Raw genomic sequence first — 70,689 nt, forward strand, 5'->3', positions numbered from 1 at the left:
CGTTCAGCCAGCCGCGCTTCAGAAACGACTTGCGCCCTTATTACGCGCTTTACAGCAGAGCACAAAACACGCCCGTCGCGACTTCCTCTTTTCATAGCGACACGTCTGGTCTGTTCAAAATATGGAAAGCTACGAAACAAAATATTGCATATATAGAAAAACTGTCGCCTAATGAAGATCTGTGTACTTTTACTGTAAAATTAAGCATTTATTAGTATTTAAAAATACCATGTCATACTGTAAAACTTTTATAATTAATAACTTAACTTTGGTGCATAGTTCCAGGCTCAGACCACTTTCCCCCTGTTCTATTAGAGATGTACCATCACCCCACAAAGATTTGTGTATTTTTACTGTATAGTTTCGGATTTATTAGTATTCAAAACTACCAAGTCAAGTCAAGCTTAATGATCAATAACTAGACTTTGGTGGATAGTTCCAGGCTCAGACCACTTTCCCCCTGATCTACCAGAAGTGTACTGTACAGTTTAGGATTTATTAGTATTCAAATCTACCAGGTTATACTGTATTACTGAATGGGTCGTGTAGTCAACTTTGATGATTAATAACTAGACTTTGGTGCATAGTTCCAAGCTCAGACCACTTTCCCCTTCTTCTGCTAGAGGTGTACTATCGCCCCACAAAGATATGTGTACTTTTACTGTACAGTTTAGGATTTTAGTAGTACCATGTTATGCTGTAATATGGCCCTTACAGTCAAGCACAAAACCAATAAGTACTGCACTACAAACAGTGTAGTGTGTAACTTTCTTTTTTATTGTTTTAAGTCTGTATTGTGAAGAGAGAATAATTGCATAAAATCTAATCCTGAATATTATGTTATATACGTTTTGTATTTACATTTTAGTGGTCAAAACTAGATATTACAATGTGTAAGAACAGAGACGGCAATAACTTTGATAAAACAAACTCCAGACATGGGAAATGGTTTAATGAGAACAAATAACGATTTCATTCAGGTGCTATAAAATGGTCATTCATGTGCCCTTTTACAGATACAGTGTGATGGCTGTTGAGGGGGGTTTCATGCACAGTGCTTACAAATAGATAAAAACACACTTAAGAAAGCAACAACTGAAGACTGGAATTGCTGTCTTTGTAAATAATTCCTCAACCATAAAACAGTTACAGGATATATCCTATTTGTCTTATAGTTTTGTTCATTTTGGCACAAAACTGTGTTTATATGTCCATCCATTCATTTTCAACCGCTTTTTCTGGGGGCGGGTCGCGGGGGCAACAGTCTAAGCAAACTCCAAACTTCCCTCTCTCCGGACACTTCCTCCAGTTCATCCCAGACCAGGACCTGTTTGCCTTGGGAGACCCTACCAGGGGCATTTAGCCCCCGACAACATAGCTCCCGGGGTCATTCAGGCACACAAACTCCTCCACCACGTTAATGTATGTTTCACACAAAAATATTCAGTTTTTGACTGTTTCATGACTTTATATTAAACATTAAACATTTAGTTTCAATATTAAAAGCCACACTTTGGAGTCCTAACAGATGTTAAAAGGATTTAATGTGTATGTGCTTAGCCTCACTCAGTTTTTTATATGAAAAGTGACATAATCTGGGCCTGGCATTATGCACAAGTCAAGTTATTCATCATCATAGTTGAATATAAGGGCCAAAGAGTATTACAGTATGACCTGGAAGATTTGAATACTAATGAATCCTAAACTATACAGTAAAAATGCACAAATTTTTGTGTGGTGATAGTACACATCTAGTAGAACAAGGAGAAAGTGGTCTGAGCCTGGAACTATGCACCAAAGTCAAGTTATTGATCATTAAAGTTAACTATACGGTCTATACAGTTACAGTATGACCTGGTAGTTTTGAATACTAATAAATCCTAAACTATACAGTAAAACTACACAGATATTTGTGGGGTGATAGTACATCTCTAGTAGAACAAGGGGAAAGTGGTCAGGGCCTGGAACTATGCACCAAAGTCAAGTTATTAATTATCAAAGTTGACTGTATTACAGTATGACATGGTAGTTTTGAATACTAATAAATCCTAAACTATACAGTAAAAATACACAGATCTTTGTGTGGTGATAGTACACTTCTAGTAGATCAGGGGGAAAGTGGTCTGAGCCTGGAACTATGCACCAAAGTCAAGTTATTAATTATCAAAGTTGACTGTATTACAGTATGACATGGTAGTTTTGAATACTAATAAATCCTAAACTATACAGTAAAAATACACAGATCTTTGTGTGGTGATAGTACACTTCTAGTAGATCAGGGGGAAAGTGGTCTGAGCCTGGAACTATGCACCAAAGTCAAGTTATTAATTATCAAAGTTGACTGTATTACAGTATGACATGGTAGTTTTGAATACTAATAAATCCTAAACTATACAGTAAAAATACACAGATCTTTGTGTGGTGATAGTACACTTCTAGTAGATCAGGGGGAAAGTGGTCTGAGCCTGGAACTATGCACCAAAGTTAAGTTATTAATTATAAAGGTTTTACAGTATGACATGGTATTTTTAAATACTAATAAATACTTAATTTTACAGTAAAAGTACACAGATCTTTATTAGGCGACAGTTTTTCTATATATGCAATATTTTGTTTCGTAGTTTTCTATATTTTGAACAGACCAGACGTGTCGCTATAAAAAAAAGGAAGTCGCGACGGGCGTGTGTTGTGCTCTGCTGTAAAGCGTGTAATACGGGCGCAAGACGTTTTTGAAGCGCGGCTGAACGACGGATGAACGAACGACGGCTCACTTGACCGCAGTTTTACACTGACACCTGGCCGCAACCGGCTGACCAGGTCGCAGGGAAAACAGGAGAGGGAAGACCCCAAATGCACGACCCAAACAGGAATTAACAGTTAACATAAAATGTATTATTATTTATTTCAACACAACATAAAATCACTGCGTGGCAGAAATCAGTTCAACACCAAGGAGAAACTAAAAATCGCTGCAATGCAGGTATACGGTAGTAACAAACGAAACTCACTATCAGTCTAAACGCTCCATAACACTAAGGGGAGAAACCTAAATAGGGAACACAAAACACAACATAAACTCACTGCACCGCAGGATTTAGTTCAAACACAAAGGAAAAACACTTCAAATCACTGCACGTAACATCTACTAAGGACACTAAAACGCTCCATACACTATGGGCTAAACCTAAACATGAACACAAGACACTCACACACCTTCAGGAGACAGAAGATTACTGGTTACAAACAATTACAAAACAGTTCATTAATTAGATACAGAAGTAGAGAAAAGATCCATGCAGGAACAAAACACACATACATGCACATACACTCAGAAGAAGGTTTAGATTAGGAAGCTCTTATCAAAAGAATGTACAACACAAGGAGTCAGAGTCCCTACACATAACGTGCGTCTTTTTACAAAAATAATATAAATAATGACATGTGTGTGGAGGACACGTGAGCCTTGTCCTTCGGACTTCAGACTTGGATTTGAGCGTGTTGTCACGTGCTTTCCAGCGCGTCCTGTTGCTCAACTATGACAGGAACGTGTGTCAGTGCCCAGAAGAACCACAGCCATTAATCTGCTAACGCACCAAACTCACTGCTTCTCACTGGCGACCAGTTGCTTTGACGCTCAAATCCAAAGCTCAGGACCCCAACTTCAATTCTTCTAGAATTGCTAAGCTCCATGCAGATCTACTGAGTCATATCTTGACCAAACCCAGGCTCAACATTGCGTCATTAACAAACAATGTGTTAGTTAAACATTAAGGATTTTATGGAGCTGCAGCCAAAGCACAGCTGCACATTAAGACCACGGAGCAAGGCTTCATCCAGAAACTACAGGAGGAAGAGCGTCAGAATGAGGTGAGTCGCTGCTTCCTAAAGTTGTGCCTAGAATTGAACCCACTGCTGTTACTGTTAAACACTACATTTATATGGTTTCCTCTGCTGTGAACCTCTGGTTTGGTTGGACTTGAACGTTGAACGTGTCCTTCTTAATCTCCAGTGTTGCTCAGAACCAGCCGGCGCTGGAGTCCGACCTGGAGGCCTTAGAGTGTCACTTCACCTGGGACCTGGTCCCCAGCAGGTCCCAGCTCTTCCGTCTGAGGGACCAGCTGGAGGACATCGGCACGGAGGAGGGCTACAGCTGGCTGGGTCACATTTACAACCTGCAGGGGTACGTCCACTGCCAGCTGGGACTCCTCACGGAAGCTCAGCGGTTTCTTGGCAGAGCTGCCGAGGCCTTCCGCCAGATACGCAACACCGTCTCAGACGACGGACCCTGGTTGATGGTGAACTACGGGAACCAGGCTTGGCTGCACCACCACCTGGGAGCAGAGGCAGAGAGTCAGGCCTCCCTGACAAAGCTCCACGCCCTGAAGAGCAAATACCCGCCTCCAACCCAGGACGAGCTGCATCCAGAGGTGTGCGCTGAGAAAGCCTGGACCCTCATGAAGTTCAGCACAGAGCAAAAGCTGCTGGCTGCAGATTACTTCCAGAGAGCCATCAGGATGCAGCCGGACATGGTGGAGTGGCAGAGCAGCCACGTGCTGGCGTTGGTTAAGGCCTTTGAACACCAACCTCTGAGGACGGATGTCTTAGAGAAAATGAAAATTGCCAAAAAACATGACCCTGAGAACCTGTACCTCGCAGCTCTGTATCTTAAGGCGTGCGCCGAGAGCGGTAGGAAAACGGAAGATGAAGCACGAGATTTGGCCAGAAGGGTTTTAACTAAGCCTGTTAGCAGCTACAGCGGCATCAAACCACTGCTAAAGCTCTTCAGTGTCCATGTTTCCATAGATGAGGCTATAGATCTGTCAGAGGAAGCTGTGGAGAGACATCCAGACAATCGCTACCTGAAGAGGTGCGCTGCCATGTGCTACAAAACCAGGATCATGTTCCAGAAGGACCATCCTCTGGAGCACAGCCTGGTGGAGCGAGCAATCAGCCTCTACAGGGAGGTGATCTCACTTTACCCTCACTCGTCACATAAAAGACGAATCTCCTTAGCAAACATCTATGCACAAACCAATTACAGCCAAGTGTCTGCGGAGCAGATGTACGAGAAGCTTTTAGAGGGTGACCTGGAGCCTGCAGAGGCTCAGATGCTTTACAACCACTACGCCAAACATTTACACTCCACCAGAAAGGACAAGCACCGGTCCATAGAATACCACATGAAGGCAGCAGCGATAGCTCAGCCATCGTCCTACCGCCACAACAGCATCAGTATCCTGCAGAGGGTCGGAGCAAGAAACAGGAACCGCATGTGTGGAGAAATACAAGAGTTTCTGACCCACCTGCACTGAGGTCACTACGACAGAAGCTCACCTGAGGAAGGACGGATCTCCATGTCAGCTGAAATCTGATGATGGGAGATGAGAGTGAGATGCAGGTTCAGACCTCCAACGGTTAATTATTCTGAAAAAAAAATAATTAAGATGATTTTAATTGTGCTGCATCTACTTCATTTGTCTGTACTCCACTGGCTGACAGGATAGGATACGACTTTAAAGATTCCACAATGGGGACATTTGTGACAATGCACAGGACAAAGGAAAAAAGGAAAACACCAACCGTAAAATAAGGAAACAACAGTAACACTTCTACATACTTGTACTAAGAATACTTGTACATACAGAAGTAATAAAATGGGCAAGGCATCAGTGCTGTCTCTGCATGCCATCTGGATGGTGGAGACCAGACACTGCACAACAGCAGATTGTGACAATTGTGTGTCACTGCAGTGATGTATTGACAGAACAGCAGACAAGTCCAAAACGGTGGGAGACAAAACAACAGAATCGAGCTGAGACCAGTTCACTCACGTGGGAAATGCTGGTGGTTGCAGCCGCCGGTTTTGCAGCAGTGAAGATGTTCAGCTAAAGACAACTTTGCGTTACTGAAGGACACAATCTGATGGGGTGCAACACAATAAACAGACCTCACAACTACTTTTAAAGATTCATTCACTCCTTCATTTAAAAAAGCACAGGTTTAAAACATGAATAACAAAAGAGATTTAATTTGAAGTAAAACATAAGTTAAAAAAATTCATCATTTTTACCTAAAATAGTTTGTGTTGCAGACAAATCATCAGCAGAATCACAGCAGCCAAAAATACCATTTCTCGTCCTGTTGCTGAACTTCTACGCTGCCATCGTTAAATCCATCCTCACGTCCTCCATCACAGTCTGTTTGCTGAGACGAGGCCGAGCTGCAGCCGTCGTCCACTCAGTGAGAAGGTGACGGCCGCCACCTCCCGTCTCTCCAGCAGCTGCTCGTCTCCAGGACGGTACCGACCCTCTGACCCAGGACATGAACGCTTCCAGCCCCTCCTCCCCTCCAGCGCCGGTCCATCAGGACCAGAACCTCACGCCACAAAGACAGCTTCTTCCCCACTGCAGTCAGTCTGTTGAACTGACATGTTGTATGTTGTACTGTCTGTACCTTTTTTATGCTGAAATGCACCATCTGTCAACACCAAGTCAAATTCCTCATTCTGTAAAATGCGTTCTTCAGGACCTGGCAATAAAGCTTTTCAGATTCTGATTCTGATTCTGATTCTGATTCTGAACACTCAAGAGTTTCTGCTGCCACGAAGAACAGACAGTAACATAATATCTGACTTAAGAGGGATGTTTATAACCTGTCATTTCCCTCTGATGACATCTAAGCTACAGTAGATATAAATCTGGTAAAACTATATGAGCTTCAGTTTACTTATCTTCAAATTCTTGTGAACATCACATTCAGTTTCCTGCATGAGTCCTAATGTAAGTCCAGTTACTGTACGTGTGCTGCAGATCATCAACGTGAGGAGGAGAAGAAGAATCACCTTCATCTTGTCCAACTGAAGTAACTGCTGCATGTGACGTCATACAGACGGTCGCCTCCAACCTGCAGTCCAGACATCCTGACGCTTTCTTTATGATCTCTCAAGACTTTAATCACACCAGCCTCACAAAGTCACTTCCTCCATTCACCCAGTTTGTGAGCTGTCCCACCAGAGGTGAGAAGACACTGGACCTGATGTATGCTAATGTTAAGGATACCTACTCTTCCAGTGGACCCCCCCCCCCCCCCCCTCTGTGAAAGTCGGATCACATATTGATTCATCTGCTGCCACAACACACACCTCAGGTTCAAAGGCTGCCGCCACCAAAAAACTGTTAAAGGTGGACAGACGAGGAGCGCGTTGCTCAAAGTATGCAAAATAATTTCCAAAATAATATTTTTTTTTAATTTTATTGTCAAGCTAGAAGATCAAACCTTTCACACAAGGGTCTGTATTTGCACAATAAATATTTACACATACACAGAGGCTGGGAATTTGCAAGTTCTCCCCGTGTTCGCGTGTTCTCTGGCTTCCATTAGGTTGATTGTGTGTGTGTGTGTGTGTGTGTGTGTGTGTGTGTGTGTGTGTGTGTGTGTGTGTGTGTGTGTGTGTGTGTGTGTGTGTGTGTGTGGGTGTATGTACCTGCCTCTCGCCCACAGACAGCTGGGATGAGCTCCAGACTTCCTGCGACCCCACGTATGGGACTAAGCGAAATGGAAGACGGACAGACTTTATTAATCCAAAGTAGAGAATGATCTCGGCAGGAACAAAATACACACATACACTGTTTCGATTAGGAAGCAGATATGTGGAATGTGGTGATGTTCAGTTATTCTGATACTTGGGGACTAGAGATCTTTTAGTGTTATCACGTACGGTTGTAATGTGGTCGGAGGCTCTGCAGCACAAAGTCATGGATCCTTTTGCTTCAAGAAGTCAGAGTCAGACAATAGCATGAAAACACTGGTTACTGCTTTAAAGGCAGCTGCTGTTTCATTTACATATTTACTGATTTACAGACCACAGAGGATCAGTGGGGACTTTTACAACATCACAGGGTTCTCAGTTTGTCTGTAATCCACCATCCAACTGTTCTTTAACAATCACAATGTTTAACTGCTGCACATGATGGAAAATGTCTCAAATCTTCTTGGAGAAACATGAAAGGGATGTATTTAATTAGTGGTTTTACTCCTGTCTCATCCATGTGTCGTCTTAAGGTTTGGCAGGTTCATGTCCCACTGACTAACCATGGAAACACTGACTCACTACCGACCCTGTTCTCCATCTTTATTTCTCCTGTTCTTCTAGTGTGAATGTGACTAAGTCCATCTACAACAGAATTTCTGTGTACCTGTGCTGGATGTTGTTCTTCTGCTGCCTCTTCGTCACGTCTTTGGCTGAAATACTGGGTCTAATCTCACATTGTCCTCCAAACTTTTCTCCTCTTGTCTCTCTGTCGTCTGGAATGTGGTGAAACATGCAGCTCCATTGTGTGAACTGCGTCTGTGCTCAAACTCACTACTGCTTTCACTCTGCACAACAACTGTTATTTCTGCACGTTGTCTAATGTGTTTTCTCAGCAGTAACTGTTTGTACATTATGGATCTAAAGCTTAAGCTGTGACATAGAAACAGCCTCATTCTGTGAAAAGCCACATCACGAAGCGACGCAGAGGATGAAGATGAGGAAAAGAATGAAGTGAGGACGGTGACGCTGACATAGCGTGAAATATTGTTTAAAAAACATTTTTCATTTTTCCTTTTGTTGCTCAGACAGAAATGCACACAGCTGCTGAGTTCAGCTGATGTCAGACCAAACCTGCTGGTGATGCAGCAGGTGATGCCCTGGTCAAAGGAAGAATCCCACAGCTGATCCCAGGTCAGAAGGCCTGACTCGTCCATCGTACTGTAACTGTTACTTCCTTCTCTAATTAGAGCAGATGGTGAGACACGAACAGACTGTGGCTCTAAAACCGCCTCATCCTCTCCCAGTCTGAACAGCAGCCACGCTCCTGCTGAGGAGAAGAGGAAACCGGCCTCTGTCTCTGTGGGTGTGGTACCGTCCTCCATGATGAAGCCACCAGGTTCCCAGAGGAGGCGACAGTCTGAGCAGTATAAAAGCTCCCCAGCGCTGCTGAGCTGTGGTTCAGGTCTCTGGGAGCCGCCATGAAGCTGATCCTGGGTCTGAGTCTCGTCTGGACGCTGCTCAGCGCAGGTAGGTCATCAACACCTTATACACCTGTGCTCGTCAAACATCTACCACAACCAGAACAGGGAGGATTTCTCCCATCAGCGAAGGTGACGTAGTGATACAGCTGACACTGACTCAGCTTTTGAATATTTGTCAGGATGAACATTTACGCTTTTATATTTCATTTCAACGTTCCCACTGCAGATTCACCAGGAAATGCTGTCCCCAGTTAACTGTTGTCCAGATTCAAAATCCATGTCACAGCACAAGACAATGCAAAGTCCAGTCCATTGGTCGGTGAGCCGCGACTGTGTGACGTTGTCATGATCTCAGTCTCTCCCAATCTCAGCTGCAGCGCTTCAGTGTCTGACCTGCACAGACACACAGTGTTCCAACACCACTCCGCAGACGTGCTCCTCGGAGGCGGCCTGTGTGACGGCTGCTATTCAAGGTAGGCTTCAGCGACCGCGCCCTCGCCTTTCACCACACAATGCATTAACGCCGCCGTGGCTCCTCAGCGTCCACACCTGCGACCACAGTCCAGCAGCTGTGGAAGACGTGTGCACAGGCGTCCGTGTGCGCGGCCAACGGCTCCACCGCGTTCTCCCTCAGCACCACCGGTCTGAAGGCCACGGCAGCCAGTCAGTGCTGCAGCACCGACAACTGCAACGCCGCCGCCCCGAGCCGTGAGTGCTCCTCTGGCACCGTGCTCTCACACCCTCACCCTTCACTCAATTCATGGCGTCTGTCCTCGTTCAGTCCCTGGAGCTCAGGCACCAAACAGCTTTCAGTGCTTCTCCTGTGACTTCACCGACGGCAACTGCTCCACAAGAATCCAATGCAGAGGAATAGAGAACAACTGCTTCAGAGCCAGTGGTGAGAGACGCAGGGTGGTTTCACAGACATCATCTCTAAAGTTTACTAGTCGTTCAGAAACATTGAATTATTGTTCTTGCTCTTCTTCAGTTCAAAGCTATGTGACTGTAATTTAAAATGATGATCATAGAGGAGTCAAACCTGCTTCATCCTGAGCTGAACATCAGTAACAGTGATGGACTTAGAGCAAAGAAATGGAAAAAAACTGATCATTCACAAAGATTACATTTATGATAATATGAAAGTTAAAGCAGCTCATATAGTAAATGTACTAATATTGACTCATGACTCCATCCTGTCCCAGTGACGATCGGAGCGTCCACGTCTCTGACTCTGGGCTGCGTGTCTTCAACCCTGTGTGCAGCAGCCTCCAGCTTCACTCTGCCCGTGGTCCAAACCGTCTCCAACATCACCTGCTGTGGGACCAGTCTGTGTAATTCTGCCCCAGCAGCAGCGACAGCCTCCGCCTGTCTGCTGCTCGGGCTCCTCGCCCTCAGCCGCTGTTAGAAACCAGGAAAGACCAGGAAGTGTGTTAGAAGCTGCTGCAGGTTTAGTTTGGTGTAAGTGAGACGGGACAACAGTCAACACAAGGAGAGCACCTGGTTCAGCTCACATCCCATCACATGATCCCTGAGGCGTAGAGCGCCGCCTGCTGGTGCAAACGGTTTACTGCAGGATGTTTACTCTCATTAAGGTGGATAGAATAGAATAGAATAGAATAGAATAGAATAGAATAGAATAGAATAGAATAGAATAGAATAGAATTTAGTGGCATTGGGTTAATGGAGTATAACGACTTTGGGACATTTATAAGATAATACATGGAGTGCTGTGTTCTTCAGAGATCTAGAAGAAGGAATTAAATAAAAGGAAGCTCCATTCATTTCATCCCGTCAGGCGTCGCCACAGCAAATGATTCACATTGTTGATTTGACAGGTCTTTACACCAGACGCAACCAGTGACCTGGGCGATGGGAGTGCAACGCGCTAAGCACTGTGCCACGGCAGAAGAAGTTAAATGTAAAGGAAGTTTTTTTTTTTTTTTTTTTCATTCAGGGTTTAGGGAATTTTACCTCTTTAATTTATTTTATATCTAGAGTGTAGAAACAAAAAAGACAAATATATTCAATCCACAGTCTCTCGCTGGTGACATTCTGTTTTCACTGTACAGCTTCTACTGCTGTCGATACTTCATTAGTCAAATCAAGTTAAAAGCTAGAAACACTGCTACTTGTTGACTAAATACGTAGATAGATCTACTAAGTAGCTTAGTTCTGTACAGGAAGTAGAACATTGTTCATGAGGTTCAAATCTCTTCTGACAGTCAAAAAAACATGTTTATTTTTTGAATCAATGAAGTGTATTGTTATTAAATTAAAAAGCAGATGATAACATCATCTGATTGATTTGAAAATAAATGTAGTATTATAAGTATATATGTGGTCATATACAGTCAAACCCAAAATGATTCTTACCTTTATTTAACCAGCAGAAATGACACAGGCTTCTTGTCACAGATCAGCTCAGCTGAATGTCACAGGAGGCCACACACAGGTTCAAGGATTTCAATGTTTTTTAATGCAAGTTAAAGTTAAAAAACAACAAAGATGTTGGTGATACAGAAAAACCTGGTTTTAAATCTGAAAACTGTGATTCAAACGCTTTATGACCTCAAGAACTGAATGCAGTTTTATGTTGTTGTTGTTGTTGTTGTTGTGCCATTTAAATACAGCACCTGAGTTAAGGGAACATAACAGCAGATTCATTATAAAAAGTGGAAACCAAGTGAACTTCCTCATATGTTTATGCTACATTATTATAATTGAGTGAGAGACAAAGATGGGGCTACTTCAACAATCAGTGCTAATAGACACGTGTCCTCATCCGTCACTCAAATATTAACCTCAACTTCTGATGAAAAGACTTTGACAGAGACTCGACGCGGACAATGAGAACGCCTTTAGACTGGACCTGTGAGCCCATTGGCTTATTCCGCTAAAGGTTGGTTGCGCGACAGGGAGCTCCCGCCCTCACATTTTCAGGCTTTCAAACCTGCGAGGGAAACAACAGGTTCAGAACGCATTTTGAAACTCTGAAAAAAACGACCGGAAACGCTGAAGGGGCAGAGACGCACATTCGCAAACACGTTAAAACCATCGAAAACACAGATTTGTTACACTGAAAAAATCGTGGAAATTATTTGTTCGATCCGTTTTGCATGTGAAACAGGTTCAATAGGGTCAGATTCTCAAAACGTGAAACTTAATTTTGAATGTCTGAAAAACGGATCTGAATCATTGAAAAGGCAGATCTGAATGTTCTTAAATTAGGTTTTAAAACGTTGCAGAAACAGATTCATAACCCTGAAAAAATGTAAGCATTTTTCTGGTACTCTGATCTTATTTTCAAAAGTTTGAATCACAGTATTAAGATTTAAAACCAGGTTTTTCTGTTTCAAAATGTTGTTTCGGACATTCAAACTTATAATTTTGACGTTTTAATTTCTGAACCTAATCTCACCTCATATTTAATAGGTAACAGTGCTACTCACTGCACCACCGTGCCCCCTCTGATGTCATTCAATCGGTTCAAACTCCATTGTTTTAGCTTTGGTGACCAAATAGAAACCATCTGCTCCTAACTATTAGAATCCAGTAAGACCAGTATGAAATCACCATAGTGTCAGGCTTCGGCAGATGTCGGAGCCACATGCACAGTACACTCGAGGGCTTGATGAATAAACAACGTTTATTGTATAGACGTAGTCAGGCGGTCCAGGTCATACACAGTGAGTCTAAATTCTTCAGGCACAAAAGGGACAGGCAAGATCAAATCCAGTAAACAGGCAGGGATTCGGTACACAGGTTAACTCAGCAGAGGTACAGACTAGGGCTAGGCATAAACCCGAGGTCAGACGGTCAGAATATTACCACTAGATCCAGGCGAGGGGAACAGGCAGGAATCGGAGGTCAATGACGGACGTGATCAGAAAACAAGATGACTATACTAGAACGCTGGAATGTGGTACTGGGACTTGACAATCTGGCAACTAGAGTGTGTAAGAGGTGGAGGCTATATACTGGGGTGGATTACTAATTACAGACAGGTGTATTTAATGAGGACCGGTAACGATGGAGAAAACAGCTGAGATGAGGTATGAACAGGAAGTCCTTCAAAGTAAAACAGAAACTAGCACAGATCGTGACACATAGCACCTGTTGACGCTTCTCCACAAAATGTGAAGACAATGTGGAGTCTTGGAGATTCATTCATCGGCCATTTGCCTCCACCAGTTTTGAGAAGTGACGCAAATGTGACGCTCAAGTGACGCTTGAGTACCAAAAAGAGCTGAGTGAAAACAGAAGAGAATAATGTGGAACAGAGGAACAAAAGCAGGAACAATGAATGAGAAAAGAAGAACACAGCAGCTGTGCAAAAACGTTTATGTCTCAAACATTTATCACAAAGCAGGTTTTTACTGGTGTCTCCTTTAAATATGGTGCCATCACACTATGTTGTGTAGTTGTGTATTTGATCTATAATAGTTAGACTCATTTTGCCTTTAAACAATACAATATGCAAACAAGTATATGAACACGTCCAATTAGTCATAACAGCAAAATACAAACCACTGATCTCAGTGTGAATCAGTGGTTCATTGATCGACATTGGAGCCTGTTGCTATTTGTTGTCTTTGTAGTGTATGTCAAATTTACTTTTTATGGAAAGAATTGGATACAGATGAAAAAATGCTTTGATTTATTAACTCCACGACATTCATTTTTCAAACTGTGACAGAAAACTGAAATATTGTAAGTATTACAGAAAAAACAAGTAAACTAAATTACAGTCAAACTTATTGGAGGATGAGACACAGCCACTGTAGATACTCAGTCTCTGCTTTAGACCTCCTCTATTTACGCTGGTAAAGAACAACACAGACCTGGTTTCATTTTAAGGTCTAAAGACTCATAGCAAATTAAAGATTTGAAGGAGTGTCAAACAGGTGCTATGGTCAGTTCATACTGGTTTGGCTGGTTTCTAATAATTAGGAACAGATGGTTTCTCTTTGGTCTCCAAAGCTAAAACAATGGAGTTTAGACTGTTTGAATGACGTCAGTGTTAACTGTTTTGCAAAATGGAGGAAAAAATGTGTCCATGAGAACGGGTTTACACATTTGTTACATGTGTCTGATGCACTGTAATAGTAATAAAGTGACTAAACAGACTGGCATTATTTAAGTGGACAGCAGTAGTAAAGAAAACTATCTCAGGTGTTCTCATTTAATATGGACTAAAAATATAAAGTCCACAGATTTTACTCATTGTTTTATGGTCTATGAATAAAGAACAAATTCCCACAGATTCACATCTTTGAATGCAGATGGAAAGATTTGCTTCTGTAACTTTTACTTTTGCTTTGCTGAGATAAAGGAGGAGATGAAGTGTCAGCATCACTAAGGTCAGGCAAAGGTCAAGGTCAGCGTAAGCGTGGGTTCTGCTTAAATTGATTCCTGTGTCTGACGAGACCTAAGTCGGTGCAGATGAGTCCACGTGAAGTCCAGGGAACTGCTTTGCATCTGCTACAACCATTCGCTTGCATGAACGTCATAACATGGATGTTATGTCTGTGTAATCTGCACATTCACTGTCTGGAAGAGGTAACATGGTAACTATAGCAACAGTCCGTCTGCTGTCAGGGACCAGTTTAGCTTTCGTGAAATTAGCTAAAGTTGGTCTTAATGTGAAAAATGTACATTTTAAATCAGTGTCTGAATTAATGTTAATGTAAAAACGTGTCTGTGTTTAAAGGCACGTTTACACAAAGAAGAGTGAAACTTCCTGACAACACAAACTATCGGTAGAAGTGATCATTTGAGGAAGCGAACAGGAACAATGATGACATCAAAACTGGTTTTAAAGCAGCAAACTGAAGCGTTAAGAAAGCAGGAAGCAGACGTGTGCGATGGTGGCTCATAGATCAGCTGATACCTGACAACTGAATGATAGGAGCCACAGTCAGTCTGAACAATGCAAACATATTATTTAAAAAACTATCAGTGAATTTGTGACAAAATAAACATCAAGCGAAGAACAAGTCAAACAAGTGTCGCCTCCTAATGAGCAACTGAACGTGTGTGATGTTTAATGCAAGCATCTTAAATACAATCAATTAAATGTACAAATGTCACAGTACGACACAGTCTGAGGTCTGGATTGGTTGGACCCACAGCTGGACCAGACACAGCCCCGGGTCTGTGGGTCCAGAGGGGGAGACGGACCAAGCCTGCAGCTGATACCGGCAGCAGCCGTTCAGGTGAAGGATGCAGAGAACCGCGGTTAATGTCTCTGTGTGCATTTGATCCAGCGCCAGCAGCATCTTATTGATCACAGCAGGAAACCAGGCAGGCTGGTTTCAGATCAGTCGGCTGTGGAGTCATTGTTGGTAACAAGTAGCACAACCTGGTTCTCGTCTGAGTCTTTAATCTTCTGAATAAAAGTGTAAATATTAACAAAAGTCCAAAGCAAGTGTCTTGTACAATGAAGGACTGATGGCTTTTGTCAAGCGGGCAGTCTTCAGCTTAACATTTCTGATATTAAGGGAAATTTCAAACTTTTATTCACATTAAAATATATTAAAACATGGGTCGGAGCTGAGGCCGGCGTCACTCAGCTCAGTTCCGTGCTCATGAACGTGATAAGACGTCTGGAGCATTAAAGTCGAGGTTGGGTGGTTTTCACGTCTGTGACTGATCCGAGTCTCTGCACGGTTGATGAAGCCGGTTTGGATGCGGGCAGAGGAACGTGTGCAGGTAGATGATGACAGATAGATGATTGTTTCCGCGTGGAGACGGCGACTCCTCCGAGTTCCTACAGTATTTAAAGCATCAGGGCTCTGAGACGAGCAGAGACCGACCCGTTCGTCACCATGCAGCTGCTCCTCGCGCTGACTTCAATCTGGACCCTCCTGAGCTCAGGTAACGCCTTGTCTACTGTGTTTCAGAGGCCCATCATTGTTTGACTGAGCAGTGTTCTGCCCGTTGCAGCTGGAGCTCTGCAGTGTCTCATGTGCACAGATGCAGCAGACCCAACGTGTGCCAGCACAGCATCCGTCCCGTGCGACTCGTCGCAGTGTCTGACAGCCACTGTTCCAGGTGCTCTCTCCTTTAATCCTCTTCTTGAGCTGTGTGTGACTGGACGTGTGCATTAACCAACTCCTGCTCCTTGTGGAACTGCAGGACCACTTGTCTACAAGGCCTGTGGTCAGCCCGTGCTGTGTCCGTCTGCTGGGAACCAGACGTTCTCTTTGAGCTCCACTGCTTTAAATATTTCCTTTAACTCTCAATGCTGCAACACAGACAACTGCAACGGGGCGACGCTGAGCCGTGAGTAGCTGCACCAGCTTCCTCCAGCACCGCTGACATTTGAAAACTTACTTGTGGTTTTCTGCGTCAGTTCCAACTTTTCAGTCGGTGAACAGTCTCCAGTGTTACAGCTGTGACAACTACAATCGCAACTGCTCCATCCGGATCCAATGTAAGGGAGGAGAGGACCGCTGCTTCAAGACGAACGGTGAGTCCTGTCCTGCTGGAATGAACTGGGCTCCAGGCAGATCCCAGGTCAAAGCTGACTGCTTCTCATTACAGTTAAACTAAATAAGGTTTTTGATCCACAGTGACTAATGGAGGCATCACTCTCCCATTTCTGGGTTGTGCATCTTCAAACCTGCTTCAAATAGCAGCTTCCAACCTTGGCAGCATCGTCCCGTTTCCAGGTCTTTCTACCTTTAGCTACTGTCAGGGCAGTTTGTGTAACTCTGCCCCAGCAGCAGCAACGACAGCCCATCTCCTGCTGGTGCTGCTGCTCTTCAGCCTTTATCACTAGGAAGCCGCCACAGAGACGGTGGTACAGACGTATCTATACCATTGTAGAAATATATATATATTAAATGTCTGCACCACTGATGAGTCTGTTCTGCTGAGGAACTAAAGTCCTCAATCAAGTAATTTCTGGGTTTTATATGAAGGAAAAACATTTTTTGTGTCTTTTTTCTGATGATAAAATAAAAATGCATGGATTGAAACTGAAGCTGCTGGGTCTTGTCTTGCTGCTGATTGCTGCTGATTTTTATTTTTTTACACATTGGACCACACTGTACACAATGTACCTAACTGTACCTCACTGTACAAGCTGCACCACACTGCACCTCACATGCTGTACCACACTGTACCACACTGTACATGCTGTACATGCTGTACCCCACTGTACACAATTTACCTCCCTGTACTTCACTGTAACACATTGTACACGCTGTAGCACACTGTACCTCAATGTAAACGCTGTACCAGGTTGTACCTCAATGTACACACTGTACCATGTTGTACCACACTGTACACACTTGAGTACACTGTACACAATGTATCTCACTGTACTTCACTGTAACACACTGTACATGCTGTAGCACACTGTACCACACTGTACATGCTGTACCACACTGTACCTCAATGTAAACGCTGTACCACGTTGTACCTCACTGTACACAATGTACCTCACTGTACTTCACTGTACATGCTGTACCACACTGTACCCAATGTAAACGCTGTACCACATTGTGCCTCACTGTACACACTGTACCACGTTGTACATGCTGTACCACACTGTACCACACTGTACATGCTGTACCACACTGTACCACACTGTACCTCACTGTACTACGCTGTAGCACACTGTACCACACTGTAAACGCTTGACTACACTGTACACAATGTACCTCACTGTACGCGCTGCACCACGCTGCACCTTACTGTACACACTGCACGACGCTGTACACAATGTACCTCACTGTACCTCACTGTACACGCTGTACCACGCTGTACCTCCCTGTGAGCAATGTACCTCACTGTACCTTACTGTACAAGCTACACCACGCTGCACCTCACTGTACATGCCATACCACACTGTACCACACTGTACCTCACTGTACACACTGTACCACGTTGTACATGCTGTACCACACTGTACCTCAATGTAAACGCTGTACCACGTTGTACCTCACTGTACACACTGTACCATATTGTACCACACTGTACACACTTGACTACACTGTACACAATGTACCTCACTGTACTTCACTGTAACACACTATACATGCTGTAGCACACTGTACCACACTGTACATGCTGTACCACACTGTACCTCAATGTAAACGCTGTACCACGTTGTACCTCACTGTACACAATGTACCTCACTGTACCTCACTGTACTTCACTGTACATGCTGTACCACACTGAACCTTAATGTAAACGCTGTACCACGTTGTGCCTCACTGTACACACTGTACCACGTTGTACATGCTGTACCACACTGTACCACACTGTACATGCTGTACCACACTGTACCACACTGTACCTCACTGTACTACGCTGTAGCACACTGTACCACACTGTACATGCTTGACTACACTGTACACAATGTACCTCATTGTACGCGCTGCACCACGCTGCACCTTACTGTACACACTGCACGACGCTGTACACAATGTATCTCACTGTACCTCACTGTACACGCTGTACCACGCTGTACCTCCCTGTGCACAATGTACCTCACTGTACCTTACTGTACAAGCTACACCACGCTGCACCTCACTGTACATGCCATACCACACTGTACCACACTGTACCTCACTGTACACACTGTACCACGCTGTACATGCTGTACCACACTGTACCTCAATGTAAACGCTGTACCACTTTGTACCTCACTGTACACACTGTACCATATTGTACCACACTGTACACACTTGACTACACTGTACACAATGTACCTCACTGTACTTCACCTTAACACACTGTACATGCTGTAGCACACTGCACCACACTGTACATGCTGTACCACACTGTACCTCAATGTAAACGCTGTACCTCACTGTACTTCACTGTACTTCACTGTACATGCTGTACCACACTGTACCTCAATGTAAACGCTGTACCACGTTGTACCTCACTGTACACACTGTACAACGTTGTACATGCTGTACCACACTGTACCACACTGTACATGCTGTACCACACTGTACCACACTGTACCTCACTGTACTACGCTGTAGCACACTGTACCACACTGTACATGCTGTACCACACTGTACCACACTGTACCTCACTGTACTACAGTACGCTGTAGCACACTGTACACGCTTGACTACACTGTACACAATGTACCTCACTGTACGTGCTGCACCACGCTGCACCTTACTGTACACACTGCATGACGCTGTACACAATGTACCTCACTGTACCTCACTGTACACGCTGTACCACGCTGTACCTCCCTGTGCACAATGTACCTCACTGTACCTTACTGTACAAGCTACACCACGCTGCACCTCACTGTACATGCCATACCACACTGTACCTCACTGTACACACTGTACCACGTTGTACATGCTGTACCACACTGTACCACATTGTACACGCTGTAGCACACTGTAACACACTGTACATGCTGTACCTCACTGTACACGCTTTATCATGTTGTAACACACTGTACATGCTGTACCACACTGTACACAATGTACCTCACTTTACACGCTGTACCACGCTGTACCTCACTGTACACACTGTACCACATTGTAGATGCGGTACCGCACTGTACTTCACTGTACACACTGTACCACACTGTACACGCTATAGCACAGTGTACATGCTGTACCACACAGTACCTCACTCTACACGCTGTACCATGTTGTGCCTCACTGTACACACTGTACCATGTTGTACCACGCAGTACACGCTTGACCTCCCTGTACACAATGTACCTCACTGTACCTCACTGTACACACCGTACCACATTGTACCACGCTGTACCACATTGTACCACACTGTACACAATGTATATCACTGTACAGTACCTCACTGTACACAATGTACCTCACTGTACCTCACTGTACCTCACTGTACAAACTGTACCACGCTGTACCATGCTGTACCATGCTGTACCACTGAAACGCAAGTGTTACCCTTTGGTGGTTAGGAGTTTGGAGTGTGTTACGCCGTTTGGTCTCCAGTGTGCCTTGTGTGGTTTGTACTGAGTTTACGTATTTCATCATACGCTATGGATTGAGTCAGTGTTAGTATGTAGCTTAGATAGTTGGTATTCATTGTTTTGTGTCTAACCATATTAATCTCTTTTTTGAGTGTACCTACCTAACCTGTTTGTGTCTATATATTAATTGGATTAAGTTACATATTGTTCTTTGGGCATTTTGGCTTCTACTCCCATTAGTCTGGCCAGCGTGTGGGGACAGAGAGTTTTTGATCCCCTTAGGGGTTGTAATGGAAACATTTTGCCTTTGTGCTATTTCTTATCCAACACAGTCGTCATGTACTGGTTAGGTGCAATACTGAACATTCTTACACAAACAACTAATCTCTTGTGCTGTCGTACATGAAGTCTAAACATCTGATGACAAGTGAGAAAGCAAACATTCTCACTCACAGCGAGATAAAGTGGCACAAACAATTCCATTGCTGCAGAGGGACATTCCACCAGACCCATAGAAAGGGGTTAAAAGGCAGAAGCAACTTGAGGATCGTGGGCTCTTTGCATCACACCTTTGTGATGTGTGCACTGATCTCCCAGCTGGTTTTTGGTTTGTTGATGTGCACGATCAACATCCATGCTTTTTTATTTGCTTTCCCCATTATTTTTATTTTCTTTATTATTTCAATAAATCGCAAAAAAACACAACTCTCTCATCTGCTTCTTTTTGGGAAATTTCCACCACAGGGTTAGTAGTGCAACTTGGCCGTTTACTTTGTCAGACACTGTATTTCTCTGCTCTGAGTGAGCTTGGGTTTAAATGTTCTTCTCCCCTTCAGTGAGCAGGGGCTCGTTTCAAGAAGGAGGTTTAACAAACTCTAAGTTTAAACTAAACTCTGTGTTGATTTACACTGAGTTTGCAAGCCTGGAGTTTTCGGTTTCAGAACAGCTGATAAGAGTTGGTTTAAGCAACTCCGAGTTGACGATACAAAGCCCTGATCAATAGAGTGAAGATATTACGAGTCACCATGGCAACAGGACAACAAAAGACGTCCGGAAATGGATATGATACCTCAGGCAAATAGAGACTACGAGTCTATATTCGGTAGAAAAAGCAACGCGGCTGCAACGGCAAAAGAGAAAGAATTAGCTTGAAAGAAAATAGCTGCTCGAGTCAATGCGTAAGTTTACATTTTAATCATACAGTGTTCAGCGTAACTAAATACTAAATAATTTTAGTATTGTTGTTATATTTCACTCGTAAAGTAAGGACTTTTAAAGTAATTGTTGGGGTTGGGTTCTTTGTTGGTCTTAACAGATTCTGATGGTAATATATGAATCTTCCTTTCACAACAGAAGCCCAGGATCTTGTAAGTATCCTCCTAAATAAAGCTTAAATTATGATAAGCAGTATTATAAAGTGTAATATTAATACAGTTTATACAGTACACAGCACATGATTTCTGATGTTTGTGTTGCGTAGCTTAAATAATGCAACTTGATCTCCAAGTATAGCGACAATATTATCTCGCCTCTACCCCAGAGTGTGGAAGAAAAGCAGGAGGAGGGTCCGTCACATTCTGCTGCACAGATGCACACAGTTCAGTGATGTTCAGTAAATGCCAGAGTTCAATTCTGTAAGAGTAATGAGGAACTATATCATGTAACTCTAAATCTTCTGTATTTTACGTTAACGGTTATTGAGTTGTATAAACTAAATCTCAAGGAAATGTTATACTTGTACCACAAGATTGAAAAGACAGATCTAGAAATTGAAATTCCCAAACAAAAGCTGGAGATGAGTGTATAGTTAAAGGTGAATTGTCATCATAAAATCATAAAATCTAACAATTCCCTTTGTATTTGTAGGAAATGAAGAAAACCAAATAAATTATGGTTTGCATCTATTCAGTTTCTTTTATTGGTGGTGATGGTTGATTAAGACATTAAAGCAAATCTGTCCATCCACTCTGCAGATTACCATGATGGAAGGAGTCTCCTCAGGGTCTATTTGTAGGGCAGGCTGTTGCTCCCCTCTAATAATTGCAGTAATGTGGAGAACAGCACATGCCACAATAATATCACAGGCCTCTCAGGTGTTTCCCTGAGGTGATGTAGGCACTGCAGACGTGCTTTCAACAGGTCTATGGTCATTTCCACCGGGGCTCTTGTTCTGCAGTGCCACATTAAAGCGCTGCTGGGGGCCTGCTTCAGGTTCTGGGTGAGGGGTCAGTAGTGTGGGCTGCCATTAACCCCTATCTCCGGCAGAAAGCCGTCAATCTCTCCTAGAAAAAAGTTCTCATTACTTTAGTTCTACATAGAAGCGCTCCTGTGAGTGTGAGTGCATGCATTGAAATAAGTGTATAGGACATACATGTACTTACCACAGTTCAGCCTGTTACTTAGGGTTGACTCAAGATATATGACCAGAGCCGGGCCACTTGGCCTCCAGGTTTGTGATAATATGTGCAGCATCACATATGATGTTGGTGGTGTAAACAATGATACATGTCAGTTTCAGTGACCATTAGAAAGAGTAGTCAATGCACGTGCACATTTATTAGTTTATTTCAGGTCACAGCAATATGTTATTAATCGATCATCATTTTCTAGATTACAATTACTGAAACAAATTAAATAATTAAATACCACATACCTGCAATCCTTTAAAAAGGGGCGGAGACTAAAGGAAACTTTCCCAAATAAAACCTGCTCCCAACCAGGTTTGGTTCACAGAGTAAGTTGCCATAGTAACTGACTCTGAGTTTCGATTACCTCGCTTCTTGAAACGGGTTTAACTTACCCCACTTTACGGGTTTAAGTAACCTCGCTTTCTGAAACAAACTCAGAGTTTCAACAAAACCACCGATCTGAACAGAAACATAAGATTTATGTGCAAAAATTATGTAATCCTTTATTCTGTGTAATTTAATGGGATAATCCTCACCTAAAAGACGTTCCATTAAATGTCATCTCTTACCACGCATTTATGTGATAAAATTAGATGGAAAATTTACATGTAATTAAATTATATGAAGTCCAAGTTTTAGGCATGAATATTGTTTGAGCGTAAATACACATACGAACTGATTACAAACAGGAAATTACATCATAAAAACAACAAAGCAAGAACATACCAAACCAAAAGGAAACCAGAGGGTGAGCTGAGTCATAACATGGTGTTGCCCTTATATGATCATGTTATTGTTTGTTTATTGCAGCTAAAGACAAATTTAATTCATGACAACATAAAGAGCATTAAAGATGTTTCTTATAATGATGCGTTTCTATTAACACATATTTTTCCCTTATTCTAGTTATATAAACACTCATGTCACGGCGTTCAAGGTAGCGGACCCGCATGCACGGCGGAGACAGAGCTTAGTTTGAGGAAGGTGTTTTAATCGTGCTCGTGGTCAGGCAGGCAAGTGTCGATACACAGTTGAGGCAGTTCAGGTACAGTAAGGACAGGCTTGGTCCAAACTTACAGCGGTGCATGATCAGAGGCAAAGCAGGAGACGAGGTCGGGATAGCAAGGGTCATACGATATAAGGTAACAGGTGAGAATGCTGGAAAGATAGCTGTGACAACACAGGAACACGATCTAACGATCTGGCAACAGGCTATGGCTGAGACGGTGCTTAAATCATGTGAGTGATGACTGACAGAAAACAACTGGTGGGATCATGTGACTGCAAAGTAAAGCTAAACTAAAAGGTGACAAAACAAAAACTGGAAAAACCAGAAAATAAAACAGGAAGTGAGTCCAGGCTGTGACAACTGTTTTGTGTGTAATTTACTTATGAATGTATGTGACAGCACATTTTCTTGCTCTTGTTTCCCCTTAAACCACACTTGTCATGACTCCACAGAAGCTCATTGTGCCACAGCTCATTTCAAACCTTGACACATTTGCATCGGTCCAAACGCGATGTGAATTTACTGAAATGTGTTCACTTGGAAAACAAGGCAACAACGTCACCAATGCTTTTGCATGATCCTGTTTCCGGTGGCTAACTTCTGAAGTGTGGGCTCGTAGTACAGATACCACAGCTTGGATTCAATTATTATTATAGTATCACATTTACATTCCTGAAGAAAAATTATCAATATGTCTAAAGTATTGAGGATGGCTGAACCTACAAGTATAAAACAGCAGCCACGCTCCTGCTGAGGAGAAGAGGAAACCGGCCTCTGTCTCTGTGGGTGTGGTACCGTCCTCCATGATGAAGCCACCAGGTTCCCAGAGAGGAGGCGACAGTCTGAGCAGTATAAAAGCTCCCCACCACTGCTGAGCTGTGGTTCAGATCTCTGGGAGCCGCCATGAAGCTGATCCTGGGTCTGAGTCTCGTCTGGACGCTGCTCAGCGCAGGTAGGTCTGTGGAGGACGTGTCATAGAGCATCAGAACCAGGAGACATTTGACCTGTGATCTCGTTGTATCCTCCCAATTTCAGCTGCAGCGCTCAAGTGTCACTGCACAAACGCACAGTGTTCCGTCACAACTGGACAAAACTGCACGACAGAGAAACATTGTGTGACGGCTGCTTTTGAAGGTGGGCTTCAATAACTCTTCCCTCTTTATCAGTGAATTCTATGATGTCTTCTGTCACTAACAAACTCTGCAGTATTTGAACTTACAGGAACAACACAGCAGAGCATTCAATCTTGTGCTCCAGATGCTATTTGTCCGTCCAACGGCTTGTTCACCTTTTCTCTGAGTACAACAACTGCCAGTGCCAGTTCTGCCTTTAACTGCTGCAGCACTGACAACTGCAACTCAGGAAATGTGAGCTGTGAGTAGAGACGATGAGGCCAGGTCGTCGGCTGCAGTTTAAATTCTCACCCTTCATTAAGTGAATTCTCTTTCCTTGTTCAGTCTCTGCAGCTCAGGCAGCAAACGGCCTTCAGTGTTTCTCCTGTGACTTCAATGACACCAACTGCTCCAAAACAATCCAATGTAAAGGAGCAGAAAACACCTGCTTCAGAGCAAATGGTGAGAGATGGCGACACCTTTAACTGACCCTAAATGACTCTCATATTTTACCTGATCTATACATGTGTTAAGAAAAACAGCAGATCAAATTTGGTAAAATGTGAAACAAGGAAATCTGCAAAGAAACGTCAGAACATTTGTCCTGGACTGATTTGAATTCATTTCTATAGACACAAACTGAAACATGATGTCTCATCCACAGCCACTGTCCCAGTTCTGGGTTGTGCGTCTTCAAACTTGTGCACAGCAGCTTCCAACCTCAGCAGCATCGCCCCGATTCCAGGTCTGAGCTGCTGTCAGGGCAGTTTGTGTAACTCTGCCCCAGCAACAGCAACGACAGCCCATCTCCTGCTGGTGCTGCTGCTCTTTAGCCTTTATCACTAGGAAGCCGCCACAGAGACGGTGGTACAGACGTATCTATACCATTGTAGAAATATATATATTAAATGTCTGCACCACTGATGAGTCTGTTCTGCTGAGGAACCAAAGTCCTCAATCATGTAATTTCTGGGTTTTATTTGAAGGAAAGGAAGTTTCTTATTCTGTCTTGTTTCTAATAATAAAAATTAAATGAATGGATTAAAAGCAGAAGCTTTTGAAGCTGCTGGGTCTCGTCTAAACTTCACCTGATGAATGTTGGTGTTAGAGGAAGACTGGTTTGTTGGACTCGTCCAGTGTTGGGGAACTGTCCCAGACAACTCCAGGACAGTAGGAGCAGAAAGACCAACCACGTGGCGGTGTTACAAATGTGGGAAAGAAGGTCACATTAAACGGGACTGTCAAAGCTTGAAATATAAAGCAAAAAGGAAAACTCATAAGGCTAAAAACATGATGTGTGAAGATGCAGAATGTGGAAGTGCCTTTGTCAGCAAAGAGGCAAATCCAACTGACTCACCACAACAGGTTGAATGGTTGATAGATTCAGGAGCATCAAAGCACATGACATTTAATAACAACATTTTTCAAAATTACCAAGAGTCCACAGAAGCACAGTCTGTGAAGCTCGGTGATGGCAGGGTGGTTGATGCCCTAGTAATGGGAAACGTAGAGTTGAATATGACTTTCAAAACAAGTGATGCAAAAATGCCACAATGTATGATGTGTTGTATGTTCCAAAGCTGTAAGGGAATTTATTTTCAGTGGGAGCAGCAATCAAGAAAGGCAACACAGTGCAGTTCAGAAAGTCTCACTGTTACATACGTGGAAGAAATGGAACCCTTCAAGGAATGGGAACAGAAAGAGCTGATGGACTTTATCAGCTGGATGTGAAGAAGGACGTACCTGTTTGTCATAGTGCATCACTAGCAACCAGCTTATGGCACCAGCGGTTGGGTCACACTACCAAGCTTAAAGAACTGAAAGATCTGGTGAACGGAGTGGACCTCTCCACAGAAACAGATGTTTCTTTCTGTGAGGCATGTGTGGAAGGTAAACTTTCTGAACAGCCATACTGTCAGGAACACACGGAGGAGGACCCAAATGCACAGTGCGGACGAGGATTATGGTTAACAAACAGCGTTTATTGTCCAACGTAGTCAGGCGATCCAGGTCATACACGATAAGTCACAGTTCTCAGGCACAAAAGGGAGCAGGCAAGATCAGATCCGGTAAACAGGCAGAGGTTCGGTTCACAGGTTAACTCAGCAGAGGTACAGGCTAGGGCTAGGCAAAACTCAATGGTCAGACGGTCGGGAAAGTTACCACAAGGTCCAAGGCAAAAGTACAGACAAGGGTCAGGCAGGAATCGGAGGTCAATGACGGACGCGATCAGCAAACAAGATAACTATACAAGTACGCTGGAAAGTGGTACTAAGACTCGACAATCTGGCAACTGAGTGCTGGAGGAGGTGGATCTTAAATACCGGGTTTGATTGCTAACAACTGGCAGGTGTGCTTGATGAACCGGAGATAACAAAACGTGTGCTCTGGGAGAAAACAGGAAGTCCACAAAAGCAAGACAGGAACTAGAACCAAAAAATGACAACCTAAGTCCTTTCAAAATAAAACTGAAAACGAAACCAAAAACCTGACACATACAAGTAAATTGGAGGAATTTGTTCCAAACAAAGAATGCAGCTGATTCATAGTGACGTCTGTGGTCCCATGCAGACCGAATCTATTGGTGGAGCTAAATATTTTTTTACTCTTATTGACGACTACTCTAGATGCTGCAAAGTGTATTTCCTGAAACACAAGAACTAGGTGTTAAACACATTCAAAGAATTTGAAAGAACATTCACAAATGAGTGTGGACAAGCCGTTAAAAGACTCAGAACAGACAATGGGGGTGAGTACACATCAAGAGAGTTTCAAGAATATTTGAAAGGTCAAGGCATCAAACATGAAGTGACTGTACCCCACTCACCACAGCAAAATTGTGTTGCAGACAGAAAAAACAGGGCATTAGTTGAAGCAGCTACTGTAGAAGTATGCTGTCACATACTACGTTGCCAAAAATGTCCTGGGCGGAAGCTGTAGCCACAGCAGCTTACATTCAGAACAGACTGCCTACATCTGTACTGAAGCAAAAGACACCCTATGAGAGATGGTGTGGAAAAAAACCTGACATGAGTCACATGAGGGTTTTTGGATGCATTGCTTATGCTTATTCCAGGTGAGAAGAGGCAGAAACTGGACAAACTGGGCTATAAGTCTACGTTTTTTTAGGCTATGCAAGCAACACTAAGGGTTATCGTCTATATGATGAAGAGAAAAGGAGGACTTTAATCCGTCGGAATGTTGTTTTCGATGAAACAAAGTTTGAATGCAAACAGAAAGCAGAAGAGTCTCGTCTTGAGAATGAGGTAGCTGGACACAAATGAGAATGAAACACATGAAGTCACTGCTGACGACACAGTCAGAAGAAGCGACAGAATAAGAAAGGCTCCAAAGCGATTTGGATACGACGAGTTTGCTGAAACAGTTGTCGTTGATCATCATGCAAATATGTGTTGTGTGACAGAGCCACTCACAATGACAGAAGCTCTGAAAAGTCCTAATGCAAAGGAATGGCAGGAAGCAGCTGATCTGGAATATGAGTCGCTGCTGCAAAATGAGACATGGGATCTAGTGGATTTACCAAATGATAGAAAAGCTGTAGGTTCAAGGTGGGTGTTCAAAGTCAAGCATCATAGTGATGGACAAGTGGAGAGATACAAGTGCAGACTTGTTGCCAAAGGCTACTCACAGTTGTATGGTACTGACTATGATGAGACATTTTCACCAGTGGTGCGTTTCAGCTCCATTCGTGCACTACTAGCTTTTGCAAATCAAAACAATCTGCATGTACATCAGATGGATGTTGTAACTGCATTTCTAAATAGACATTTGGAAGACGAAATGTATATAGAGCAACCAGAAGGATACGTCCAACCAGGACAGGAAAACCTGGTGTGCAAACTAAAAAAATCAATCTATGGACTGAAGCAATCTCCTCGTTGCTGGAGCACAGCCTTTACATAGTTCATGATGGAACTTGGTTTTAAGCAGAGCACATCATATCCCTGTGTGTTTGTGAGATCAAGACATGAGCTTGAGATACTTGCAGTTTACGTGGATGATCTCATTCTGATAACAGAGCCGACTGAAAGCATGAACGTGCTGAAAGCAGCGCTCAAGAAGCGCTACAAGATGAAAGACATGGGTGAATTGTCCTACATCCTGGGCATCTCTGTGGTCCAAAGCAAAGAGAAGAACTGTGTCTTTCTACATCAAAAGAACTATATTGAAGCCATGCTTAAGAAATACGGGATGGAAAATGCTAATCCTGTAGCAACTCCTGCTGATACCAGTGTGAGATTGAAAAAGAATGATGGTGTTAGTAAACCAGTACACCAACAGAACTATCAGTCGATGGTAGGAAGTCTGTTGTATGCGTCAATAGCTACACGACCTGACATAGCTCAGGCTGTGAATGCTGTATCAAAATTCAATGCAGATCCCAATACTGCTCATCTGAGTGCTGTGAAGAGGATATTTCGCTACTTGAAAGGGACAGTGAATCTTGCCCTGAAATATGAGCGGTCACAGTCTGGATCCTTAGTTGGATTTTCAGATGCAGACTGGGCTGGTGACCAAGATGACCGACGCTCAACAACAGGCAACATTTTTCTACTGAGTGGAGGAGCGGTGAGCTGGCTGAGCAAGAAACAGGCGACAGTTGCACAATCAACGGCAGAAGCTGAGTATGTTGCACTTAGTCAAGCTGCTCAAAAAGGAGTTTGGCTGAGACGTTTACTATGTGATTTTGGAATGGAGGATACACAGACAGTGATCCTGGAAGACAACCAAAGTGCCATTGCAATCGCAAAAAATCCAGTGGATCACTCGAGGACTAAACACATAGACATTCGATATCACTACATACGTGAATGTGTGCAAAATGGACAAATGAAACTACAATACTGTCCAACACAGGATATGAAAGCAGACATTCTGACCAAACCGTTGACCAAACAGAGGTTTGAAAGTCTAAGAGGACAGATTGGATTTTGTTTCATGTAAGAATAGTTGAATATTTTCGACAGGTGAATGCTGAATACAACCTGATCATAAAAAGATGTTTCATTGTTCAGTAAAATCATTATATGGATAAGAAATGTAAAAGAAAGGAAATAAGCTCCTCAGGGGTACTGAATACAGATAAGCGAGGTTAAAGACAGATGTCAGAATTTAAGTTATTCTTGTCTTTTGAAAAAGGGAGAGTAGCCAACTTGTGAAAAAGAGAAAGATTCAGAAGTCTTTAAGCCCTAAATATTGTGAAATTAAGTGAGAGTGTTGAAATACTGTGTGTGTTGTAACGTTGTTGTTCTGTTTCAACAAAGAAGTAATAAGAGACCTGTGTTGAAAATTCATCATTTGCAGCCTCAGTTGTTCCATAGACGTGTGTGTTTAGGTTTCCTAACAGAAGACCTGAGGGTGAACACAGCTCTGACCATGAGCTGCCTGCACAGCATTAAAACCTTTATCCAAGTTTGAGCTTCTTGGCCAAAACTAGAAGCATCAAATCAGTGTCATTGATCTTTCCCATAATTGACGAAATACTTTATCATGTTATAGTCTGTTTATTGCAGCTGACAAATTTAGACAAATTTAATTTATTAATATTTGCAACCAACAGAAGGAGCTTAATAATGTAGCTATTTTTTATAATGATCAGTTAAACCAGATTCTAAATGAGTCCAGTACAAGTTCTGTTATATAAACACTGTTTTGTGTGTAATTTACTTATGAATGTACAACATGACAGCACATTTCCTTGCTCTTGTTTTCCCTTAAACCACACTTGTCATGACTAGCGTGTCCACAGAAGCTCATTATGCCACAGCTTATTTCAAACCTTAACACATTTGCATGGGTCCAGACGCTGACTGGTTCTACCAGCCACTCTGTTGTTGTTTTTACCCTGGACCACACCTTCTCCCTCACCAGGCCACGCCTCTGCTTTGAACCACGCCCACTCTCTCTCTTTCCCTCAGTAGACTCCTGGCAATCAGCCCAATGCGCCACACCTGTGCTTCCCTCTGCCTCCCTTTAAAGACTCTGCACTCGGTGCTGGGTCATTGTCACCTCGCTGCTCACGACATCCATTGTTGCAGCTACCTATTGGATGATTTTAAATTCAAGCTTTTATATAGTAATTTTTAGAATCTCCAAACTGTGACGACCTTTACTATAAATAATAAACCTACCATACATCACATACTCTATAAGGATGGACTGTCAGGAATGCAGGGGTGAAGGACCCAAACGCACAGCTCTGAGACAGGGCTTGGTAAACTGATCCTTTTATCGTAGACGCACACAGCAGCAGGCAACAGGGTGGTGGACGGACAGTTGTGATGGATCCGGCAAAACCGATGCGTCGGCGCATGAGTCAAGCTTATAGAGCGCATATCACGTTGGGAAAGTCACGTGACCGATACACTCCTTCTGCCAGACTGTGTTTATTAGAGATGGGAAGTCCTTTAACTGACTCTGAGTTATTATGGAGTTATTCGGTCATTTAAAGCAGGCGGCGCTGTGGGCGTTGTAAAGATGGTCGCGGTTCTTCAGCGGACAAATTATAATCACAAAATGCCACAAGCCATTCAGACTGTGTGAAGACCTAGCAAATACACACATTAACGTGACTTGTGTCCTGCATCTTCTCTTTAACAGCGCAACAGTTTCTTTGTAGCGGTCACATGACAAAGTGGCATCACAAAGTGGCTTGGTGGCTCAGTGGCAGAGCGTTGGTTTGGGGCCAAAGGCCAGATCCCCTCCAGAACAGAGTGTGTCCCTGAGTAAGACACTTCACATAGCGAGGATGGGTTAGATGCAGTAGCCAAATTTCGTTGTTACATTGTATGTGATAATGACCAATAAAAGACTTCTTGACGAACGATCTGTGCGGCTCTGTATGAACGAATCTCAAAAGAACTGTAGTGCCTGCTGTTCACTACTACAGAGCCCGGATTAAGAACGATGAACCAAACCGTGCAGTCCTTTTATGTTTTAGTGAGCCTTTTAAAGCAAAAAGAAACAATAAGTTCCCTAAAATGGAACTTATTGGTGCATTTGTGTCCCAAATGTGACATTATTATTATTATATTAGTGTACCAAAAAATCAACATGTTGAAAGTATTTATTCACAAACGCACTTTACATTATATACACAATAAAACTTCACGAGAATCTAAGATCACTAAATAATTGTGATCCCATGAATAAATAATATATGTTGGGTGTCAGCTGACAAATATGAACGTGAAATATCAGACATTGTTAATTTCCTTGTTTATCAGTGCACGCAGCCCTGTAGCTGATCTACAGCTGTCACGTGACAAAAGAACGAAAGAACGATCTGTAAGAATCCAGAGGAATGAATCACGAATGAACTGGAGCGCCTGCTGCTCCACAGAGCCTGAACGGCCTGGTTGTCACGTGACAAAAGAATGCATCCCTGAGGACGGACACTCAGCTGAGTGAGTCGTGAACAAATCATTTCTTTTTCTACACCAAGTCAAATTCCTCGTTTTGTAAAGTGCGCTCTGCAGGACCTGACAATAAAGCTTTTCTGATTCTGCTTTTCTGATTCCGATTCTATTTCATGCCCTGCTGACTGAGCTTAAGCAGCTGCTGCCATGTGGCGAGAGAAGGTACTGCATGGAACGGAACGAGTCATCACTGAGAGGACTCGTTCCTCCCGATTCATATAAAAGATTCATTCACGAACAACACATTGCTAGCGTTTGTTTATAAGAAAGCGCATGTGTCGGGCTCCATCTGCCAAAAGGAATCCTTGAGCGCTTGCCTCAAGCCAAAAGAAAGGTTTCCACCATGTGCGACCATTTTGATCTCATATTGGAAAACAAGGTATCTCCTAATTTTTCTCTTTGTTTCATCCTGTTAAACTTTCCACTTGATTTTTCTGTATTCAGATTAATTTCAAAGTGACTCTTACTTTACTAATCATATTATTTCACGCAGGTTAAATGTCGCATTTGTTCGACAGAACTTTCCTATTTTAACAAAACCACCTCAGAGTTTTGACCCCAGCAACACTTCTAGACCTCAGATTTAAATCACTCTGGTTCCGCAGTTCCTCCAAGTGCAATGAGGCCGTCAGTAGACTGCAGTCAGACTGTGCGTCTGTAATTGGACGCACAAATGATCCTGTTGTGAGATGAAATTTCCCCATTGTGGGACTATTAATTTTTTTAAATTCTTATTCTTATTTGCAGGTTGAAATTCACAGTTTGACAATAACAGGTATATAATAGGTAATAATTACAGGTACCATCCGGCGTTTGTGGATCTGTGCACAGCTTCCTCTGGGCTGGCCACGCTTAAAAAAATCATTAAATGACTTGAAACTGCGAACAAACAATTGCAACAACTGCTTTAGTTACTGGATCGACAGCTGCGTCTTCCATAAACAAACAACTCCCTGAAGAACAGCCTGATGAAACTATTAGAATCTTTCACAGAACCAGACACATCATAGTTATTTTATGTGTGAAGCTGTAGCTGAGCACTGATGCCTCATTCGAGGAACCAGTTTATTAATGTCATTATTAATTCTTTTTAGTTTTTTTTGGTTGTGTTCATTTGTTATAGCTACAGAATTCATATTTAATATTTTAATAGTTAGACCTTCTGTAATGTGGATATAAATACTCGTATAGATAATTGGTTCCTGTCAGAGAAATGTTACCCTGTGCACCATTAAGTGCGCAGCTGGACCCCCAGGGAGTGTTCCACAGAACCGAGTCAGAGACCTAGTATGCACACAAAAGGGTTTTATTTACAGAAAAAGGAAACAAGGGTGCGTGGGCGTAAACTCGTCCTAGATAGTAGCGTCCCTGAGTACCGAGAGAGAGAGAGAGAAGGTAAGTAATAAGGCAAGTTATATACTGGACAGTGTTCAGCATACACCTGGACTTGTCTTCACTGAACGGTACTACCTGGTAAAACAGGGCAAACGCGAGGTGAAGCTCCGAGCATGAGGCAGGTTGAGGAACAGCGATGGCGTGGCTGTGGAGACCGGGTCCTCGTTCCAGCGTTACTCCGGAGGTTCCTTCCCACGGTGTCTGTGGAGGAGCACAATGGTGCGCGCACAGCGCTTCACGTAACAATACCGGGTCCGACGGCTAGTAGCGCGCGATCCGAACGACGGAGGACCGTCCTCACGTCAGTGTCCTTTTTAGTCCGAAATGGCACGGGCAAAATGCTCACCGTGCGAACAGAAAAAAAGACCGTAAACTCAAAGCGCGTACAAAGTACGGAAAACTGGCGTGGCCAGCACAAACAAAATCTAAGCCAACGTGAAACAAAAATACAACAGCGAGGACTATGGTCACAAGGCGAAATAACTTGGTCAAACCTGGACGGCTTCAAACAGCTGTGGGCGAACAATAAACCGACAAGGATGCCTCGGAAACGGAAGGGCTAAATAGTCCGACTAATGAGGCACCGGTGAAAACAATCAACAAGCCAAGGAACAGGAACGAAACAACCGGATGCAAAACAAAATCCACGACAATAAAAGCCCAAAACCAGAAAGCCCAGCTGCCGACATAACAGAACCCCCTCCTCAACGGCCGACTCCTGACGGCCGACAGGGCTGATCGGGGTGGGCAGCGTGAAACTCCCGCAGGAGAGCGGGATCCAGGATGAAGCCCCGCGGGACCCAGCAGCGCTCCTCCGGCCCATACCCCTCCCAATCCACCAAATACTGCACACCACGCCCCCTGCGCCGGGAACGGAGGATACGACGCACCACATAAGCAGGCCCCCCGCCAATGAGCCGGGCGGGCGGAGGGGGCCTGGAGGAGGGGACCAACGGACAGGCTTGCACCGGCTTGATACGAGATACATGAAACGTGGGATGGATACGCAACGACCGAGGAAGACGAAGTCTGACACACACAGGGTTGATCACCTTAGAGACAGGAAAGGGCCCAATAAAACGCGGCGCCAGCTTGGGACTCTCCACCTTTAGAGGAATGTCCCTGGAGGCCAGCCACACCTTCTGTCCTGGGCGATAGGTGGGAGCAGGACGGCGTTTGCGGTCAGCCTGACGCTGATAGAGAGAAACAGAGGAAAGCAGAGCCTGGCGCGCCTTACGCCAGGCTAGGTGACAACGGCGGACAGACGCAGCAGCGGAGGGGACCATGGCATCCAACACCTGCGGTTCAAACAACGGTGGTTGATAGCCGTAAACTACCTGGAAAGGAGACAGTCCCGTAGAGGCGGAAGGCTGGCTGTTATGAGCATACTCCACCCAGGTCAGATTCTTAGACCACGCTCCTGGATTGTCAGAGCACAACAGTCTAAGACCCGTTCCCAGTTCCTGGTTCAAACGCTCGGCCTGCCCATTAGACTGGGGATGGTAGCCCGATGATAGGCTGACAGAGACACCCAGCAGCCGACAAAACTCGCTCCAGAACTTGGCGGTGAACTGAGGCCCCCGGTCAGAGACCACATCCTCCGGGATGCCGTGGAGCCTGAAAACATGGTCAATCATCACTTGAGCAGTCTCAGAGGACGATGGCAACTTGGGGAGTGCAACAAAGTGCACCATCTTTGAAAATCTATCCACAACCGTGAGGACCACAGTGTTCCCGTTGGAAGGAGGCAGCCCAGTGACAAAGTCCATGGATAAATGAGACCATGGGCGTTTTGGAACGGGCAGGGGATGTAGGTGCCCTGCTGGAGCCTGGTGGCCAGCCTTCGACCTGGAGCATGCGGGACAGGCGGCAACATACTCTCGCACATCCTTCCGCACTGTAGGCCACCAGAAACGTTGGAGCACCGCTCGTACGGTGCGTGCTGCCCCCGGATGCACAGCAAGGCGGGAGTCGTGACAGACCTGCAAGACCCGTGATCTGAGTTCTGCAGGGACAAAGAGACAGTGATCAGGGCAACCTGAAGGTGCTGAGGTACCTTGATTCGCGCCGATGACACTCTCCTCCAAACCGGTGCGTGCAGCGCCCAACCTAACTGAGCCTGGGAGAATGAACTTTGACCTATCCGGAGGGTCAGATGGGGCATGAATACGAGACAGAGCATCCGCCTTACTATTCAGAGTACCAGGTCTGAAAGACAGGGTGAAAGCAAAACGCTCAAAAAAGATCGACCACCTAGCCTGGCGGGAATTCAGTCTCTTAGCCGACTTGAGGTACTCCAAGTTCTTATGGTCTGTTAGAACCGTGAAAGGGTGAGTCGAACCCTCTAGCCAGTGTCTCCATTCCTCTAGGGCCAACTTGACTGCCAGCAGCTCCCGGTTGCCCACATCGTAGTTTCTTTCAGGGGGGGACAGTTTCTTGGAAAAAAAAGCGCAGGGGTGAATCTTTGAATCTGAAGGCGAGCGCTGGGATAGCACTGCTCCCACCCCACAGTCCGAGGCATCAACCTCGACGACAAATGGCAGATTTGGGTCGGGGAGTGTGAGAATAGGAGCGGTTGTAAACAGGGTCTTCAGTTTCTCAAATGCATCCCTGGCTTCTGGGAACCACAAGAACTTTGTCTTAGGTGATGTCAACTTGTGCAGTGGTGCTGCCACCCCGCTGTATCCCTTAATGAACTTTCTATAAAAATTTGCAAACCCCAGGAACCGTTGTAGTTGCTTCCTATCTGTGGGCACCGGCCATTCTCTAACGGCTTGCACTTTATCAGGGTCCATAGCAATCCTCTCTGGGCTAATAACAAAACCCAAAAAGGACGTCTTGGACACATGATACTCACACTTCTCAGCCTTAACATATAGCTGGTTCTGGAGGAGACGCTGAAGAACCGCTCGGACATGCTGGAAGTGCTCGGTCTCAGACTTTGAAAAAATGAGAATATCGTCGAGGTATACAAAAACAAACTTATTCAACATATCCCCCAAGACATCATTAACCATGTTTTGAAAAACGGCTGGCGCATTCGTTAGGCCAAATGGCATGACGAGGTATTCAAAATGGCCTGTGGGTGTGTTAAAAGCAGTCTTCCACTCGTCCCCCTCCTTGATGCGCACTAGGTGATATGCATTACGCAGGTCTAACTTGGTAAAGATTCGTGCACCCTTCAACAGTTCAAAAGCAGTGGCGATCAAAGGTAGAGGATATCTATTTTTTACCATGATAGCATTAAGGCCCCTGTAATCTATGCACGGTCTTACGCCCCCATCCTTCTTCCCGACAAAAAAGAAACCTGCCCCTGCAGGCGAGGTCGACGGCCGAATGATACCTGCAGATAAGGACTCCTGGATGTAGGATTCCATCGCCGCCTTCTCCGGACCGGACAGTGAAAACAAACGACCCCTGGGGGGGGTGTGTCCCGGTAGAAGGTCAATTGCGCAGTCGTAAGGCCGGTGTGGTGGGAGGGTGACCGCCTTGGCCTTATTGAAGACTTCCTTGAGGTCATGATATGCTTGGGGAACCCTGGAGAGGTCTGGATAACAGTCTTCATGTACGTAGACTGCCCTGGAGGGGCGAGCGGAGAGAAGGCAGGAGGCGTGGCAGGCCGTGCTCCACCCCAGAACCTTTCCTGTTACCCAATCTATATGGGGGTTATGCAGCTGGAGCCATGGGATTCCTAGGACTAATGGTGGTTCAGCCATGTCAACAATATGAAAGGAGATCTTTTCCTGGTGATTACCCATTGACAGGAATACAGGAACAGTGACGTGGGTAACGTTGTGCAAAAATGTTCGATTCAGTGATCTGACCTGTAGGGCCTGACTCAGTGGTTCAGGGGTTAGGTGAAGCTCCTTGGCCAGGGTCTCTGTGATGAAGTTAGCGTCAGCTCCTGAATCAATCAACACAGTCACAGTCCTTTGGAACGGTCCTGAACCGATCACCACCTGGGTCCGTGGTCTGACGGTGGAGGCTTTGACCAAAGAACGGCTCAGTAGCACCTCCACGGAGGCTACTGAGCCACCCCTTTTGCTGGACAATGCAACACAAAATGTCCTGACTCACCACAGTAGTAACACAGTCTTTTCTGACGGCGTCGCTCTCGTTCCTCCGTGGTGAGGCGCTGTTGCCCCAGCTGCATCGGTTCCGGGGATGGACACGTTCCCTGCTGCTGCTGTGGGAAATTATGTACAGAACTGGTAAAAGCATTATGTGTAGGGGTGGCACGGGAACCACTCCGTCCATACTGTCTCTCCTTATGACGCTGCTCCGCCCTGGTAGCAGCCTCGATGAGGTCGTCCAGGGTCTGTGGTTCCTCCCGATAAGATCCGCATCCTTAATACGGTCGCTGAGGCCTAAATAAAACTGATCATAAAGGGCGTGGTCATTCCACCTGCTGTCTGCTGCGAGGGTGCGGAACTGGATCACATAGTCCACGAGCGGCCGATGTCCCTGAGAAAGGCCCGCCAGTCCGTGTAATGCCTCCGTCTGGGGCCGAACTGGGTCAAAGATTCGGGAGAGTTGATCACCAAAGGCTTTTAAGGTATCGCAGTAGCTCTCCCTTCTCCGCCACGCTGCTGTTCCCCAAGCTGCCGCTCTACCTCCTAGCAAGGTTAACACGTATGCCACCTTGGAGGACTCTGAGGGGAAAGCTGAAGGCTGTAGCTGAATCATAATATCACATTGAGTAAGGAAAGAGCGGCTTCCCCCGGGCTCGCCGCTGTAACGTGCCGGGGGATGTAACCGTGGCTCAGCGGTACCAACCTGAAGCCGAGGCGGCGAGGCAGGGAGTGGAATGGCGGCCGGATCTAGCGGAGTGGGAGCGGTACATGTCTGAGAGACCATAGAGCTTAACTGTGAGAGGGACTGCGCAATCCGCGTTATCTGGTTACCTTGCTCTACTAATATCGACTCAATACCGGCTTGCCATGCCTTCATCGTCGGTTCTGGGGGGTCCATAGGGTCGTTGGTCGGTTTATTCTGTCAGAGAAATGTTACCCTGTGCACCATTAAGTGCGCAGCTGGACCCCCAGGGAGTGTTCCACAGAACCGAGTCAGAGACCTAGTATGCACACAAAAGGGTTTTATTTACAGAAAAAGGAAACAAGGGTGCGTGGGCGTAAACTCCTCCTAGATAGTAGCGTCCCTGAGTACCGAGAGAGAGAGAGAGAAGGTAAGTAATAAGGCAAGTTATATACTGGACAGTGTTCAGCATACACCTGGACTTGTCTTCACTGAACGGTACTACCTGGTAAAACAGGGCAAACGCGAGGTGAAGCTCCGAGCATGAGGCAGGTTGAGGAACAGCGATGGCGTGGCTGTGGGGACCGGGTCCTCGTTCCAGCGTTACTCCGGAGGTTCCTTCCCACGGTGTCTGTGGAGGAGCACAATGGTGCGCGCACAGCGCTTCACGTAACAATACCGGGTCCGACGGCTAATAGCGCGCGATCCGAACGACGGAGGACCGTCCTCACGTCAGTGTCCTTTTTAGTCCGAAATGGCATGGGCAAAATGCTCACCGTGCGAACAGAAAAAAAAGACCGTAAACTCAAAGCGCGTTCAAAGTACGGAAAACTGGCGTGGCCAGCACAAACAAAATCTAAGTCAACGTGAAAAAATACAACAGCGAGGACTATGGTCACAAGGCGAAATAACTTGGTCAAACCTGGACGGCTTCAAACAGCTGTGGGCGAACAATAAACCGACAAGGATGCCTCGGAAACGGAAGGGCTAAATAGTCCGACTAATGAGGCACCGGTGAAAACAATCAACAAGCCAAGGAACAGGAACGAAACAACCGGATGCAAAACAAAATCCACGACAATAAAAGCCCAAAACCAGAAAGCCCGGCTGCCGACATAACAGTTCCAGTGTAATATTTAAATGAAGCTTGGCTCTACCACCCAGTGAGTGACAAAAACCGCACAGTCGTGACTGTAGACGACTCAGTCCATCACTGGACAGGTCGCCAGTCCATCACAGGGCCACACATACACAAACAACCATTCACACCCACACTCATACCTACAGGCAATTTAGAGTGACCGTTCAACCTAACACATGTTTTTAGGTGCATGTTGGCACCCAGTCCGCTTCAGGGAATCAAACCCAGGACCGTCTTGCTGTGAGGCGACAGTGCTACCCACCGCACCACCCTGCCTTTACAAAGTCAGTTTAAAATATTACAGAGTTCAAAAAGGCACATTTCACTAAAACAGTGAGTGAGAGCAAAGAATTGTAGGCAAGAGTCACAGGTCACTAGTTGGGAATGATTGTCCTTGAATAGAACACAAGCTTAACTCCACTAATTCCTTTCCTGAAGAAGAACTAAACAGCAGAGGCCTCATGGCAGCGTTCGTTCAGCCGTGTGTCACCCAGTCCTAGTCTATTTCAGACTGTGATGAGTTGCCCCAGGCGGGCAGGCTTTTCTAACTGAATGGAGTTCTTGTAGAGGCATATTTTACACCAAGTGACTTTAAACAGGAAGCACTTGGGAAAGGAAAGCATCATCAGGATCAGACAAAATAAATCTACATAAAACTGCCCAACAGGGAAACTGTGCCAGTAAAGCAAATTCTAAAAGTCTAAACATCAGCAGGCAAATGGAGGGCGGACTGTCTGCTGGTCGTCACATCAACACGTGTGTTCATAGAAAGGAGAATATTCAAATACTTGTAAAATTAAAACTTCTTCATCACATGTCACGCACAGGCTACATTAAACTCCAACAAAAAGTCCAATTTGCATGAGTAAAAAGACACAATGCAAGTTTCCCTTCATGGCTCAGGAACCACTGACTCACAGCACATTTGCAGGTCCGAGGGCCGACAAGGTGTCAGCGCTGATCCACTCAACCCGTCTGAAGCTCAACATGCAGGCGATTCTGTCTCTGATCCTCGTCTGGACACACTTCAGCACAGGTAACGGCTCATTTTAACCAGTCCATAACTTTATTAATGTGAAAATGATGCCTCCCATCTTTATAATGTTTCTAATGTTTCTGTAAAGATCAACGTTTACAGTTTAGTTTTTGTCTTCATTCTGGACACTTTCAGTAAGAACATGAACATTCACTGCCGAAGAATCTTTCCCTGACTGTTTTGCAGCTGGATCTCTTCAGTGTGAGACTTGCACAGATCAGCGATGTTCGGCCACAGCGTTGGTCTCATGTTCCTCAGCCAGCATGTGTGTTACTGCTTCTGTTCTAGGTGGGTGTAACTTCATGTTGAGTGTTTTCTCTCATTATGTGGCAGAGTTGTTACATTGCATGTGATAATGACCAATAAAAGCTTTCTTCTTCTTCTTCTATATGACAAATGCTTTCTGGTGTTGACGTTAACCTTCACTGTGACTTCGTAGCCAAATGGTCTGGAGGATCGAGTGAGCACATCTTCAAGGCCTGTGCCCCTCGCTCCCTGTGTCCGGCCTCGGGCCCCCACACATTTTCAGCCAGCACAAAAGATGCCAGTACATTTGCATCTGCCCTGTGCTGCAACACAGACGGCTGTAACTCAGGAACGCTGCCTTGTAAGTAAAGGTGGCGTCGACTGAAACAACAGGCTGGATGGATGCATCCTGTTTCCATTTGGGTGTTTCTCATTTCAGTGAGAGCTGCTCCGTCAGACAACGGCCTAAAGTGTCTCCCAGCTGACCCCTCTTGGTTCAGGGCCCCAGTGCAATGCAAGGGAGTGGAGAGAAGCTGCTTCCAAGCAAGAGGTGAGGCGGAATCATATGTTTAGCTAATCCGAGCTAGTTTAAGCCATAGATGCCAGTAAATCTGATTTATCAACGTAAGATGAGCTGTCTCAGGTTTGTTGAGGATGATGAGGATCGTAAGCGTGATCTCTCTGAACAGCCATGAGGAGAACCCTTCATTGTCTCTTCGCAAATGAAAAAAAAAGTCTTTACTGGAAATGTTAAAAATAATGATTTGTATTTGAAATAATATTTTCTTTTAATGCTCAAACTTTGCTCTCGTCAAAGAATCCTCCATTTGCAGCGGTCACAGCATTGCAGGCCTTTGTCATTCTGGATGTTAATTTGTTGAGGTCATCTGGTAATCTGGGCCTCCTGACGCAATGAGCAGACACATTGTACCATTACTACACTGCAGTGACAGTTGCTGGAAATGGGCAGACATTTGCAGCTAGAATAGTCATTTACCACATTAGTGATGTAAACAGTGTATTTCTGAATCGTTCATTGGAAAAAAGTGCCTTTCTGTCAAAAATAAGGACACTTCTAAGTGACCCCAAACTTTTGAACAGTAATGTAGAAGTAACACAAAAAGACTACTGCACATTGTAGATTACCTGTATTAAAGTAACTGTTACTTTTACTGTTACGTTTTCAGAAACAAACTATCAGTGTCATGACTAATATATTTGTTATCTTGTGAAACTGCTCCAGAGGAACCAAACTATCCTTCACCTTGCTAAACCAGTTCCAGTTTCCTATGAAATAGCTGATAAACGTCAACCATGTGATCTCATGATGCAATCTCTGTGATTTACATATTTTATAAACCAACTTAGTGACAAACAAGACAGAAAAGTTTGTCTATGCACACAAATAACATCTTAGTGTTTCACCATCATCTATAGGTCGTAGTTCACTGGCTTCAGTTTCACCTGTTAAACCATAAACTTCATGTGAAGTGGCTGAATGAAGCCTATTTACACCTCTGGTGCAGGTGTTTCAACATGTTCCAGACCTAAATATTTCTATTTGTCTTGGATCAGAATAAGGCTCAGTATCTAGACTGATCCTGGTACCAGGAGGATTCCTACAAAGCTTTGAGTCATGATTAATTATTTACATGTTTGTCGTTTTTCCTTCAACAGCTTCTTTTGCTGAAAGTAACATAATGAATAAATGAGTGTTTAAAATAAATTACTGTAATACAGAACTGTGATGTGTCATCTACAGCTAAAAGAGGTTTCAGTGGTGCTTCAGTCTTTGGCTGCATATCTTCAAATCTGTGTGCAGCTGCAGACGACAGGACCAACCAACATTTCTTAAAAAGTTTTGGTTATGTCACCAACCAACGAGCCCGTTGTGTGATGAGTGTATGTGCTGGGTGTGTGGTGAAAAAAAGAATTTCCAGAGACATCGTTACATCTGACTTACCAATAAGTGTTGAACCAACAACAACTTATATCCCTACAACAACTACTCCTGACTCAACAACAACCACAACAACCACTGCTGCCCCCACAACAACTATAACCACCGCTGCCTCCACAACCACAACAACAACCGCTGCCCCTGCAACAACCACAACAACCACTGCTGCCCCCACAACAACAACCACAACAACCACTGAAGACCCCACAACAACAACCACTGCTGCCCCCACAACAACTACAACCACCGCTGCCTCCACAACCACAACAACAACCGCTGCCCCTGCAACAACCACAACAACCACTGCTGCCCCCACAACAACAACCACAACAACCACTGAAGACCCCACAACAACAACCACTGAAGACCCCACCACAACCACCGCTGCCCCCACAACAACCACCGCTGCCCCCACAACAACAACCACCGCTGCCCCCACAACCACAACAACCACCACTGCCCCCACAACAACCACAACAACAACTACTTCTGCCCCCGCAACTGACTCAACAACAACCACTGAAGACCCCACAACGACAACCACAAAAACAACTGCTGACCAAGCAATAACAACATCCACCGCTGCCCCCACAACGACAACAACCACCACTGCCCCCACAACCACAACAACAACCGCTGCCCCCACAACAACAACCACAAAAACAACTGCTGACCAAGCAATAACAACAACCATCGCTGCCCCCACAACAACAACATCCACCGCTGCCCCCACAACGACAACAACCGCTGCCCCCACAACAACAACATCCACCGCTGCCCCCATAACCACAACAACCGCTGCCCCCACAACAACAACAACCACCACTGCCCCCACAACAACAACACCCACCACTGCCCCCACAATGACAACAACAACCGCTGCCCCCACAACAACAACCACAACAAAAACTGCTGCCCCAACAACAACAACAACCGCTGCCTCCACAACAACCACTGAAGACCCCACAATAACAACCACAACAACAACTGCTGACCAAGCAATAACAACAATAACCACTGCTGCCCCCACAACAACCACAACAACTGCTGCCCCAACAACATCAACTGCTAATAAATCATCAAAATTTTTTGTTCCATCTACTGCTTTCCTGGCGATAACAGCTGGCACCCTAGTGATGACAGAAACAATATATCTGTTGCTTGGACTCCTTATTGTTTCTTTTATTTTTTTGTAGAACTAGACACTGCACCCAACAGGGTCCCATAAGAAACTTAGTTTTTGACAGTTTTTGGGTTAAATTATAGAAACATGTTTTGAAAATGTCTCAAATTACTGTAAGCGAAAGAGATGACACTGCGTTACATTAACGGATTATTAATTAAAGTTAAGTGTGTTTAGTTGCTTCCAGTTCTTCTCTTTTCATTCTCCAGTTCTGCTCTATAGTTGGTGTGTTACAAACAGGCAAACAGGCTCACTATGAGCAGGGAAAAAGGGCTGATACAGCCGACAAACTCACACAGAAGAATGTGTAAGTAAAGGCAGTTTAATAAAGAAACACACAGGGAAAATAATAACAACTCAAAATGACTGCAGTGCAGGAAAAAAACTAGTCAATATATTAAAACTCTAAAACATGCAACACACAGAAACAAAAACAGGACAGAAACCGAACAGCGAGGTAACTGGGGGCAGTTTCAAGAAGGAGGTAAACCTCCTTCCTTTAACTACAAAGGGGTTCAGCAGCATTTAGAGCACTGGTCGTCTCAACGGCAGTGAAGAAACCAGCGAAACCTTCTCTCACTTAGGGGGACATTCTCATAAGGAGATACTATGAGGGGACAGTGTCCAGCCACGAGAGTGGTACTAACTGCCCTTGTACTGTTGATTGATGCTAAGCCACTCTCTTACCTCAATGAGGTTGAGGAGAGACCTCCTGACCAGTATCACACTAACTTGTGGTATTTTTAAATGAAGACAGAGCACTCATACCTTTACTGGTCCAATCGTCTTCCACCCAATTGGGTAGGTTGTTGTGTTCCTGTTTATGTTTCAGATGGCTCCTACGTGATAACACCACAGCAGACGACTTCGAAGCGACAGCAAGAGATCGACCTGAAGGAAAGTGATTGGATCTGGGGATCAGACGTCCCCATGGATAAGAAGCTCTGGACTACAGGCCAGAAAGTAGCACTATCCCTATTTCCATGGTTGGGGGGAGGAAAAATCATGCTAAGAGTTGAAACCATAAATTACCGCATAAACCTGTTCTTCAATGTCACGGTAACGGTCCTTGCCAGTATAGATCGTCGTCTCACCGCCCTAACACTCCGTGAGTTACAGGACCGCCTGGTGTTAGATCTGCTCACTGCAAGCCAAGGTGGAGTGTGTGCAATAGTGGGCCCCAAATGTTGCACATACATCCCAGGAGATGACCAAGACGCAAAGTTCACCCAACAGGCACTCCGTGACCTACAGCACATATCCAATGTGCAGGCGGCTGATGTAGTGAAAGACATATCCTGGTTTGATTGGTTTAGGTCTGGCACATGGACTGACATTCTGATGAAGATTTTTGGACTGATTCTACTGATCCTCTTGGTTCTGATACTGATTGTGTTATGCGTAAATTCCCTGTTTGAGGGCCATGATGATCAGGCTGGTGAATCAAGGCCTTCTCAGGGTGTGGCAGTCATGCACTCTCGACAAATACACTATACACCTTTGAAGCTCGATAACTGTGAAGAGAACCTCCACGATGTCGTCGGAAATGGACGCTAAGCTGTAAATATTGTGCTTCTGTGCTTTTGACCCTGCCTACGATGTTGTAACATTTATTCCATGTTTTATGACAACTGCACTGAAAATCGAAAGAAGTTGTGCTGTTCCGATGTATGCATGATTGTTTAATGGATGTTTCAACGTTAAACAGGAGGGAAATGTTGAAAAAATGCTGCATTTAATCATTGAAACATACTTTGCTGACGCCTCGTTAGCTGTGCTATAGCCTTGAAGTTTTCTCCCTTCTGCTCTGCAAGAAATAGGAAGTACTGGTGTGTAGCATCCTTATCTGATGAGCCCAATGCTTTGTGCAGAAAATATTTCCCACGTACTGTGTGACTATGCACCTCCCAGAATGCAATACATATTATGAGCTGAATCCTTGTCTTCTCTTCAGTGAGAGAAAGTTGCCTTTGCTGTAAACTGCTCACTTCTTGCAAGTAAAATCCTGAAGAAGGTCTCAACTGAGTGTGTCTGCTTTATTTAATATTTACAAAGGGAACTAACAGTTTCCCTAACAGTGAGTGTATAGTTACAGGTGAATTGTATGAATTATTGGAAGAATTATAAAATCTAACAATTGCCTTTGTATTTGTAGGAAATGAAGAGAACCAAATAAATTATGATTTGCATTTATTAAGTTTCTTTTATTGGTGGTGATAGTTGATTAAGACATTACGGTACAGTATATCACACCTCTGACTGTCCATCCACTCTGCAGATTACCGTGATGGAAGGAGTCTTCCTCATTAACCCCTATCTCCAGCAGAAAGCCGTCGATCTCTCCTAGAAGAAAGTTCACATTACTTTAGTGCTGCATAGAAGTGCTCCTGTGAGTGCGTAGTGCATGCATTGAAATAAGTCTATAGGACATAGATGTACTTACCACAGTGCAGCCTGTTACTTAGGGTTGACTCAAGATATATGACCAGAGCCGGGCCACTTGGCCTCCAGGTTTGTGATAATATGTGCAGCATCACATATGATGTTGGTGGTGTAAACAATGATACATGTCAGTTTCAGTGACCATTAGAAAGAGTAGTCAGTGCACCTGCACATTTATTAGTTTATTTCAGGTCACAGCAAAATGTTATTAAATGATCATCATTTTCTAGATTAGAATTACTGAAACAAATTAAATAATTAAATACCACATACCTGCAATCCTTTAAAAAGGGGCGGAGACTGAAGGAAACTTTCCCGAATAAAACCTGCTCCCGACCAGGTTTGGTTCACAGAGTCAGTTGCCATAGTAACTGACTCTGAGTTTCGATTACCTCGCTTCTTGAAACGGGTTTAACTTACCCCACTTTACGGGTTTAAGTAACCTCGCTTTCTGAAACAAACTCAGAGTTTCAACAAAACCTCCTTATGGAAACGGGCCCCAGGTATCTGAACAGAAACATAAGAGTTATGTGCAAAAATTATGTAATCCTTTATTTTTAATTTATGTAATTTAATGGCATAATCTTAACCTAAAAGACGTTACATTAAATGTCATCTCTTACCACGCATTTATGTGATAAAATTAGATGGAAAATTTACATGTAATTAAATTATATGAAGTCCAAGTTTTAGGCATGATTATTGTTTGAGCGTAAATACACATACGAACTGATTACAAACAGGAAATTACATCATAAAAACAACAAAGCAAGAACATACCAAACCAAAAGGAAACCAGAGGGTGAGCTGAGTCATAACATGGTGTTGCCCTTATATGATCATGTTATTGTTTGTTTATTGCAGCTAAAGACAAATTTAAATCATGACAACATAAAGAGCATTAAAGATGTGTCTTATAATGATACGTTTTTATTAACACATATTCTTCACTAATTCTAGGTATATAAACACTCATGTCACGGCGTTCAAGGTAGCGGACCCACATGCACGGCGGAGACAGAGCTTAGTTTGAGGAAGGTGTTTTAATCGTGCTCGTGGTCAGGCAGGCAAGTGTCGATACACAGTTGAGGCAGTTCAGGTACAGTAAGGACAGGCTTGGTCCAAACTTACAGCGGTACATGATCAGAGGCAAGGCAGGAGACGAGGTCGGGATAGCAAGGGTCATACACGATATAAGGTAACAGGTGAGAATGCTGGAAAGATAGCTGTGACAACACAGGAACACGATCTAACGATCTGGCAACAGGCCATGGCTGAGACGGTGCTTAAATCATGTGAGTGATGACTGACAGAAAACAACTGGTGGAAAAACAAGAAAATAAAACAGGAAGTGAGTCCAGGCTGTGACAACTCAGTGCTTTGTGTGTAATTTACTTATGAATGTATGTGACAGCACATTTCCTTGCTCTTGTTTCCCCTTAAACCACCCTTGTCATGACTAGCGTGTCCACAGAAGCTCATTGTGCCACAGCTCATTTCAAACCTTGACACATTTGCATCAGTCCACACGTGATGTAAATATACTGAAATGTGTGAAAGCTTGTGGCATTGCAGCTGCTCCCATCACATTCTTCCAGTGATGGTTCAGAGTTGATCTGAAGCTGAACCACTGAAGCAGTTATTAAGAGCACAAAGTGTAGCTAACAGAACATCTTATTGTTCAACACAAAGTAAAAGCCCAGCGACACGTGCATATGTATACAAATGGTCTATAGTCTTGTGTCAGACAGGTTACATCTGAATCCCACCTCTTGGCCACACCCAGCCAGCTGTTCTTTACAGGTATTCGGTGTGTCGAATAGGCTGGTTCAACAAGTACAGTATGTGAGAGTGCTCCCATTTAATCCGCTGCAGCCTGAGATCTGGGTGTGAGTGTGACTACAGCAAACAGCTGTGCCACATGTTGGTATTGACCTGACATTTGTGGTAAAGGCATTTCCTGCTGTGTGTTGAAGTACTGACACATGACAGCGATGCTTCCTTTCAGCACTGGAGACTCTTTGGCTCAGTATGCTTCTGTATAATAAATCAAATAGAAAAATTAAAAAAACACTTCAGTAAATCTCATAGTTTGCATATTAGTATAACATGTAGACTGCCTTAGTTCAACAGGATCAGGATCTGGATGTACAACATTTTCTGATTCCTACCTTTTTTACTTTTTCATGAAACACAATGAGCATGAAAATATGTAGACAAAAGAAAAACAATTTGTCTCTTTGGCTATTGCCATTTAAAACATTGTTTAAGCAGTGTTTAGGATTGTTAATAATAACCACATGACACCATCCAGCTGCACAATAAACACATGCTATAATTTATTATTATATATATTATCACATCATCATATTCATCATGATGCTGTTGAATCAGCAGGATTTCGCAGGAAGCTCAGCACTCCCTGGACTGAAAAAAAATTTGTATGTTACCTAATGATCCTAATTAAGTAGCTCATCACGAGATAGATGGTCATTTAGGAAATTGATAATGTTAAACTTGACCGACCAAAAGAGCAGTGTGTTTTCTGAGCCATGGGCATGTTTAAATGCACACGTGGGTGTCAATATCAAATAACCTTGGGCGTTGAATTATTGACGGTCAGTTCAGATCTATGTCTATGTCTGTGTTCTCTTCTAAAGGCTGACCACACAATGTTGTCATGCAGCTTTCACATCGCGCCACCGCCGAACGCTCACACCTGCTTATGTTAACGGAAGCTAGAATGTGCCCAAGCACCACCTCCGAATGAAAAGAGTGTACAGATGAGTTACCACCTTCAGAAATCACTGACATTATTATTGAGGGACAGGACACAACCCAGCAGGCACACAATCGACCTCCAACCGACCTTCACTGTTAAAACATGGTTGAAATAATGTCATTTATTTTGGCATTGATGCAACCTTGAAACAACATTTGATCAACGTTGCCCCATTAACGCTGATTCACCTGTTAAAATCAACACATAATACAATGGTCATTCAACCATAACATTGTCATGACTCGGCAGGAGTGAGCAGGAGTGATGGACCCAAATACACAGCTCGAGAGACAGGACTTGAAGAAGACAGGGTTAAATGACATTCATCCAAAACAGCAGACAGAAGCATTGTCTGTCACGGATCGGCAGGGAGAGGACTCAAATGCACAGCGCCAGGACACGACGTAGCCGGTGAAAAATGAGGGTTTATTCCCAAAATCAAAGTCACAAAACAGGTAGTGGACAATAACAGAACGATGACTTACAGGGTCGGTAAGGTGCTGCAGGAACGTGAGAGTCAGAAATCAGAAAACAACGATCTGGCAGAGAATCGATGTGACAGGTGGTGGTTAAATACACGGAGCCGATTACTGATACCAAACAGGTGAGTGTAATGAGGACCGGGAGTGAAGCGGGAACGGCTGTGGTGTGATGAGAAACGGAAATGCCTACAAAATAAAACCGGAAACTGGGATCAAAAACAGAAGAGTCCTTTCAAAATAAAACCAGGAACGAAAACCTGACAGTACCCCTCCCTCTAGGGCGTCTTCCACGGCGCCCACGGAAGCCCCCCCCCCGAACCAGGGCGGGCGGAGGGTGGACACAGGAGGAGGGACCGAATCCCTCCCCTTCCAGGCAGACAAGCAGGGTGGGTGGAGGGAGGACCGGAGGAGGGTCAAAACAAGAGTCCACAGAACCAAAACCGAAAGTCCATGACAGGGAGAACAGAGTCCAGGAGTTCCTCACGAGGGTGGTGGCAGGAGAGTCCACCACGACGGCTGGCGAGGTCCGGGAGAGCAGGGCTGAGCCCAGCCCCCTCCCCGACGGAGATGCTCCGGGGGTCCCAGGGTCGCGGCGGACGACGACGGCAGAGGCTTCGCCATCGTCGTGGCAGGCGGGGACTCACCCCAGGCGAACGGCCGTGGCGGTGGCGGAGTCGAGGCGGACGGCGCCGAAGGAGGCAGCGCCATCCAATCAGCAGGCGAAGCCGAGGGCGAGGCCACCAGTCCGGCAGCCGAGACCAGGACGAGGCAGGAACCGATGCAGGGGCGGCCGGAGCCGGGCCGCCAGGAACCGATGCAGGTGCGGCCGGAGCCGAGCCGCCAGGAACAGATGCAGGTGCGGCCGGAGCCGAGCCGCCAGGAACCGATGCCGGTGCAGCGGGAGCTGCGACGGGAACGACCCCCTCCTGGAGGTCCGCCGGGACTGCGACGGGCGCGACCCCCTCCTGGAGGTCCGCCGGGGACTGCGGCTGGCGCGACCCCCTCCTGGAGGTCCGCCGGGACTGCGGCGGGCGCGACCCCCTCCTGGAGGTCCGCCGGGACTGCGACGGGCGCGACCCCCTCCTGGAGGTCCGCCGGGACTGCGACGGGCGCGACCCCCTCCTGGAGGTCCGCCGGGACTGCGGCTGGCGCGACCCCCTCCTGGAGGTCCGCCGGGACTGCGGCTGGCGCGACCCCCTCCTGGAGGTCCGCCGGAACTGCAGCTGGCGCGACCTCCTCCTGGAGGAGGAGGTCGCGCCAGCTGCAACTCCTGGAGGTGCGCGCCAGCTGCAACTCCTGGAGGTGCGCGGGAACTGCAGCTGGCGCGACCTCCTCCTGGAGGTGCGCGGGAACTGCAGCTGGCGCGACCCCCTCCTGGAGGTCCGCCGGGACTGCGACGGGCGCGACCCCCTCCTGGAGGTCCGCCGGGACTGCGGCTGGCGCGACCCCCTCCTGGAGGTCCGCCGGGACTGCAGCTGGCGCGACCTCCTCCTGGAGGTGCGCGGGAACTGCAGCTGGCGCGACCTCCTCCTGGAGGTGCGCGGGAACTGCAGCTGGCGCGACCTCCTCCTGGAGGTGCGCGGGAACTGCAGCTGGCGCGACTTCCTCCTGGAGGTCCGCCGGGACTGCGACGGGCGCGACCCCCTCCTGGAGGTCCGCCGGGACTGCGACGGGCGCGACCCCCTCCTGGAGGTCCGCCGGGACTGCGGCTGGCGCGACCCCCTCCTGGAGGTCCGCCGGGACTGCGGCTGGCGCGACCCCCTCCTGGAGATCCGCCGGGGCTGCGGCTGGCGCGACCCCCTCCTGGAGATCCGCCGGGGCTGCGGCTGGCGCGACCCCCTCCTGGAGATCCGCCGGGGCTGCGGCTGGCGCGACCCCCTCCTGGAGGTGCGCGGGAACTGCAGCTGGCGCGACCTCCTCCTGGAGGTGCGCGGGAACTGCAGCTGGCGCGACCTCCTCCTGGAGGTGCGCGGGAACTGCAGCTGGCGCGACCTCCTCCTGGAGGTGCGCGGGAACTGCAGCTGGCGCGACCTCCTCCTGGAGGTGCGCGGGAACTGCAGCTGGCGCGACCTCCTCCTGGAGGTGCGCGGGAACTGCAGCTGGCGCGACCTCCTCCTGGAGGTGCGCGGGAACTGCAGCTGGCGCGACCTCCTCCTGGAGGTGCGCGGGAACTGCAGCCGGCGCGACCTCCTCCTGGAGGTGCGCGGGAACTGCAGCCGGCGCGACCTCCTCCTGGAGGTGCGCGGGAACTGCAGCCGGCGCGACCTCCTCCTGGAGGTGCGCGGGAACTGCAGCCGGCGCGACCTCCTCCTGGAGGTGCGCGGAACTGCAGCCGGCGCGACCTCCTCCTGGAGGTGCGCGGGAACTGCAGCCGGCGCGACCTCCTCCTGGAGGTGCGCGGGAACTGCAGCCGGCGCGAACCTCCTCCTGGAGGTGCGCGGGAACTGCAGCCGGCGCGACCTCCTCCTGGAGGTGCGCGGGAACTGCAGCCGGCGCGACCTCCTCCTGGAGGTGCGCGGGAACTGCAAGCCGGCGCGACCTCCTCCTGGAGGTGCGCGGGAACTGCAGCCGGCGCGACCTCCTCCTGGAGGTGCGCGGGAACTGCAGCCGGCGCGACCTCCTCCTGGAGGTGCGCGGGAACTGCAGCCGGCGCGACCTCCTCCTGGAGGTGCGCGGGAACTGCAGCCGGCGCGACCTCCTCCTGGAGGTGCGCACTGCAGCCGGCGCGACCTCCTCCTGGAGGTGCGCGGGAACTGCAGCCGGCGCGACCTCCTCCTGGAGGTGCGCGGGAACTGCAGCCGGCGCGACCTCCTCCTGGAGGTGCGCAGGGACTGCAGCCGGCGCGACCTCCTCCTGGAGGTGCGCAGGGACTGCAGCTGGCGCGACCTCCTCCTGGAGGTGCGCAGGGGCTGCAGCCGGCGCGACCTCCTCCTGGAGGTGCGCAGGGGCTGCAGCTGGCGCGACCTCCTCCTGGAGGTGCGCAGGGGCTGCAGCTGGCGCGACCTCCTCCTGGAGGTGCGCAGGGGCTGCAGCTGGCGCAACCTCCTCCTGGGGGTGCGCAGGGGCTGCGGCTCCGAGGGTGACAGGAGCTGGAACGGCCGCAACATGGCCGACAGGGACAGGAGCTGGAACGGCCGCAACATGGCCGACAGGAACGGCATCTACTTGGCCGACAGGGACAGGAACAGGGACTAGAACGGCCGCAACATGGCCGACAGGAACGGCGTCTACTTGGCCGACAGGGACAGGAACAGGAACTAGAACGGCCTCAACATGGCCGACAGGAACGGCCGCAACATGGCCGACAGGAACGGCCGCAACATGGCCGACAGGAACGGCCGCAACATGGCCGACAGGAACGGCCGCAACATGGCCGACAGGGACAGGAACGGCGTCTACTTGGCCGACAGGGACAGGAACAGGAACTAGAACGGCCTCAACATGGCCGACAGGAACGGCCGGGACATGGCCGACAGGAACTGGAACGGCATCTACTCTGGAGCTGGCATGGCTACTTGCCGCTGCCAAGCTCGACGGAGCAGACGTCGGGCCTGATCGGGTGTGCATAGCACCTGTACGACAGGTGGTGCCCCCTGGTTGGGACACGACCTGCGCGTGACTCGACTGTACTGGAACCTGGACAGGAACGTGACTCGACTGCACTGGGGCCGGAACAGGACTCGACTGCACTGGGGCCGGAACAGGACTCGACTGCACTGGGGCCGGAACAGGACTCGACTGCACTGGGGCCGGAACAGGACTCGACTGCACTGGGGCCGGAACAGGGCTCGACTGCACTGGGGCCGGAACAGGGCTCGACTGCACTGGGGCCGGAACAGGGCTCGACTGAACTGGGGCCGGAACAGGGCTCGACTGAACTGGGGACTGAACTGGGCTCGACTGAACTGGGGACTGAACTGGGCTCGACTGAACTGGAGACTGAACTGGGCTCGACTGAACTGGAGACTGAACAGGGCTCGACTGAACTGGAGACTGAACAGGGCTCGACTGAACTGGAGACTGAACAGGGCTCGACTGAACTGGAGACTGAACAGGGCTCGACTGAACTGGAGACTGAACAGCGCGCGGCTGGCCTGGAGACTGAACAGCGCGCGGCTGGCCTGGAGACTGAACAGCGCGCGGCTGGCCTGGAGACTGAACAGCGCGCGGCTGGCCTGGAGACTGAACAGCGCGCGGCTGGCCTGGAGACTGAACAGCGCGCGGCTGGCCTGGAGACTGAACAGCGCGCGGCTGGCCTGGAGACTGAACAGCGCGCGGCTGGCCTGGAGACTGAACAGCGCGCGGCTGGCCTGGAGACTGAACAGCGCGCGGCTGGCCTGGAGACTGAACAGCGCGCGGCTGGCCTGGAGACTGAACAGCGCGCGGCTGGCCTGGAGACTGAACAGCGCGCGGCTGGCCTGGAGACTGAACAGCGCGCGGCTGGCCTGAGACTGAACAGCGCGCGGCTGGCCTGGAGACTGAACAGCGCGCGGCTGGCCTGGAGACTGAACAGCGCGCGGCTGGCCTGGAGACTGAACAGCGCGCGGCTGGCCTGGAGACTGAACAGCGCGCGGCTGGCCTGGAGACTGAACAGCGCGCGGCTGGCCTGGAGACTGAACAGCGCGCGGCTGGCCTGGAGACTGAACAGCGCGCGGCTGGCCTGGAGACTGAACAGCGCGCGGCTGGCCTGGAGACTGAACAGCGCGCGGCTGGCCTGGAGACTGAACAGCGCGCGGCTGGCCTGGAGACTGAACAGCGCGCGGCTGGCCTGGAGACTGAACAGAACGTGACTGGGCGGAGACCTGAGCATGGCAAGGCTGAGCTGGAACCTGAACGAGGGGCGACTGAACTACGACTGGAGTCTGAACAGGACATGGCTGCACTAGGGCTGGAGACTGAGCGTGGCTTGACTGACCTGACTGAGAGGTGGGACATGAAGCGGCTGCTGGCTGCAGGCCCGGGAGTTGCAGGACCTCTCGCAGGACAGGTTCCCTCAGGACGAGAGCGGCTGCTTCCTCGAACAATTGTTCTCTCGTGCCCTGGTCTGCTGCCGAATCGGCGGTGTTCAGGAGGTGGGCAAAGAGGAACGTAACCGGAGGAGAACAGTGGAGGTGGATACGTTGGGTGACGCTAGCGGGGATGCCTGCAATCGACACAACACAGTCAGAGGGAGAGCCGAGGGGAACCCCCGCGGGAGAGGGGAGCTGCTCGGGCACTGCGACCGAGGTCTCTGGGCCCTGAACCTCAGACCCGTGCCCTCGCCGACGTCGTCTGGGGCGCCTGCGGCTGACCGTCGCCTGAGGCGCTGGGAGCGGCAGGGGCTGGGTCTCTGTAGTGGGGTCCGTGTGGTGAACCAAACCGGCGGCGTCTAGAGCTTGGGTTGTAGCCGCAGGCGCGGCGACAGGAACGGGAACCGCCGGCGCGGCGACAGGAACGGGAACCGCCGGAGCGGCGACAGGAACGGAAACCGTCGGAGCGGCGACAGAGGCGCGGCCAGGCGATACGCGCAGAGCGCGTGTCAAGTCCCTCCGCGTTAGTCGGAGCCCCTCGAAATACGCTTGCACCCCGGGGTACTCACGCCACCAGTATTCGTCCTCCAGTATCTCGATGGCTAGTTCTACCACGGAGAGCCGAACCTGGGGGCTGGGTGCTTCTGCATATTTCCTGGCTAAGCCCTGGAGATCGCCACGGATGTCCTCCGGTAGACTTAGGAAAACGAAATCCATTGCTCCGGTGAGCGACTTGTACACGGAGCCAAACAGAGAGGGAAAAAAAAAAGAAGAGACGGCGGCGGCTGACCGGGGTGAAGGCTGGGCGCTGGCTGGGTCCAAGTCTGGCCAGATCGTTCTGTCACGGATCGGCAGGGAGAGGACTCAAATGCACAGCGCCAGGACACGACGTAGCCGGTGAAAAAATGAGGGTTTATTCCCAAAATCAAAGTCACAAAACAGGTAGTGGACAATAACAGAACGATGACTTACAGGGTCGGTAAGGTGCTGCAGGAACGTGAGAGTCAGAAATCAGAAAACAACGATCTGGCAGAGAATCGATGTGACAGGTGGTGGTTAAATACACGGAGCCGATTACTGATACCAAACAGGTGAGTGTAATGAGGACCGGGAGTGAAGCGGGAACGGCTGTGGTGTGATGAGAAACGGAAATGCCTACAAAATAAAACCGGAAACTGGGATCAAAAACAGAAGAGTCCTTTCAAAATAAAACCAGGAACGAAAACCTGACATTGTCAGGCGGGCAATGGTCAAACACGGTCATTCAGAACTCCAGTGACGGTAAAGGCAGGGACAAGGCAAAGGCACGAGTCAAAACCATAGACTTACTGGGAATGCTGGAAGGTTGAACAATGAGGAGCATGAAGAAACAATCTGCCCAATGGAGCAGGTGAGTAAAAGCTTAAAATAAAAAAGCTTAAATAACTTAAGGGATAACTACCTGAACACAGCTGGGACATCACATGACAAGAAAATAAAGCTGGGAGGAACAGAAACAGGCAGGAAGCAAAACAGGGAGTTACAAAGTAAAACTGGAAGCTAGCAAAAATAAGACTTTGAAGCTCAAACCTTAATGGAAAGTAAAGTATGAATTAACTAGGCGAAAACAGGAACTAAACAGGTTGACAAAATAAAACAGGAAACCAGGCAGAAAACATGATGCTGAATCTTTGGCAAATATAATGTTGATTCAACTATGATTCAATGTTGAAATGTCTGCTGGGAAGTCAATATTTAATATCTGGCATTAAGGTATTTAAGAAAGCAACAACCAGAGAAAAATGAAATCACGGAACTATAATGCAGATTAAAGAAGTATTACTGTCTCAATAACTTAGGTCGAGGATAAACAGGTGAGATGAGGGACTGGCCCTAAACAGGTCTCCAGTCCACCACAGGGCTACATAGTTTAAAACAAACACTGACTCAAAATTACACTCGCCAGTAACCCTGCATGTCTTTGGACTGTGGGAAGAAACCAGACAAAGAGTCACACAGATGAGGGCTTAACATGCAAACATTACACAAACCCTGGAACCAAACCCAAGACTGATTTTCATGTGAAGGACACATATTTGAACTACGGTTAGTAACACAAAAACACATTGTTTAATGGCAATGATGAATATTAATGGTATATACTTGTTGGTTTGGTTCATACTCAAAGCCAAACAGCAGGTGTGGTAGATGATGCAGCGAGTAACTAAAGAACAGGTTACAGAGAATGAAGGGATTGGAAAAGCACACCCAATCTGTAGTTTTCTACGTCTGCAGATGTCGTGAAGGTGGAAACGCTGGTGCAGTATAAAACTGGAGCAGGGCCATTTGAAGCAGTATCATCACGAGGAAACCAACCTACATCTCAGCTCTTACCTGCTCATCACGATGAAGATGATCCTTCCTCTGACTCTCATGGTGACGCTCTTCAGCACAGGTAACGATATTAAGAGGATTATTTCATTGAAATGAACTGATTTCATCCTGTTGAGCAGCTAAAAAGAAGTCAGTCACAGAATTATTCTCGTGCTGAACTTGAACTGATGTCTGGTGATGTGAGGACATTTAAACCACAACAACCTTCATGTTGGGATTTTCTTCTACATAGTTGCATTTTTTGTTCTGTAAGGATTAAACTTTAATTTTGTCTTGAGACGACTTCAGTTGAGTTGGTGCTTTAGAACTGAACTGAACTGACTGACTTCTCTCTTCACTGCAGCTGGAGCTCTTAAGTGTGAAACCTGCACAAACACCCAGTGTTCAAGCACAGCTCCAGTGACCTGTACCTCAGAGACCATGTGTGTAACAGCTTCCATCCAAGGTAGAACCTGTGCTTCATGCCATGAAGGACCTTTCTGCCACTTTCCATGTTCCTGTCATTAACAAAGTGCTTTTTGACTGTGTAGCCACTTCATCTGGAACTACAGTACCGCAGATCTTCAAGGCCTGTGCGTCGTCCTCCTTGTGTCCAGCTGCAGGAACTCAGACATTTTCACTTGATCTGAGAGCTTCCAGTGCCGTCGCCTCTGCTCATTGCTGCAACACAGACAACTGTAACTCAGCAACTCTGCCTTTTAAGTACACAAGAGCTTTTAGATTCAAGATTCAAAAAACTTTATTACAGCCAGATCCTTCTGCCTACATGCTTCTATTCTGCTGATGCCTGACCCCTCCCGGCAGTTGGTAGTGGAGGTGGACGCCTCTCAGTCAGGAGTGGGTGCGGTCATCTCTCAACAAGATCCGATTAATGGCAAGTTGCATCGCTGCGCATTTATGTCCCGTAAGTTGTCTCTGGCGGAGAGAAATTAAGACATTGGGGACCGGGAACTGTTGGTGGTTAAGATGGCAATGGAGGAATGGAGACATTGGCTGGAGGGAGGGCAACCTTATTTGGTTTACACCGACCATAAAAATCTTGAGTGCCTTAGAATGGCTAAACACTTAAACTCTCGCCAGGCCCGTTGGTCCTTGTTTTTTGCTTGCTTCAATTTCCACCTCTCTTACCATCCTGGGTCTAGAAATAACAAGACATCCTGTCCCGGTTACACAAGACCGAGAAGGACCTGGCAGAACCAGCCTTGATCCTCCCACTTGGCTGTGTGGTGGGCGCAGTTATGTGGGCCATCGAGACGCGGGTGAAGGATGCCACCAGGGATCTGCCGAAGCCACCGGTCTGTCCTCCTAACCGTTTGTTTGTTCCCCCAGACCTTCGAGTTGAGGTTATTCACTGGGCGCATGCCTCTCCTTTCAGCGGACATCCAGGTAGCGGCCGGACAACGTTCGTGGTGGGGAGTTGGTTCTGGTGGCCCAGAGTCAAGAAGAAAGTCCAGGAGTATGTCGCAGCTTGTCCCTTATGCTCCGCTCATGAGCGGTTTCATCAGCGCTCATCAGATTTCCATGGTTGCATATCGCGCTTGACTTCATGACTGGCCTTCCCAAGGGAATACGGTAATTATGACCGTGATTGATTGCTTTTCTTGGCTAACCCACTTTATTCCTATGCCCAAGCTACCCACTGCCAAGCAAACTGCTCAAGCCATGCTGGAGCATGTCTTCAGGCTTCACAGATTTCCACGGGACATTGTCTCTGACAGGGGACCTCAGTTTATCTCCCACTTTTGGCGGGAGTTCTGTGCTCTACAGGGAGCTGAGGTCAGCCTTTCTTCCAGCTTCCACCCGGAGTCCAACGGTCAGACCAAGAGGGCAAATCAGACAAGGTTACGTCTTCTCTCCTACAGGAACCCTTCCACCTGGGCACAACAGCTGCTTTGGATTGAGTATGCACACAACACTCTTCCTTGTTCCACCACCGGACTGACTTATTTCTAGTGTGCTTTTGGATTCCAGCCACCGCTGTTCCCGTCTTTGGAGAAAGAGGTGCATGTACCATCAGCTGCTGTGCCTGGCTTCGGCTTAGCCCAGTTATTAGGAGGCGGCTGACCGTAAGCGGTCTCCCAAGCTGTCCTATGCCATTGGTGACCAGGTTTGGTTGTCCACCAAGGACCTCCATCTAAAGCTGGCGTCGCGTAAGTTGGCACAAAGATTTATTGGACCATTCACCATCACCAAGATGACCAATACCTCATGTCCTGAGAGGGGTATGGTCCAGAGGAGCGCTCCTGGGTTCCCGCCAGGGACATCTTGGACTCCGGTCTGATTGTGGACTTCCATTGTGCTCATCTTGATCTTCCTGGCCCATCAGAAACTTAATGTGGACTTTCTTGTGCTTATTGTGTTTTTTTTTCTTTCCGTGGTTTTGGGGAGCCAGAGACAATGGCCAACGAGGACCCAGAACCAGTGTCACGATTCATACTTCTTAGTTATGTTTGTCTAGTCATGTCCGGTTTTATTTTGTTATCACTTCCTGTTTAGTCCTCATCCAGTCAACCCAGCTTCACTTCCTGTTGTTCTCATCACCTGCATGTCATCAGTAATCAGACCATTTAGTATTTAAGCTCCACCTCTAGCCATTGTTCCCTGCCAGATTGTCTATGTTGATTCCTCACTAGCATTCCAGCATTCCTTGACCTCTTGCTTTGTGTTACTGACCGTGCTTTGTCCTCGACCCTGCTCTTGCCTAGCCTATGACCGTCCTGTACTGTAAGTCGACCTCTGCTTGTACCTTGACCATATCTCTGCCTGCTCCTTGTCGGATGCTGATTGCTACTCCACCGTGTATGACCTCTGCCTGCCTGACCTTGCTAATAAACCTTCTTATCATACTCAAGTCAACGCTGTGCATTTGGGTCCTTCCTCCATCGTTGGTTGGTGACAGAACAATCTGGCCAAACATGGACCCAGCTGGCGCCAAGTCCATCAAGGCCGAGCTGCAAGCCCAGAAAGTGCGGATTCATACCCAAGAAGAACGAATCACCACTATGCTTCAGGAACTTTCCAGATACGCAGCTCGCCAGGAAAGTCTCATGACGGCGTACGGAGAACAACTGGAGGTACTTACCCAGCAAGTAAAACCAGCTCCAGCTCATTCGCCGCTGCAACACCCACGCCGAGCTCAGCCGCTCCACTCGTTCAACTCGGAGCTCCGACGCACTTCTCCGGTGACACAGGTGATTGCAGAGCTTTCCTAACCCAATGTGAGATACAATTCGAGCTTCATGCTCCGTCTTTTCCGATGGAGCGAGCCAAGGTTGCTTTCGCCGTGTCCCACCTCTCGGGAAAAGCAAAAGTTTGGGCCACAGCGGAGTGGCAAAATAACTCAGCCTGTCTAGCCTCGTTCAAAGCCCTGAAACGCATCTTCCAGGGGGTCACGCCGGGTCGAGAAGCCGCCCAGAAGCTGGTGAGTCTCCGCCAAGGGGATCGCTCTGCTTCCGCGTATGCCATTGAGTTTCGGACACTCGCCGCGGAGGCAGGTTGGGACTCCACCGCTCTGAGTGACGTATTCATCAAAGGTCTGTCCCGTCGAGTTAAAGACAGTCTAGCACCCACCGAAACCCCAGTCGACCTAGATGAGTTAATAGCCCTGGCCATCAAGGTGGATCGTCGGTTAGGGACTAGCATCAAGGAGCACCATGAGGAGGAACGCACTAACCCACCGCGACGCTCCAAGCTAATGGCGTCCTCGAGTCTAGAATCACCCAGTCACCCGTCGCAGGTCTTCCGGCAACAGGCGCCATATCACCACGCCCACGCGGAGGGAGTCGCCAAGTCAGCCGCGTCAGCTGCGTCAGCTGCGTCAGCATCACAACCCATGGAACTGGGACGCCTACGTCTGACGAGCGCGTAGAAGGTCCGCAGACGAAACTCAGGTCTGTGCTTATACTGTGGCCAACCATATCGCCTTGTCATGCCCAGTAAAAGCCAACACTCCCCACTAGTCCGGAGGTTAGTGGTGAGCCAACTAATCTATTCAGCAGGCAGTTTTGGTGGATTCCGGTGCTGACGCTAACCTTATGGATGCTAGCCTGGTCAAGCGCCTGGGCGTGCCCACGTTTCCACTACCTACCTCATTAAAAGCCACAGCCTTAGACGGTCATAGATTATGGAAGGTCACGCACAGTACTGGTCCCCTCACCATGGTTTTCCCGGATACTCATTCAGAGCAGATCCAATTTTATGTGCTCGAGTCTTCTGCACATCCCGTGGTCCTTGGCTATACCTGGCTCAGACGCCATAACCCCAACGTAGATTGGAGGACAGGTGAGGTGACAGACTGGGGGGCCGAGTGCCACGAATCTAGCCAGTGCTAGCCATTCCAGAGGAGAAGCTCAATCTCTCATCCGTCCCGTCTTGTTATCATGACCTTGGCCAAGTTTTCAGTAAGAGGAGAGCCACTTCTCTCCCGCCGCACTGTTCCTACGACTGCTGCAGCAATCTTCGCCCAGGTACCACACCCCCCAAGGGAAGGTTATTCTCTCTCTTAGCTCCTAAACGCAAGGCCATGTATGAGTACATTGACCAATCCTTAGCCGCCGGAATCATCCGCCCATCATCGTCCCCAGCCGGCGCAGGATTCTTTTTCGTGTCAAAGAAAGATGGCTCTCTGCGCCCCTGCATCGACTACCGTGGACTCAACGCCATCACAGTCCGAGACTCTTATCCTCTTTCTCTGCTCTCCTCAGCTTTTGAGCTCCTGGCTGAAGCCAGAGTCTTCACCAAATTGGATCTGAGGAACGCATATCACCTGGTCCGCATCAGAGAAAGGGACGAATGGAAGACGGCCTTTAACACTCCTGCCGGACATTACGAGTACCTTGTGATGCCTTTTGGTCTCACCAACGCCCCCGTGATCTTCCAGGCCATGGTTAACGACATATTGAGCCCCATGATCAACGTCTTTGCCTTCGTGTACCTCGACGATATTTTGGTTTTTTCACGCACCAAGGAAGAACACCGGAACCATGTTCGTCAAGTCTTAAAGAAGCTCTATGAACACAGCCTATTCGTCAAAGCCGAGAAGTGCGAGTTTCACACCACCACCATCTCCTTTTTGGGATTCATAATTACCCCGGAAGGCATCCAGATGGATCCAGCCAAGACGCAGGCCGTCGCCGACTGGCCACAACCTCAGTGCCGCCGAGATGTCCAGCGGTTCTTAGGCTTCACCAATTTTTATCACCGGTTCATCCATAGATTTAGCTCCATAGCAGCACCTCTCCATAAGCTAACCTCGTCTAAAGTCTCTTTTCAGTGGTCGCCTGAAGCTGTTGATTGATTTTGTGTTTCATTTTGATGTGGGAAATAGTTCTTATTGCTCCAGAGGAATTACACCTTATTAAACAAGAATATTACTATTATCCAATATTATTTTAATCTTGTGAAATTAATAGTACAAACGATGTGGAAGTGTCGCTTCGGTTTTCCATGGTGACTCGTGAATTCTGCGATCGATTGACAATGTCTTTATATATACACCATGCACGTGCGTTAACTCTGGGTTACCGACAGGAGGTAGATTAACCTAACTCTTATGTTTTGGAACCGATATACTCAGAGTAAGGCACGGTAGACAAGGTAGGAGTAATGCTGGAAAGCTGGCAAAACAGACAATCTGGCAATTGGTTACTGTCAGGGCTGGTGATTAAATAAAGAGGAGGTAATTACAAACAGGTTGCAGGTGATGACTAATGAGCTCCAGAAGTAAAGCAGAAACTAATACTGATGGCAGAACAGGAAGTGGGTTAAGAATAAAACAGGAAGTAGATGTGAACGTAGTTATGAAGTTGAATCCGTGACACTAATACAATCACCGCTGCGATACAACAACTACTACTACTACTAACTACTACTACTACTACTACTACTACTACTACTACTACTACTAGTGAAGCCTCCTGTGTCAGAATGGGTTTGAGTCATCTGCTTCTTGGACTTCTTGTTTTGTTCTTGTTTTACACCACAAAAATGGAAAACACGATTGTGAAGCCCAACAATGACTCTGTAACTCATTGACATTGACACAATTTGGTTTTCAACCCACAAATGCCATAACTTATATAAACACACAGTTCATTCATTTTCATATTTATCTTTTTGTATATTCATTTGAATTGTATATTTTATTAACTTTTGTCTTGTTTTGTAAAATACAAACATACAATGGTGGTAATAACCTTACAATTATTAATAACTTGTGTCTATTGACTATAACTTGTGCCTTCTTTGCTTTAGTCTGGTGAAAAAATATTAAATTGATGTTTAATTATTCACGTGTTATGAAATTATTTAATTAAACAACCTTTGCAGTAAATATATGATTCATACTGGATGGAGTTTAATATATAATATAGGACATATAAGAGAATAACCGAAAATTCTACTCATCCTTTATGGATGCTACACTTTGTACAATCAGTCTATCTTTCTACCTAATATTAAGTACTAACTTTAATTTTACTGGGGGTAGTATAGGACAGTCCTGCAGTGTTCTACACAAAACCAAGACCAGTAATTATGCCAGAAAGGTATTGTATTTTTCTTATGTCAGCTTTCCAGCAGCTCTTTGTGTAGCTTTTATTATCTATTGTTACCACTTTGCCCTCCCTTGGGTAATTGTATATGTAGGTATCAACTGCTTGATCTGGAAACGAAGACCCTGAGCTGGAGAGGAAACTAACTACCTGAAAAACATTTAATGTGACCGACCACAAGGGGTAGTGTGTATTCGGTACCATGGACATATTTAAACACCTGTTTTCTGCTTGTCATATGAGCAATATCTATTAACTTGGTGCGTCAACTCTAAAAGTCAGTTTAGAAATATGTCTTCTCACATCAGAGATTTGTTGTGCAGCTTTGACGTTTTGGTGCTGCCGCACCCACTATGTGAATGGTAGTCAGAATGTGCCTAAAAGGGACTGAACAGACAAGTTACCACATTCATAAATCACTCGCATAATTGATGACAGACAGATGCAGCTTTCAGTGTGACAATCAAGGTAAGGAAGGACATTCCATTTAGGGACACTTCTTCATTGTCTAAATAGTAAGTAGACATTGATGCATGAAAGTGATTTTAAAGCTCACAGAGCTTTACAAGAGACATGAGATAACAGTTATAACAAGAATTTATAGAAAAGTCCAGAAAACTATTTTTGGCAGAAGATCCTTCATCCATCCATTCATCCATCTTCTTTTTCGCTTAATCCCGTACGTGGGGTCACGGGGGGGCTGAAGCCTATCACAGCTGGCTATGGGCGAGAGGCGGGGTCCACCCTGGACACCACACACACATTTGCCTGATTTAAAAGGCCTCTTCTTCTCCTTCAGGAGGGCCTTTATCTCAGAAGTAATCCAGGGTTTATTGTTGGAGAACTGCCGTACTGACCTGGTGGGCACGGTGTTCTCCACACAGAAATTGATATAGTCCGTTATACAGTTTGTTAAATAATTAATGAATTTAATACTCATTAATTTTTCTAAACAAAAAAAAAAACGTGGCTCTGTAACAAGATAATTCCAAACTACTGCTACTTGTCACGTTTCATGTCATTTCCTGTTTTACTCTGAAAGGCCTTCCTGTTCTCGTCGCAGCTGTTCACATCCCGGTTCACTATGCACACCTGACAATAATCTAGCAATCAGATTCTGTACTTAAGCACCACCTCAGCCCACAGTCAGACGCCAGATTGTCGAGTCTTTGTACTACTATCCAGCGTTCTAGTGATTGTCTCACGTTGTTGACCCTGCTTGTCTCTGACCACCGATTCCTGCCTGACCTGTTCCTGGTATTGACCTTTGCACGACCGTCTGACCAGTGAGTTGTCTAGTCCTTACCTGTACCGTCGCCGAGCTTCCCTGTGTATCGAACCATTGCCTGCCTCCTGGACCTGATCTTGCCTGTTCCTTGCCTGTACCTAAATACTGAGCCATTCTGTGTATGACCTGGACTGATTGACAACGTTTGTGAAATAAACCCTGATTCCCTCCTCAATACTCCTGTGTACTGTGCATGTGGGTCAGACACCTGCCTAAGGCTGACACTACTAAACAAATTACAGCAATTACAAACAAAACCAAATTAAACAGCACCACTTGGTGCTTGAAATAATTGGTCATTGTTTAAAAAACAAGATGGTTGTTCCTTCCAAGAGTCTCTGTGACAATACGCCTACAAAAGCTTACACTACTCCAGACAGTCCAAAAGAAAACAAGGACAGGATAGGAAAACTTTACTCAAACCTTACAGCGCAAGCTAAAACAATAAATGGTCAAATATATTACTTACTTATTTGTGGGTAGCCTCGTCATCTTCCAATACATCATAACTCATTTGTGCTGCACTCTGGCCCATACAGTACAAGTAACCATGAATATGAATGACTAATACATGGTACAGTAGAACTCTGTATTCTAGATAATACAGAGCATATAGTGTTGTACGTGTATGCGAGGAAAAAAAACAATCGTGGAGCCAGAACCCAAAAACACTCCTGCAACAATAAACCAACAGAAACCAGGAGGAAGAGAACACTCAGAACAGTGAACAAAACAAACTACAGTAGGTTAGCTAATCAGGCTAGACATGAAACAAGGAGATAGTGTATAAATAAACGTGAAACAAGGAACTAGGCTAAACATGATTTAGGCTATGTACCACAGGCTTTTAAGGTAGCTGTGGTCAGAACTCTATTGAAAAAAAACAACCTTGGACCCTGGAGAACTAGCCAACTAAAGGCCCATTTCAAATTTACCCTTTATTTCCAAGATTCTTGAAAAATCGTGGCTAAACAATTATCTGACCACCTGAGTGGGAATAACCTGTACAAAGATTTTCAGTAAGGATTTAGAAAACATCATAGCACAATAACAGCTCTGGTTAAAGTCAATAATGATCTTCTTCGGACAATGGTCTAGTTTCTGTCCTTGTTCTGTTAGATCTTAGTGCTGCATTTGATACAATTGATCATAACATTCTATTACAGAGGAAAGAATAGAGAATTGGGATTAAACAGCATTGGGATGGTTTAAATCCTATTTGTTGAACAGATTCCAGTTTGTTCATGTTAATGATGAATTCTCCACATGCACAAGGATTAGCTATGGAGTTCCACAGGGTTCTGTGCTGGGTCCAATTCCTTTTAGCCTATACATGTCTTCTCTAGGTGAGATTATTATAAAGCAATCTATTAATTTTCATTGTTACGCAGATGATACTCAGCTATATATGTCTTTGGAACCAAATGAAACAGATCAACTAGTCAAAATTCAGGGTTGTTTAAAAGACATTAAATCCTGGATGTCCCAAAACTTCCTTCAACTAAATTCAGATAAAACTGAAATTCTCATTGTTGAGCCTAAAATCTGTGAGAGACACTATTGAGTCAGATAGCCACCCTGGATGGCATAACATTAGCTTCAGAATCTACTGTGAGGAACCTTGGTGTCATCTTTGACCAGGATCGGTCTTTTACATCATACATTAAACAAATCTCCAGAACCGCTTACTTTCATCTTAAAAATATAGCTAAAATTAGAAGCATCCTCTCTCAGAGCAATGCAGAAAAACAGATTCATGCATTTGTTACCTCTAGGCTGGACTACTGTAACTCCTTACTCATAGGATGTCCTAACAGCTCCTTAAAAAGCCTACAGCTTATTCAAAATGCTGCAGCCAGAGTTCTGACAGGACTTAGAAAGAGAGATCACATTTCTCCTACATTAGCTTCTCTGCACTGGCTGCCTGTAAAATGTAGGATAGAATTTAAAATTCTCCTACTCACCTACAAAGTACTCAATGATAAAGCTCCTTCTTATCTTAAAGACCTTATAGTTCCTTATGCTCCCAGCAGAACGCTTCGTTCTCAGAGCGCTGGGCTACTTGTGGTTCCTAGAGTGTTTAAATGTAGAACAGGGGGCAGAGCTTTTAGCTACCAAGCTCCTCTCCTCTGGAACCAGCTCCCTCTTCAGGTTCGAGAAGCTGACACACTCTCCACCTTTAAGATTAGGCTTAAAACCTTCCTTTTTGATAAAGCTTGTAGTTAGAGATGGTTCAGGTCACTGGCAATTGTGGTTAGTCACAGGAACCTTAGTTAAGCTGAAATAGACATAGACTGCTGGGGGACTTTATACACTGAGCTCCTCTGTTTCCTTCTACCTCTTCTGTCCAATAACCTCCCATCAATGTTCCATGTTTAACTAACCTTGTCTCTGTCTCTCCAGTAGTTGTGCTTCTCTCTCTCTCTCTCTCTCTCTCTCTCTCTCTCTCTCTCTCTCTCCTCTACTCTGTCCTCTGTCACCTACAGGCATCAAAGTTTGGTGTCTGTGATGGGCAGCTGTGGATCCAACCATCCTGCCTGTATCCAGTCCAGTCCCTGGTCCAACCGTCCTGCCTGTGCTCTGTTGTTGCTTGTTGTTGTTGTTGTTGCTGTGCTTTTCTCTCTCTCTTTCCCCTCACCCCAACCGATCGAGGCAGATGGCCGCCCACATCCAGCCTGGTTCTGCTGGAGGTTTCTTCCTCGTTAGAGAGGGAGTTTTTCCTCTCCACTGTTGCTGTCAAATTAAATGCTTGCTGTATGTGGGATTTGTTGGTTTTAGTTGTGTGAGGTCTTAAAACTTATTCTGTAAAGTGCCTTGAGATAACTTTGTTGTGATTTGGAGGTATATAAATAAAATTGAATTGAACTGAAATGAATTGACATGAGCAAGGAGGCATGAGTAGTGACTGTGTACTGTGTAACAAATGCTTAGAAACACACAAACCATTTATAATTGCTAACTTCAGCTAAAATATACTAAATAATAAAGAAGAGACTAAATAAATAGGAGCTACAAGATCCGGCTCTTTTAAGAGAGCTAAGCTGGACTTCCCATCACTAAAGGAGGATGAAGTGAAGTAATACACCAAACAAATTATGTACAGTAAAAAGACAACAATTAAGATAATGCATTACAAAACTTACCAAGGTCACGCTTTCATTTTCGTCTGCTAGATGATTCTCAAGTTCATTAAATTCCCTTGGTGTGTTTGCTAGTTCTGTTAAAAACGCTGGTCCATCTTCTACTAAATGTCTGATATCTAGGAGTAGGTGCAGTTCTGAAATTCTAGAATAAAGAAAATGAGCAAAAGTGAGTACATACAGTATGTTACTTAGTAATGTCATTTAAAACTAAATGTTCACTGAATAGTTTCAGATAATATGCAATCTTATTGTAAGGCTTAAAAGCACATTAGGCTGGGCAGTAACATCATTGGGCTATATTTTACTAAATTCTAACAGTGATGACATCACTATACTGCTCAACACTGCGACTATATAATTAATAAACAACATCCATCCATCCATCCATCTTTTATGCTGCTTAATCCCGTACGTGGGGATGCGGAGGGGCTGGAGCCCATCCCAGCTGGCTATAGGCGAGAGGGGCAACACATAGACAAACAACCATTCACACCCACATTCACACCTACAGGCAATGTACAGTAGAGTGACCAATCAACCTAAGGCATGTTTTTGGATCGGGGGAGAAAGCCGGAGAATCTGGAGAGAACTAATTATTACGATTTCATGAATAAATAATGTATGTCAGCTGTCAGGTGACAAATAAATGAACTTCAGATGAATATTCAGACATCATTCATTTCCTTGTTTACCAGTCAACACAGCCCTGTAGCTGATCTAAAGCTGTCACGTGAAAAAAGAATGAAAGAAAGAAAGGATCCGTATGAAAGAATCACAAACAAACTGTTGTGCTTGCTGCTCTACAGAGCGAACGAATCTCTGACAACCCACGCAAACACAGAGAGGACATGCAAACTCCACACCGAAAGGGACATGGTCTGCCTCCGGGAATCAAACCCAGGACCTCGTAACTGTGAGGTGACAGAGCTACCCACCGCACCGCCGTATAAAAAGAAGAATGCCGCTGTGTAGCTAAGAGTCTGCTGAACGCGTAGATAGTGGTTGTAGGGGGTTCAAACAGACATCTCCAGTCAGCCTAGGCTTCTTAAAACATTATGTTGGCTGGTTCGAAATAACAAATGCCTTTGCGTAAAGAAAGAGAAAAGGAAGTGCAATTCAAAATTCTGTTGAAGTCTTCCCTGCTGCAGTCAACAGCAAATAACAACACATTCTTATTCTTTTGTTTTTCTGGTAAAAGTGTATCCTGCAGTATTTGTTATACAAGAACTTCCCAAACTAGACATTTCACAATTTGCCTAAAATCTTGTCATTATATAAAATGACTAGGCAAAATATTAAACTATGCCTGGATTTCACACATTGCCAATAACATATATGCTCATATTGGTCGCTTCATGTCAGACAGTAGATTATAATCAACCAATCTGTAATAGTTGTTGTTTTGGCAGCGTCTCCTTAGCAGCTGTTCCACACAGTAAGGTGTGTCCAATCAAGAGCTGGTTTAACCACTATGTGAGACTGCTAAGGCTTAATCTGCAGTCTGAGAAGACTGACACCAGACAGCAGAGATGGGAGGAACATTATGTGTTTAGAGGCTTGTTGTTGTGGCTTCAACAGTATGTATAAGCTGTATGTGGTGTTGTGGTGAATGTGATTTTGTAGGTTTGTAGTTTTTTTGTAGATTTTAGTGTTGCTAAGGGTGTGGGGGGTGGTCTCAAACAGCCACCGAACCCAAGAGCTCCAGTGTTTTTGCTGCTTCATCAGTACAGCTTAGCTTAGCTTAGCTTAGCTCTACACAATGCACACGCAACATCCCAAGCCTGGAGCTCACTATAGTTTAAAAAAGACAACATCTATGAAATTATGCTGTGATTGTTATATCGACAAACCACTGCATTGATCAAAACATCACAAGCATAATGATAAAAACAATACTTAAAGCTGACATCTACTAATTATTTGTAATAAAAATATATATATATAACATATTTTTAGGATGGCGCCTCCTTCAAACACACATTTATGGTAACAGATACAATATGTGGCTTAATTACAAAGACAAACTAGATGCTTCTCCTGAAAACATGTGGAACGACTGCACAGACTAAACCTACAGTAAACCATGATTCACATGTTGCTAGACCTTTGTTTCTACACAATCAGAAAACGCTGCAGGTTCGATAATAATGACCACGGCAGAAACACTGTCCCACAAGTATGTGAATGACTCCTTGAAGAAGAGCTGGTAATTGTCAGTGTGTTTTATTAAGATAATTGCTTCAGTTCAACAGCAGGTGTGACACAGCATCAACAACCTAATTTCTTGATTCAGTAGCTGAAGCAAAGCTATGAACCTGAACAAAGGAGTGAAGGTGCTCAGTAGCTTCACATCATAAACAGCTCCTTTACCTGAAAACGTGAAGTGACCGAGCACAAGGAGCAGTGTGTGTTCTGGGCATGTTTTAACGTACACGTTGGTGTCCTGCTTGTCAATATCAAATAACCTTGTGCGTCAAATCAATGACAGTCAGTTCAGAACTATGTCTATGTCTGTGTTCTCTTCTCAAGGCTGACCACACAATGTGATGTGACATTTATAGCATCATAGAGTCTCTAATTGTTGAGTTGTCGTGCAGCTTTGACGTCGTGGCACCGCCCGAACTGTCATACCTGCTTATGTTAACGTAAGCTAGAATGTGCCCAGAATGCACTGAACAGACGAGTCACCACCTTCATAAATCAGTGGCATAATTATTGACAGACAGACACAGCTATTATTGTCACAATCAAGGTGAGGGAGGACATTCAGTGTACATGTAGGGACACATCCTCATTGTCAAAATAGTTAGTGAACATTGATGCACGAAAGTCATTTCAAAGCTCACCGAGCTTCACGAGACAAACATAACAGTTATGAAAGTAATCATTACAGAATGTTTAAAAAAAGGACCAAAAAACTATTTTCAGCAAAAACAAATAAAATATTTATAACAGAATATGATTGTGGTTGTATCTGATTGTGA

At 46.1% G+C, this 70,689-nt stretch overlaps 5 protein-coding genes and 1 long non-coding RNA gene across 11 annotated transcripts; 5 read left to right on the forward strand and 1 right to left on the reverse strand.

The window, feature by feature from the left end:
- The first annotated feature begins 3,616 nt into the window (after window positions 1-3,616).
- Window positions 3,617-6,339, forward strand: LOC114854532 (interferon-induced protein with tetratricopeptide repeats 2-like). Its single transcript, XM_029149028.3, has 2 exons — window positions 3,617-3,867; window positions 4,010-6,339. Exons 1-2 carry the CDS (start codon window positions 3,779-3,781, stop codon window positions 5,310-5,312), a joined length of 1,392 nt encoding a protein of 463 aa, XP_029004861.1. The 5' UTR covers window positions 3,617-3,778; the 3' UTR covers window positions 5,313-6,339.
- A 2,609-nt stretch (window positions 6,340-8,948) lies between these two features.
- LOC114854816 (urokinase plasminogen activator surface receptor-like) lies at window positions 8,949-10,417 on the forward strand. Its single transcript, XM_029149531.2, has 5 exons — window positions 8,949-9,058; window positions 9,384-9,485; window positions 9,553-9,720; window positions 9,794-9,910; window positions 10,215-10,417. The coding sequence occupies exons 1-5, from the start codon at window positions 9,010-9,012 to the stop codon at window positions 10,415-10,417; spliced, it is 639 nt and encodes a 212-aa protein (XP_029005364.1). The 5' UTR covers window positions 8,949-9,009.
- Window positions 9,714-11,520, reverse strand: LOC129604057 (uncharacterized). The gene is made up of 3 exons (XR_008694612.1): window positions 11,386-11,520; window positions 10,052-10,410; window positions 9,714-9,854 (listed from the first exon to the last, which is right to left on the reverse strand). It is a non-coding gene; the product is annotated as an uncharacterized LOC129604057 (long non-coding RNA).
- A 4,035-nt stretch (window positions 11,521-15,555) lies between these two features.
- Window positions 15,556-25,532, forward strand: LOC114854071 (urokinase plasminogen activator surface receptor-like). Of its 5 annotated transcripts, XM_055508522.1 has the most exons (6): window positions 15,556-15,888; window positions 15,958-16,065; window positions 16,150-16,296; window positions 16,367-16,483; window positions 16,587-16,613; window positions 25,157-25,532. In XM_055508522.1, the coding sequence occupies exons 1-6, from the start codon at window positions 15,840-15,842 to the stop codon at window positions 25,324-25,326; spliced, it is 618 nt and encodes a 205-aa protein (XP_055364497.1). In that variant the 5' UTR covers window positions 15,556-15,839; the 3' UTR covers window positions 25,327-25,532. The 5 variants fall into 5 exon arrangements, with proteins under 5 accessions (XP_055364497.1, XP_029003464.1, XP_029003978.1 ...); XM_029147631.3 differs by lacking the exon at window positions 25,157-25,532 and having other exon boundaries at window positions 15,570-15,888; window positions 16,587-17,016; XM_029148145.3 differs by lacking the exons at window positions 15,556-15,888; window positions 15,958-16,065; window positions 16,150-16,296; window positions 16,367-16,483; window positions 16,587-16,613 and adding exons at window positions 24,110-24,320; window positions 24,404-24,502; window positions 24,575-24,735; window positions 24,826-24,942 and having other exon boundaries at window positions 25,145-25,532.
- A 14,581-nt stretch (window positions 25,533-40,113) lies between these two features.
- LOC114852961 (mucin-5AC-like) lies at window positions 40,114-45,623 on the forward strand. 2 transcript variants are annotated; one of them, XM_055508448.1, is made up of 5 exons: window positions 40,114-40,246; window positions 40,433-40,534; window positions 40,686-40,853; window positions 40,932-41,042; window positions 42,255-45,623. In XM_055508448.1, exons 1-5 carry the CDS (start codon window positions 40,198-40,200, stop codon window positions 43,646-43,648), a joined length of 1,824 nt encoding a protein of 607 aa, XP_055364423.1. In that variant the 5' UTR covers window positions 40,114-40,197; the 3' UTR covers window positions 43,649-45,623. The 2 variants fall into 2 exon arrangements, with proteins under 2 accessions (XP_055364423.1, XP_029001528.1); XM_029145695.2 differs by having other exon boundaries at window positions 40,932-42,397.
- An 11,027-nt stretch (window positions 45,624-56,650) lies between these two features.
- On the forward strand, window positions 56,651-57,522 carry LOC114854756 (phospholipase A2 inhibitor and Ly6/PLAUR domain-containing protein-like). The gene is made up of 3 exons (XM_055508231.1): window positions 56,651-56,784; window positions 57,067-57,168; window positions 57,254-57,522. Exons 1-3 carry the CDS (start codon window positions 56,736-56,738, stop codon window positions 57,505-57,507), a joined length of 405 nt encoding a protein of 134 aa, XP_055364206.1. The 5' UTR covers window positions 56,651-56,735; the 3' UTR covers window positions 57,508-57,522.
- Window positions 57,523-70,689: the final 13,167 nt, after the last annotated feature.

This window comes from Betta splendens, chromosome 4, assembly GCF_900634795.4.
Source record: "Betta splendens chromosome 4, fBetSpl5.4, whole genome shotgun sequence".
NCBI classification, from domain to species: Eukaryota; Metazoa; Chordata; class Actinopteri; order Anabantiformes; family Osphronemidae; genus Betta; species Betta splendens.

Bases quoted from the DNA above. Each gene is read 5' to 3' on its own strand.
- LOC114854532 (XM_029149028.3), top strand. From the start codon at position 3,779: ATGGAGCTGCAGCCAAAGCACAGCTGCACATTAAGACCACGGAGCAAG. The intron at 3,868-4,009 runs GTGAGTCGCTGC...CTTAATCTCCAG, and splicing joins AGGAAGAGCGTCAGAATGAG to TGTTGCTCAGAACCAGCCGG.
- LOC114854816 (XM_029149531.2), top strand. From the start codon at position 9,010: ATGAAGCTGATCCTGGGTCTGAGTCTCGTCTGGACGCTGCTCAGCGCA. The intron at 9,486-9,552 runs GTAGGCTTCAGC...GTGGCTCCTCAG, and splicing joins TGTGACGGCTGCTATTCAAG to CGTCCACACCTGCGACCACA. The intron at 9,721-9,793 runs GTGAGTGCTCCT...GTCCTCGTTCAG, and splicing joins CAACGCCGCCGCCCCGAGCC to TCCCTGGAGCTCAGGCACCA.
- LOC114854071 (XM_029147631.3), top strand. From the start codon at position 15,840: ATGCAGCTGCTCCTCGCGCTGACTTCAATCTGGACCCTCCTGAGCTCA. The intron at 16,066-16,149 runs GTGCTCTCTCCT...GTGGAACTGCAG, and splicing joins TCTGACAGCCACTGTTCCAG to GACCACTTGTCTACAAGGCC. The intron at 16,484-16,586 runs GTGAGTCCTGTC...TTTGATCCACAG, and splicing joins CCGCTGCTTCAAGACGAACG to TGACTAATGGAGGCATCACT.
- LOC114852961 (XM_055508448.1), top strand. From the start codon at position 40,198: ATGCAGGCGATTCTGTCTCTGATCCTCGTCTGGACACACTTCAGCACA. The intron at 40,535-40,685 runs GTGGGTGTAACT...GTGACTTCGTAG, and splicing joins TGTTACTGCTTCTGTTCTAG to CCAAATGGTCTGGAGGATCG. The intron at 41,043-42,254 runs GTGAGGCGGAAT...TGTCATCTACAG, and splicing joins AAGCTGCTTCCAAGCAAGAG to CTAAAAGAGGTTTCAGTGGT.
- LOC114854756 (XM_055508231.1), top strand. From the start codon at position 56,736: ATGAAGATGATCCTTCCTCTGACTCTCATGGTGACGCTCTTCAGCACA. The intron at 56,785-57,066 runs GTAACGATATTA...TCTTCACTGCAG, and splicing joins GGTGACGCTCTTCAGCACAG to CTGGAGCTCTTAAGTGTGAA. The intron at 57,169-57,253 runs GTAGAACCTGTG...TTGACTGTGTAG, and splicing joins TGTAACAGCTTCCATCCAAG to CCACTTCATCTGGAACTACA.